The following is a 68355-nucleotide window of genomic DNA, read 5'->3' as shown; positions in this document are numbered from 1 at the left end:
ACAACCAGGAGGGCTGAGCACCTTCAGTTTTCTCCTTACAAGACCTGAAGTTCGGCTCATTTATTCTACATAATGCAAGATGGAGATGACTTTTATTTTTGTGAAATTTGATTTGATGAGACATTATTTGATTGAATGCTAATTTCATTGATATTTTAATTTTGTACTTTGCATATAAGAGAAAGTGTTTGATGTGATGCCCTTTTACAGACAGACACTAAAGTGTACGAGACGCACAGCAGAAGTTGTCCCCGTGCTTTTGCTTTAATTAAGTATGTGCAGTGTGTAGTTTACGGCAAGACAACCAAGGGTTAAACTCTTAATCATCACCCCAAGAACACCGTTACAATAAGATAATTCACTGAATTACTCCATGTTATTTACAGTCAGGTTTGTGTTCTCTCCGACCCTGACTCTTAATTCCAACTAAACAAAGAGCTTTCAGAATTAGAAATGTTGCAGATCAGCTTAAGTGGGGTACACACTACAAGATAATCGGGCCGATTTTGAAACCTGTGGAGCAGCTTTGTATGATGTTGCAGCTCAAAAGCTGTGTGTTGCTGCTATTCTTAGCCAGGTCTTCCTTTGAAAAGGAGAGCGCTGATCTCAAAAGGGACTAACCTGGATAAATAAAGGTTAAATAAAAAAATAAACAAAGGCATATTTTTTGCTTACAGACTACATCACACTTCATACCCACATCGCTGAGCTCCAAACTTAATGTTGTATTCTTGAAAAGTTGATATGAAAGTGTTCATTCATGAACATGATTGGCTTTCCTAAATGTCACAAATTAATGTGTGATGAAATCACGTCTACTTTCACAAATTCCCACTGTGTGTCTGTGTATGTTTGGCTTCCTCGACCAGTTTTGATCGATTTCTTGCACAAACACATTCCTATAAACAAACGGAGACACTAAATCCACCGTCCTATTATTTCCCTTTCACATATGAACACAAACTTCATAACAGTTGTAGAGCAGAAAATGATTACTCAGTGCTTTCTTTCTCCTCTATTCTCTGAAGCGACCGTTTCAGCGATATTGCTTCTCTTTGCTTAGACTGATACAGAGGAGAAATCAGATAAAAATGCTATTTATTCCTTGTCTCTGCTGCTTTGGTAGGTTCAGGCTTTTGCAGAGATTCTGTACACACACACATACACACACACACACACACACACACACACACACACACACACACACACACACACACACACACACACACACACACACACACACACACACACACACACACACACACACACACACACACACACACACACACACACACACACACACACACACACACACACACACACACACACACACACACACACACACACACACACACAGATATAAATCCACACAAGGAAAAACACATGTTCAACATGTGTTTTTGACATGAATACACATGAACAGATAGGAAAACAAACAGAAATCGTATTGCACATAAACCTAGACACACGGTGTTCAAGGTTAAGGCAGAACACAAAAGGACACGACTTTAACAGAAAATACATGCCATAGAGGGCATTAACTTGAATTCATGTGCAATAAAACACATTTCACTGATAACAATTTTACAAAGGTGAAAGGTGAAAAACAAACAAAAAAATGTTTTTCTGTACTTAAAGGATCAGTATGTAACTGTAACACCTAGTGTTTAAAACATGGTAGAGAGCTGTCTCCCCCCGCCCCCTCCTCTCTAGAGTCGATGCTCACACGTGTTGCCATGTGGTGGACACTGAAGCTTCAGTGTTTAGCCAGCTCTGCATCGGTCTGTAAACCTTTCTGCGTTCTAACCTCTCTCCATTTTTCAAAAGCATCTCCAATATTGATCCTAGTTTGAGCAACACCTGTTGACCTGATAACTGCTCTCATATCTGGCAAACCGAGGGGCGTCCAAAACGGCCGTTTGGGGGGGGGGGGGGGGGGGCCGGGGTGTGTCTTAAAACCGCCTTCCTTCTCTGGTCCAAACAAATCCAGAGCATTCAGGACCAGAATCTAAAGTTAGAAGGAGGACATACTGGCTGCTGCATTGTTGTCAGAGAAGCCAGCACTTCAACATGTTTCCTTAATGTCTGATCATATAGTAAGGTCACTTTATCATTTCACTCACTGCACATCTCACTGATTGGACCTTTAAGTACAGTTTTTAGTTATCTCTACTGTACTTGGGTATTCATTTTTCTTCTGGCTGCGACTCCGCATCTTGAGCTGAAAGTTGAACATTTTGTAACTTTTATGTAAGCCCAAAAACAGCTGGAAAATTGCTTAGCAAAGCAGCAGATAAGACCGCCCAGCAAGCCAGTGTACCATTGGAAAACAATGGTTCTGCTGGAGACGATTTTCTAGCGACGCGTCGCTTAGTTATTGGGCCCTAAGACAGGTGTGTAGGAGAGGAATGCATCCATCACAAGTTGCAGGCAAACTCCTACACGCTGTCAGAACCGCACATTGGCAACATATCTATGACTTATAAGCAGCATCATGATCTCAGGAGCAACTGTTTGGCTGTCTAACTCTCTGAGGCTCTGTGGTCAAGCTGTGTTAGATCTGTGTGTGTGTGTGTCCACTCTGACATGGCTGGAAAGGTTAATCCACTTAAGTAGCATCGACTTAGTGACACAAATTCACACGGTTTCCTGCAGGAGTGTAACATGTGCAACACCAAAACAAATCTGAACAAAATTTAAATTATATTGAAGGAGGACGCTGGTTCATCAAGACTGTGCAGTCAGTCAGAGTTCTTGGATGTGTTTGTACCCAGCTGTCTCGTCTACAGGTGTCAATCCATTAAGCAGCCCAGTGGCTTAGTGTGACCTGCAGGACGGACAGCGCTCACTTGTGATGGTTAAAGAACTGCTTACTAACAATGTGTCACTCAGCAGGATTCAGCAGCTGAATCACATCTAAGCAGCTCTCTGTTTATTTAAAAGTGTGTTAATCTGCGGCATCCGATCATGTGGTCAAATACGAGGAAAACCAGCTCCTGAACCTCTTCAGTGTCACTGGGAAAGTTAACAGTCAACGTCGGCTATCTTTAGCAAACATCATGATCGACATGGAATTATATGTAATCTCAATTATATGGAGATTCAATTCTACAAGTTTTCAGTCTGACACTCTGTGAAATCTGTTCTGTGTCGTCAGAGTTCAGCGCTGCACTTTCACCATTACTCTGACCGCACAGTCATGCATGAACTAAAGGACGTTTTATTTCCCTCTCAGGAGTCCCGAGCCTCTCATAGACCCACTCACACCTGAGGTTCAACAGGGTCCAGGTGCTTTCCTCCTCTCTACTGACACCAAATGCACAAATCAACCTCACAAAAACACACTCCAGCTCAGAGAAATGTCCTCACTTATGTTTTCTGCACAAACATCGGAGGAGAAATGAAGAGGATTGCTCTGAACGGAGATCTCCAGGATGTGTGGGACATTTTTTTAGTTTGAAAATAAAGCACAGAGTTGACTGTTGTGAGCCGTCTGCAGCAGAAGTTTTCGGAGCATTTGTGCAAATATTTGTTCCCCTGAATGATCAAACACTGCATGTTATAAATTCTCTTCTCTATGGGCAGCATTTTAAAACAATGTGTTGCCATGAAATGTTGCATAGAAAACTATGAGGAGGACAAAAACCATAAGCGCAGGAAACATTTAGATGTGCTTTCTTATGCAAAAACAGGCTGCAACTTAATCAAAGTAAAAGTTTGTTTGTATATCCGACAACATTACAGAAAGGATCCCTACAGAGACAGACCTTTTTGTTAAAGAGGAAGATGAGGTGAGCCTCTTCAAATGCACCAAACTCCATTGATAAAAACAGTCATTTTACCTCACAGAACAAAGGAGTCACTGGTCCATCCCTGCCATCTATCTGCAGCTTTGTGTTATTGTCTGACATTGCTGTGAGTTCAGGTCAAAAACAATATTTTTGTAAAGCATGTTAAAGCTCAGAAAACTAACCAAATGAGGCAGAAGTTACTCCTGCAGTCAGTGAGGTAAAATTACTGTTTTTGTCAATGGAGTCTGGTGTCTGTTTCAGAGGGGGCAGCAGTTCATGTTGTCAGACACTTAGAACAACAATCTGAGCCTGTTAGAACTTTTAGTGGACGAACTTCGATCAGCTGTAAGGAGTGAAGTTCCTAAACTGGACAACTTTGTCATATTTAAACCAAAACATGCCAAATGACTGCCCAGGTTCAAATACACAGTAGTGAGCCTGCAGGTTCTTACCTTGCTCACTGTCTGTGAGGTTGTTTTTTCTTGTGACATGACTTCCTAATGGTGCTGCAGCTGTCATCTCTTAAGATACAGCCAGCAGCTCAACTCAGGCCCATGTGAACCCGCACTGCTACTAACTATCTGCTGTATGATGGAAAAGGCATTGTTCAAAAGAAGGGTCCAAAAAGTCCACATTAATCCTTCATTTTATGTTTGGTAGCCCCGCCCCCTTTGCTCTCTTATTAGGCCGGCCCTTCTCACTTAAGACTGACCAATCAGGATGGGACTCCAGACAGCTGAATCAAACATTTTCAGTAAAATGATCAAACGGTTTGACTCACAGGAAGATGCAGACCCTTTATTAAATCTGCTTTGAGTCATTCATGTGCTCCAGTATTTTCTTTGGTACCTGTCTTGAAGAAGGAGTCCACTGAATTCTTTTTTTTGGACGCCTTATTGGAGGGCACATTTGAAACAGAGCATTTTTCTCTGTGTTGTAAGATTTATGCAGACCACAAACAAAGGACTGGATGGGTTTATTTCACATTTTGTGGGTCAGTAGACACTCAGGTTACCCAAATATATGTTCAGAAACACTGTACAAGTGGATTTTTCATAATCTGTCCCCTTTAAGAAATAAAAAAAGGGTCTGCACACTGTATTAAAAACTCCCAGCAACTTTAATTTCAAAAGCAACGTATCAATCTCATATCTCGCATCTTGACAATGCCTGAAGAAGATATGAGAGGTCGAAGTGTTACGCTTGAAATTAAAGTTGTTTGGAGCTTTTGATACAGAGTGCAGGTCATTTTCTCTGATTTTTGAATCCAGCACCCATGTACGTTTTTCTTTTGATGTGCATCCCATGCACCTTGTTTGGTCTTTGGTGACCACATTAAACCATTTCCTGTCCAAACTGACCTCCTACTGATAAAACAGTTTGTCAGTCCAAATCATCTGACCCTGGCTTCGTTTAAGCAGACAGGTAGTTGTATCTGTTTACAGGTAATGGGTGACTTCTGAAAGAGCAACCGTTGCTGTGTCACATCCCGTCAATCTCATTCTCAATCACAGACTCAGAGTTACTGACAGAGTGAGACACGTTCACCATGTGCTCACGAGACGGGTGACAGGAAAAGATGAATGACATAAATCTGTTTTGAATCTTGTTTTTACTTTATACTTTTCTGTTTTCTCTTCATAGATGCATTTAACTTTGTCCTTTTTTTAGATTCTTAATTCCACCTGAGATGCACTCCACGGCCCTGCAATGTGTTTTTGGATTAAATCAGACAGAGTGTAAACAAACCAGCTCGCCTCAGACGCTGCTATCACGCTCCAGTGAAGCTCGGTGAGTAGCAGCCAATCCTGTTAGCTCGTTCTGCAAAGTCTCCACAGTGACCCGGTGCGGCAGGTCGATCCCACCGCTGACCGCCGACTGTCACTGAAAAGCTCCTACACTGAAGGAGAATTAAAGAAGACACTCACTAAATACAGAGAACTGCTCCGTATCCCAAAATAGATTCTACTTCAAGAGGGGGAAAAAAAAGCTTGTTATTGATTTCATTAAATTGAGAATTACAATCTTTTAATGTTCACTGCATAACTTTGTAACTGGAGTGGTTATTTAACTGATACAGAAAATATTCTCATTTATATCACCTTGTGCCATAATCAAAAGTTGGTATAGTTCCAGGTGACACTTTGATTAGATATACAGATATGGCGAGTTTTGAAGGTAAGGCCAATACTCAACCTCAGCTTCTTGTGGAAAATGGCAGGAGAAATCCAGGAAATGACACACAGATGTGATTTATGGTGCATTCATGTGGTGTAGGACACAACGGAAAAACGAGTTTCCGAGTTGTAAAATGCACAACTTGAACGCCTGCTGAAGTCGGAGCAACATCTTGGAAACTCTGGAAAGAATAAGGTGTCCGACTTGACATCAGAATTAATCAATCAACGAATCATTATTTGTGTATTTGTAAAATTCAACAGAACTCAGGAGTCCTCCATTGTTGTAGTCCACCTACTCTCTCATGGCTACTGACAGGAACTGTTATGAGCATGTGCAAAAAGTCTCCATTTTCAGGTGAACTGCATATTCCCAGTTTACACAACATCTGAGAAGGTTCTTGTTTTTTCTGAAACCTGTTTTCATAACTTTGTGTTTTAAGGCAAAAACGCTGTTGTTGTGTAAACAATGTTGTGAAAAACATCAGATTTTTTGTTCTCTTCTTTCTTGTGTAGATGTGTTTTTTTTTCTGTTTTCATACATCCATGCACTCTCAAGGGTTTCTATGAGCGTACTCACAAAGAAAAAATAAATTATTTGACCAACAGTTGACTGACATCACACTGAGACGCAGCTTGGCGCTTCATACTATGATTATTGGCCATGCAACAATAATTAACACAACTTGTCACTCTGTCTTTAGTAAGCCTGGGAAAATGAGGGGGCTGCACAGGGGCTGGTGCCTCGAGCAGTTGTGGATTCAGATCGACATTTCATTAATACACATGTCTGTAAATGGAAGACGCCATGGATCCAGATGGCGATTCATTAAAACCAAGAGGTATGTCCAAGCTAATGGAGCTGTTTGGCTTTAGTTCCTCAATGTAAAGCACTGTGGGCTTACCTGTTATGAAATGTGCTTTACAAATAAACTTTATATTTCTCTCTGTAGCAGGATAAATATTAACTCTGATGAATCCTCTGTCCAGGGCTGTCAGATTAGGTTGAGGTAGACCTCCTGCGTTCATTCATGTCAACATACGAGTTTGAGGCAGCAAGATACTGCATGCAGATGTGAGACAATCTGTCAGCTGTTGGTTGAAACTTTAACAGGAGTAAATGTTACATTTCTTATAGGTCTGTGTGAAAATGATTGCTCTGATGAGATTCAAGAGTGCAGGAGACAATCAGCATTTTGCGTCGATCCTGTCAGCTGCATCAAGACCTGAAAAGTCCTGCAGGACTTGAAGCTTTCAGATAATTCATGAGCAGGAGGGGAGCCACGGAGCAGCTCTGGCCCGAGTCAGGAGTGTAAATAAATGTGTTTGTTGTACACAGCTTTAGTAACCAGTTAACATTGTGTTGAGAACTGTCTAACAAGTCGCCTGCTAATTGAACTGTTTTGTCTTCTTGCCAGACAAGAGATTTGCTGACAGGATTTAGTCGCCGGTGGTGAAAAACAAGTCTAATTCTAGTCGCTCTAACTTTAGAAAGCTTAATGAGGTGCAATCTTTTTAGTAACGATTGAAAGACTCTATAGGGAGAGGGGAAGAATGTGCCTATTTTTAAAATAACACTGATAAAATTATGATCCGATGTGACTGGTTGTAAAAAGTGGAGCTCAGACTTGTTGGACATAATAACGCTCACAGCAAGACAGATCATTTGTCTGATATTTAGATTAAAAAATCTCTAAAAGGCTGCACAAACACGGCCCTGAGGTTAAAGTGCAGTGATTGAATTAGCAGGTCGCACCTAGCAACTCCCACCTGTCACTCAAAGAGGCCACGCCCCTAATTCTACATCACTTTACGAGAGAAATGAGCCTTTAGAGACCAAAAATGTTTTTGTACCAGGATGTAAACATGTTTAATTCTAATGTTATGTCAAGCATTTTAAACACAGGGCTCTATGGAGATTGACTCACTTTTGCAGCGAGCCTCTAGTGGACCCTATAGGAACTGCAGTTTTTGGCTTTTTTTCCAAAAAAAAAGGGGCGCGTTGTAATGGTTCTTCAAGAGGCTTAAAACCCGCCTCAGCTCCAGCTCTCAGCCTGTCGTTCGTTAGGTTGACTGAAAGTTAGGTTTGCTCACTTTACCGCTGTAGTTTTGGTATTCAGGGCTGTGGATACAGTAGCAGTGGAGGGCCAAATATTTGAGTCTTTGCCAGAAAAACATCCTTTTCCCCTCCCCCCCTAACAGCTAGAACACCTCAGACGAAGACCGACTCTAAACCCTGAAACCAGCAGATTTGGTTTACTGTTGACAGGACCCCAGCATGTTGTTGAAGGAAGCTTCACCAGACATGTATCCGTGTGTTTGTGTGTCACGGGAGGTGAATCCCTTTTAGTCGCCACTGAGAGCCCTAACAGGGAGCAGTACAAGCTGTGTCGGTGTCAGGAGTTAAGCCTGGCGAGGATCGGAAGGTGTCTAAACCTGTTAACCACGGAGGGACGACTGCCAGCTGTTTACATAAGCTTTTATGACAGCGGAGCATGGAGGCGCTGCGAGGAGTGATGTCTTTTATTATCCACTCTCACTTCATGATGCATTCATTAGACAGACTGCTTTAGGTTTTACATACAACTAATGGTTTGAATGGTTAGAATCTTTGAAGGATCAAATACGTTATGAAAGACGGGAAACTTTAGAAAGGTGGAATAAGAGATGAGACATGAACAGAGTGAGGATGAAAAATAAGAGAATACAGGAGAGGAGAGGAAACAGCAACAAAGAAAACCAGAGAAGAAGAAGAGAACACAGTCAAAGAAAACCAGAGAAGAAGAGAGGCCACAATTCAAATATTCTAAATAAGATTACCAAGTTACAACAGGAGGATGTTGTCGACATCAATGATGTTGATGATTATGATAACGTTGTTGATGTTGATTATATTGTATATGATGACGATGTCGAGGATGTCAAGGAGGATGTCAAGGAGGATGATGTTGTCGACAGGATGTCAATGAGGATGTCAAGGAGGATGTCAAGGAGGATGATGTTGTCGACATCAAAAGATATAGACGTTGTCCATGGTGATGATGATGATGTCAATGATGATGATGTCATCCATGACGACAATGTTGTCCAGTTTATGTTGATGATGTCAATGATGATAGTGATGAGGATGTTGATGATGAAGTTGTCGATGTCAATAATGTTTTGGTTGATGGTGTTGTCCAAAGGGATGATATTGTTGATGACTCTGATGTTGTCCAAGTGGATGATGTCATCCATGTTGTCGAAGATGACGTTGCCAATGAAGATGTCGAAGATGATGATGTCATCCATGTCGACAATGTTGTCCAGTTTATGATGATAATGATGTCGACGATGATGTTGCCGATGTCAATGATGTTTTGGTTGATTATATTATCTAAGACGATGATGTTGTCAATGACGATGCTGTTATTGTTGATATTGGTGAAGTTGTCAATAATGTTGTCAAAGATGATGTTGTCAATGAAGATGTCATTGATGATGTTGTCAATGGTGGTAATGATGAGGATGTCGGTGATGAAGTTGTCGATGTCAATAATGTTTTGGTTGATTATATCTAAGATGATGATGTTGTCCACATCGATAATATTGTCACTGAATCTCATGTTGTCAATGTTGATAATTTTGTCGAAGACGATGTTGTCGATGATGACGTCAATGATGATGTCAATGATGATGTCAATGATGATGATGCTGTCCATGACGTTGTCTAGGAGAATGTTTTTATTGAGGACCATGTTGTTGTTGATGAAGATTGTGTTTTCTTAGTCTTAGTGTGAGGTAGAAATATTGTATTTTCAATCAAGGGAGAACATGAATGCTCAAACAGATTCAACAGTAAATTTAAATTCATATCATTAGATTTCACACATTCTGTCATCAGTATTGTCCAAAGCTAAGTTTTTTTTAATTTCTATTGGATATTTGTTGTTATTTGCACGCATCTTAAATACTGCCCGTATACAAAACCCAACAACAAGAACAACAGAATTGGTAATGCAACAGGAAAAGTAACACATGTGGTACATAAACAGGAAGGAGGTGGTGAAGGCTGCAGAAAAAAAGAGGAGCACGAGCAGAAAGGAGGAGAGGAGTGTGGAGGTGGCACAGATTGGAGGAGGTGGATGTTCAAAGAGTGTGTCTAAGTGAGCTTCCCATGGTTGGTTTTTCTCTTTATCGCCTGAGACTCTGAGACCTTCTCTTCAACGCGGCGAAGGATGAGAGGCAGGAGGGGGGAGAGAGAGAGAGAGAGAGAGAGAGGGGGGCACTTAGAGAGCCAGGCAGTGAGGTGGGCAGTCCTTCGACTGGATAATCCTCTCCACTAATACTAATCCCTGCTCTCTCGCTTACACACACACACACACTTCACAGTTTATACGCCTTGTCAACGTGTGTGTGTGTGAGAGAGAGAGAGAGAGAGTGATTGTCAACATTTATTTAAAGACTATAAGTTTGGACACTAGTGTTGTAGTCAAGACCACACTAACCGAGACCAAGACCTACCCGAGACCAGAGTGCTCCGAGACCAAGACATTTAGGGTCGGCGGTGGTCCCGATGTATGGATGCTATGGTCCTTCAAGCAGGCGGCTGAATTCAGACCCAACCTGTGGCTTCTTTCCTGCGTGTCATTCCCCAATCTCTCTCTCCCTGATTTGTGACTCTATCCACTGTCCTATCTCGACGATGAAGGCATTAAAAACCCCAAAATAAATCTTAAAAAAAGACAGAGACATTTAGTGATCGAGACCGAGTCAAGACCAAGACTAAGGCAGGATGGGACTGAGACAAGACCGTTCTTTGTTTTTTTAAAAAGAGACATTTTCCTTCTAATCACAGTAATAACATGGAAAAGTGGCCTAGCCGTGGTGGTCTTGATTTAAAATCTGAGTAAAAATGCTTTTGATTCCCAGACAAGACCTTCAAAAAGTGGTCTCAAGACCGGTCCTGAGACCAAGGCATTTTGAGTCCTACAACACTATTTGACACCCTAATAAAAACAACCATATGAGATTGGTGATCATCTCATCAAATGAAAATATTTGTGATGTTATTAGGCTTTTTATTTTATATTTAATACAGCTGGAAGCAGGTTAACAAGAAATGACAGATATCTTTGAAATATCATTGGCTGAAATCTTCCAAAAAAACTAGAAGCAGACAAAGCTGTACATGAAAGCAATCATTAAAAGACAAAAAAAAAATGTAAACTGCTCTGCTAGTCTCATCATCGAATGCAAAAGAAGAGTCATTATTTGTTTGATTAAAAGACACTTATGCTTATCATGAAGTTATTTAAATTATTTCAACAGTCTGAATGAAGCTTAATTTGAACAGGGTCACCAGAGGTTTGCTTTTCCTTCTATTTTCTTTTTTTTAATAAAGCATTTTTTTTCTGAATGAATGAATAAATTGATGTTGTATTATACAGTAAATTATTAAAAAACGAAGCACAGGATGGGAATACATTAAGGCAAAAGTGCTCTCTAGACCAATACAGCGTAACATATTCTAGACCAACATTTTAATTTTTGTACGTTTTGTTCCCTCATTGAAGTGCTCATGCAGGAATAAATGGTTTACAATAGTGAAAGGTCTTTGACTACTTGAGTTAATCACAAGGTTCCTATTACCAAAGTACCACATTTCATTGAATGCAATTCAAAAATATAAGCATATGTTTGCTCCAAACATAAAACCCCTACAAAGTTAATAACCATGTTGATGTACCTCACCCCCAATCCCCACATACTCTGTGCACGCAGGGGTCCGTCAGAGCCACGGTTTAGCTCCGGGGAAGGCTCGTGCCCTACCCCACTGGATCCGTTTCTGAAACGTGAGTGCAGTCATGATCAGCTGTACACACATCACAGGAGAACTACAAGATCACGCGGGAATAAAGAGAAAAAACTTGCAAACAACATGTTGCTTTGTCTCTCTGAGGATGATTTGTTGTTCGTTTGGTGCCTGTTTTGACGTCATGTTGATAAAGTGATGACAAATATGAACGAGAGTCCGTTTATTGTTTTATATTTTGAAATTCACAGAACGCTCTGTGCGTTTCCTTGTCTGAGTTCCTGTCCGGATTGTCATATTCTGTCCAGCCTGAGGCATGCCTGCAGCGTTCTCTGTCAAAAATAGACTTGCAGGTTATTTGAAACAGAGCAGAGTGTAGTGGTGCTGGTTGCACGCTCCAGAGACGGACCACCACTTCAAAATGATGTTGGTGTACCACAATGCATAGTATTGGGTCCTCTATTTTTTTGTCTGTTTATAAATAACCCATTTCTCTCCAGTTTTGATATGTATGCTGATGATGCAGTCATTTATGTATACCCAAAAAACAATAAGCCGCTAAAGATCTCTCAGATATAATGAAATAATAAATATCAAACATGTTTGATATTTACGAGTTACGATAATGAGTTTGCATACAAACGTCTGCATGGATCCATAAATGTGCGCACATATCTGCAGATAGTTGATGAAGGTTGAAAAGTAAAGTATTTTTGTGGCTCTGTGTCCTTATTTGTGGCTCTATTTATGCATTTGCAACTCCATACCTCAGCACATAAATACGTAAGAGCCAGAAGGCGATCAGAGAGACTGCACTGTAGCATTTAAGAGGTCAAGTGTGTTTCTTAATTGAACTTGGGTACAGAGAAAAGGAGAAAGTGTGACTGTGTTCATGTGTAGAGGTCACAAGAGCATCTCTATGTACACCCCCCCCCCCCCCCCCCCCCCCCCCCCCGCAGTCTCTCTCTCCGTCTCTCTGATCCCTGGAGTCATTAATAATTTTACACACCCGCACGGACACACACACCCACATGCAAACAGAGCCATGCTACACAAGGTAGAAACCTTCAAGTTCATCAAATACACACACACACACACACACACACACACACACACACTGACTGCCACCTCCATGGCTAAGCAGATAAAGGATTAGTGGTTGATCCTGTTTGAGCCAGGCTGTTTGGCTGAGCTGACTTTCACACTACCAACCTCTCTCTATCTCGCTCTCTCTCACACACACAAACACACACAAACACACACACACACACTTCAACCCTCATACAAACAATGTCTTAGCACTGACATTTAAAGAAGCACAAAACTTGGCATGGTCACACGAACTTAACCATCTGACACACAGACACACACATGCACTATGCCAAAAAGTGTGTGCACACATATGAGCACAGAGATAAATGGTGGGGGAAAAAAATCACACACACACACACACACACACACCCACACACACACACACACACACCTGCAATGAGGTATAAGCAACCAAGAAAATAACATGAAGACTTTCACACACAGACCGCAAATATGAAGTGGACATGGAAATGAAGACATAATGAAACAGTTTGTGGACTACTACTTGATCCCTTCTGGGTTCTGCCATCCCCCCCCCCCCCCCCCTTCTTTCTGGTCTCTTTGACTTCAAATGGGACCATAGTTTAACTGAATAAACATCATGATGTATTGAAGAAGACTTGGAACTACAGATTGAGACTATAACCTTGTCAGGAGAATGTTTACTGAGGGAAGAAATCAACAGAGAAGAAGGAATATTTTAGGGGGGGCTACTGGCCTGGGGCCCCAAGCAGTTGCATGCCTGCATGCAAGAATGAAGTGCCTTATAAAGTAAGAAGAGAATTTTAAACCACCATGAAAACAAACATGCAGCCAGTGTAAAGATTCAAATAAATAAATAAAACCATGACAACCGTCTGCTTCAGAAATGTTCTTTTGTTCAGTGTTCATGCCGGCTATGTTCACTATTATTGTGGACGTATTTCTATTTTCTAAGGGGCGAGTGCATTATGTTGAATTGGGAAACGTTAAGAACAAAGGTAATGTCTGCACCTTCTTCAAACAATCCCTCTTCCTCCTCTAACTGATTGAGCTTCCTGCCAAGCTCGTGAGGTAATTTACTCCACGGGAAGAGAATCAGGAGGAAGTGGATATCAGATTGCTTATTCAGCTTAAAATCTACTTAAACTTTTCAATTTAATCATCCTGCTCTCCCCCCCGTACGCCTCAGAGGAATAACCCCCCCCCCCCCCAACTATTATCTTACTTCAACACAGGAGGATGGACAAAAAAAAACATCTCCTGATTCCCTCATTTTAGTTTTTACTTTTAAAATGTCGACTTTCTATTTTAGTATTCAATTATTTTTTAACCATGAATTCATTAAAAAGGCGAGGGCTTATTAAAAGGTGGGTTTTAATTTGGCGGCCTTATCAGGCCGGTTTCAGGCAGGTTTCATGGCAACACAGAAGAACTCAGGGAAGGGGAGAGGTGATAACAGCACTGACTCTTCACTTTCAGTTTTTCCAAAAACACAAATGGGAGCTCAACATGTCGTAACCTTATCACAATAATAAAGGACGCCAATAAACAGTGGAGCTGAATGGCAATTAGCACAACCTGTTGGCTCCGACAATTAACAGGTTTTTTAGTTTGTACAAGTTTCCAGAGCAACACCAGCAAACCTTTATTGAGTTCCAAAAGATACAGTGACAATGAAAATGCAAATAGTTTAACATATATGACAGGACAAATGAAAAAGTCTGAGTCCCAGCGGGGAAACAGATCATTAATGCAGCCTGAATAAGAAGATTGAAAGATAAGACAGAATCTACAGAATCATCTGTTTGAGTAGTTTAAGGATGTTTTATTGTAATCTGTAGTCAGAGAAAAATCAGCCTAATGGAGAGAAACAAGTCATAGAGATTGAGGAGAACGAGGTACACTGGGACAGACAGATCGGATAAAAATGACCTAAAATAAACTGTTTTAAAGTTGTGTTATGATCTCTACCACGGCTACGATAGATCCTCTCATCGACCTCCAGTTTCATGTCGGATAATGTGATATTTGAAAGGAAATAAAAAAAGTCTGATTTAATAAATGTGAAAGGAATATTCAATCCACACTCACAAGTCTGCACAGAGGAAGGCAGAGTGTAATTGATTTTGTGTGTGTGTGTGTGTGTGTGTGTGTGTGTGTGTGTGTGTGTGTGTGTGTTTGCCCTGACGTAACCTGGTAAAGGTTGTTAGTGTGTGACTGACTGGAGCTGGCTGGTCAGAAGATTAGCACTAACTCGTTTAACATCTGATGTGCTGCCTTAAAGTAGATCACACCTGCAGGCTGGCTGAAGGGTGTGTGTGTGTGTGTGTGTGTGTGTGTGTGTGTGTGTGTGTGTGTGTGTGTGTTTGCGAGCGTGTCTGTGTGTGTGTTTGTGTGTTTGCGAGCATGTCTGTGTGTGTGTGTGTGTGTGTGTGCGCGCGAGAGAGAGAGCGTGAGAGAGAGTGAGAGAGAGAAAGAGAAAAGAGAAATATAAGGATAGACGGGGTGTGTGTGCGTGTGAGTGTGTGTGTGTGTGTGTTTTATCAAACAGGCCTTCAGTCAGTTCTTTAGAGTCAGTGCAGTGAGGAATATATTCAGGTGTTCCACTTCTAAACTTTATTTCTCCGTACCCGTTGTTTTGACGATGTGAAGAGAAGGAGGACGTTAAAAACGAGGACAGAAGCTCCCGTCGAGCTGTTGGATCTCCCTCTGCCAACGTTTTTCTCATTTCCTTTGAACCTGTCACCAAAAAATAAAAATAAAAATAACACAGCCAGAAATTATAATGAGATTAAAATTCATACCAATAGTCAGGCACACACACACACACACACACACACACACACATACGCACACACACACACACACACATACGCACACACACACATACACATACGCACACACACACACACACACACACACACACACACACACACGCACACACATACGCACACATACGCACACACACACACACACACACACACACACATACGCACACACGCACGTCCAAATCCATATATACATCCATATATATATATATATATATATATATATATATATATATATATGGATTTGTGTATATCTGATTGTGTAAGTGCAGCCAGCAAATACCGACACAATGTTGCACTGCATGTTGTGTGTCTCATACTGATGGACAAGTTACCCTTTAACCCCAATTTCCACATTCTCCGTGCACACCGCGGTCCGTCAGCGCCACGCACTATGCCGTAGTTCGTTGCCAATCATTGTGTTTCCACAGCGAGCGCCTCGGTCGGTCTCCGGAGGCGTGCCACCAGCACCACTGTGTTCCGTTTCAAATATGCTGGGAGTCTATTTTCAATGGAGTACGCTGCAGGTTCGAGTCAAGCTGGACAGACTATCACAACCTGGACAGGAAGTCAGACAAGGAAACGCACAGAGCGTCGGGTCAATTTCAAAATAAAACACAACATACAGACTAGCGATCATATTTTTCATCACTTTATCAACATGACGTTAAAACAGAATGTACAACAAATCATCCTCAGAAAGACAAAGCTACATGTTGTTTGCACGTTTTTTTCTCTTTATTCCCGCGTGATCTTGTAGTTCTCCTGTGATCTTGTAGTTCTGCTCATGGTTGCGCTCATGTTCCAGAAACAGATCCAGTGGGACAGGACGGAGAAAAACTGTGGCGCTGGCGGACTGCGGCGCCTTTCCTTTTGACCTATAACATCAAATACAAAACAATCGACAAAGAAGTTAGCAAGCAAACTGGTTTTATGTCTGTACATTTCATAGGTTTTCTATGCCATGTTGATACCTTTGTCTTGTTTTCTTCTACGCCTTTAATTGCTGTTCGACTTCCAGGTCAAATCCCTGCGTGGTGACTATGGAGCATGCTCAGAACACCTCGGCTAATTTGAGGCAGATTGAGACGTATACTTGCACAGTAAATCGACCTCCCACCGCATTGTCTAGGCGTGTTAGTCCAACTTCCAGAAATTTGGCTGAGAACGATTTCACTCACACTAACATGTTTACATGGAGTTTAAAAGTCCAGTTTTTGTAGAACTAACACAATAGATCAACACTTTCTAACACCATGGAAACATACTAACAGCTTCAATGTAGATACAAAATGTCATGTTATGCAGACGACTGTATTGTGTACTTCAGCTGCTGTATAAGGGTTGCAAGTAAGACACTGCAAAAAAATGTTATCCATTTACAAATAATTACAAACTACTTTCCTAATCTTAAAACTGCAAGTATATTTCTTTGCAGGGTTTATCTACATCAGTGGTTCTCAACTCGTCTAGCTTCAGGACCCACAACCAACTCCTACCTGAAAAAATCACGACCCCAATTTCTGATATTTTTCAACTAATCAGATTGATTTGAAATCAAATTCTGCCGTTTTTGCAGTTTCTGTCAACCGTTTTATTTTTTACAACGGACGGTGCAAAAAATAACGCTGACAGACTGTTTGAGACCAGGATTTTTCCAGGGACATGCTCGCGACCACTTCTGGGTCCCGACCCACCAGTTGAGAACCACTGATCTACATGATCAGCAACATACAGAAGATATAAAAAAGCTCCTATCTCACGAAAAAAAACTATGTGTATGTCTTCCAAACAAATCAGCCAACGTGTATCACTTTTCCCGACTGAACGTGTGTCCGTCATAAATACCTGTTCTTTATGTGTACATTAATTAGCATTTCGTCCTAGTTTTGTGAGGCTGTGTATGCATGTCTAAATTTTTTGGTTTTGTGTGGCATTTGCAGTCATTCACTGTGTGTGTGTGTGTGTGTGTGTGTGTGTGTGTGTGTGCGTGTGTGTGTTTTGGCTCAGGCTGGTAGAGACCCCCTCTCTCGTAACCCCCCCTCACTCAGCTCCGTCTCTCCTGCCAATAGCTAATTGATTTGGCTCCGTCCTGCCTGCTCTACTTACTCAAGTAGTTAATTAACTTAACTTTTAATTTGTTTCCACACAGCGCCGGGTAAAACATAAAGCTGACACCGGCTGCTGCGCTCCACCACTCGCTCTGTTTCTGTCTGACGGAGCACACAAAGCCGAGAGAGAGAGAGAGTCCCACCGCTCGTAAAACCGGCCTGAGGGCTCCAAAGTTACATGACTGAGTTTACTGCTGACGTCACATTGTGGACAACTTTTCCTGGATTCACTCCTCAAATCAGTCCGGCTCTCTTCTTTTTGTTCAGTTTTAGTCTTCATGATTCAAGTGTTTCTCTCTGCAGCTTTTCTATCTTTTTCTCTGTTAAATGCACATTAATTATGATTTTAATTGGCACATAACACCAAATTACCGCTCTGCATCTGCATGGGGTAGATGAGCTCTTTGATTAATAGCAATTACTCCGGCAGGTGCTGAAATTTCAGGCTGGCGCTCCCGTGGAACAAAAGCTCCACTCACACCTCGTTGCGTCAGCAGCGGCGGCAGAACAATAAAGAATGGAGCTAAAAAAAAAAACAAGCAGCTTGTCAGATATGGAGGCTAAAAAGCTTCACGCTCGAGCCAAATAAAAGTAAATGACAACGCGGGATGATTGTTCCATTTAGCATTCTGATTTATTACCGCACACGTTTAATTAATAATTTGACGGCTGGTTTTGTTCCTCACAGTCTCGGGATGGGAGACGTGCCTGCGAGGTAAAAATCATGAGGATGTTTAAAAAATGACAGAAACAGAAAAAGATCAACTTAGAAATCTGTTGCATGTTTTATGTTGCAGACACATTTTTCCTCTTGCAGATTTCAGTAAATTATTTCATTTTTAAAGTCTTTATTTCGGTCGACTGTCATGCATTTCCATATGGATGACACATGCATAATTGTATTTATAAAGATGTTCCATAACATTGCAGACGACCCCACACTCAGTGAGTCACAGTGACTCGTCATAGAAAGAAGGAGAGCGCAGGTGGAGGTACTAACGTTAATGATGTCTGTGGTCCACTCAAGAGTCTCGTTAAACCAGTGGTCCAGGATGCAGAACACCGGTGCCCTCTTAAAAAGATTAAATCGTTAATAAAAGTTTAAGGTGCATCTGTTCCTGTCCTGTTCTGACACATCACGATGTCCACTGTGGAGTTTTTTAATTGATCGTATCATGCATCATGTAGCACATACAAGCACAGAAATTATCAGAAATAGGTCAATGACTCAGCTAACGCCTCTCATGTGACCACTCTTCATCATCAGAGGCTTATATTTCTAGATCCGTCCACTTCAAGATCTTCAACTGAGTCCAGTTGTCTTTGGATCAAGCTTTGATTTATCTAATATTTTACACACAGAGGTGCAGTCGTTTTCTATGTGATCAAGATAGAAACTCACCAGGCTTTCTATCAATGCTGCGTGCAGTCCAACAGAATGACAACATCAACAAAAGAGTGGAGAAGAACATACTGGAGAACAGAAAACCGTTTGAGCCATGCACGGAGATCGTAGCGGCCGTAGGCAGACAGTCAATGCACTGACTCCTGTCACAGGATATAAATGTCAGCCCCCCTCCGATTGGCTCGAGGTGAATTCTCCTGATAATATCCTGCTGTGTTTTCACTTCAACTCACTCGGACTTGCTGAGGAAAAAATACAAGGAGTCTGGCAGGAGAAACTCAGGTGAAGTCAGAGTCAAAAATGTGGCTGCGTTTGCATTCACACATACAGCTCCTCCTGAAAGTATCAGGAGTTTTTCTGGCGTTTTCTGCAAGTGTGAAAGCCCTATTCGTGTTAAAACAACTTGAAGGGATATCACCCGTTGTAACATGTCTCTGTATTGACATTGGGTCATATATGTAGTAGAAATGTGAAATAAATTTTTTTTTAAAGTTAAAAGTTGGTGCCTTCTTAGCCGAGAAAAGGCAGAAAGTGTCTTTTTGGCTCATGTGGATGAAAGACTCCAAATCCCAGAATGCACAGCACCACAGACCACTCCCACTAAGGTCCTCTATTTACAGACTAAACATACGGCCGTTTCCTCAACTGATTCCGAGATTTCTTCCAGAAGGAATTGGCATCTTGGAAATTCCCGGCAGAAAACAGACTCTATGTCTGTGTAGACAAACAGTGAGAGCACCAACACCACCAGTCCGCCCCAGCTAGAGCCGGCCCCGGGCTCCTCGTCCTCACCGCCGCCAACAGGCAGGCCTAGTGTCTGGGCTACTGAGTTGGCAGTGGCCGGCGGCAGCCAGCAATATAGCGGCTTGGTGGTGGCCAAGACACAAGACTGGCCTGTCTCGCCGCAACCCGAGCAACCATCTCGCCGCTAAATTGCGGCTTGTAGAGATAGCCACGAACATCCGATTCGAGCACAAGACCTTCAAAATCAATCTCAGCTTCTCCATAGAGCCTGTTAGCATAGCTTCCAAGCAATATGGCGGACGTTAAGTTTCCATTCTGGGAGTGAGTTCCCACCCACCGATCTGTGATTGGTCTGTAGCTTCAGTGGTCGAAAATATGAGGAACTAGCGTTGTAGTTTCACCCTGCTAACCGCAACAGCTTCCAGTGACGCAAAATTACGTTTTTTGCGTCACTGGAAGCTCCTTTTCAGACTTAAAAATACAAAGATTTCCCATCTCAGGGGAAAATGAGGGCGGGATGCACGACCATTCAAAAATACTACCAGGTTTCTAATGATACAAAGATTAATGCAAATGGGTGAAGTATCCCTTTGAAGTTCTGTCTCTCTGGCCTTAAGCTCACAAGCTTTAAAATCACACACAAAGGTCTGGAATTAACATTTATGCAGGAGCTTGCTGCATCATGAATGGACGCTCAGTCCATCACAAAGGTGTTCCCATTACGTAAGACTTCTGACGGTCTTTATCACTCTCAAACTTTTTTCAGGCTTTTCATGACATCTTGTCTTGTCCTCCCCCTGCCCTCCCCCCGTGTCCTTGGTTCTGTCCTTCTCTCCTCTCCTCTGGGTCCGTCTGCTCATTTGTCTCTTTTTGTCCATAAACAATCCCACAACCCTTTTTGGCATGTCTCTCTATCAGTCTTAAGAACGCTCTCATAAAACATATTTTTCTTTCTCTCTGTTGGTTTGAAGATATTTAAGGCCATTCTGCCGACACAGAGGGGGGTCGAACTCTTTCCACATTCCTGTCTGCTGCTTTTTTTCTGGAGTCTTTCTGCAGGATTTAAGCCAACAGTTAAGTGTTTGTGCCTTGTGTGTGTTTGTTGGAACTCCACAGTTGGTCCTTTGTGGAACAAACTGAGGTTTAAAACAACGAGATGTGTTGCAACTTCTGCAGACGTTTGGAGGTATTTAAGAACAGGAACTCATTCTGTTAAGAGTGAAAGTGAACTCATTTCACTTTGCATTACTGTTGGAGGTTTAATGCAACCAATCATCACTCCAGTGTTCATATCATCCCACGCTCTCTCCCTCAGCTGGATTAATCCCCCCACCCCCCCCCCCTCGTCCATGAACTGAGTCTGGACGAACCCTCCTGCAGCTTCCAACTGGTCCCAGTTTGATGACCTGTTAGCTAGGATCAGTACCAGGTCCCAGTTTGATGACCTGTTAGCTAGAAATAGTTGAAATATGTCTGACTACAGCAATATGAATCCCAAATAAACAGTCTTTTTCTGAGATAAATGAAAAGAAACAGGCTGAAAGGATGCTGAGATAACTTCTTCATGATGAAGATTTATAAAAAGTAAACATTCACGATTTCTCAGCTCTGTCTGCAAGAGAACTATCAAATCACTTTTATAAGACAAAGACAAAAATTGCACTGAACAGAAAATAGAAAATATTTTTTAAAGAAATTAACACAGAGAGAAAACCAGCGCTGTTCTCCTGAGATAATGACCTAAACAAGCATCTCATGTCAAATAAGAACAACAGTTTACTCATCACAGAGAACAGAGAACATAGTTGAGCACATCTCAACTGAAGCTAAAATGCAAATCACACAGAATTTGCGCCTATTTTACGTTTTTGCAGCAATGTGCTTTGTGATAAATGAAAGCAGCAGAACTCAAAAACAAGCTCTCATAGCAGCCAATTTCCTTTTAAATTGTAACGCCTGATGCTACTTCTTTGTTTTACTGCCAAGGTCTAGAAATAAAATGAATCTTACTTTTTTAGCTTGTTAGTTTGAGCCGTCTTCCATTCGATACTGAACAGGTGGAATAGGACACAAACACACACACAGAAGTACATCTTTTTCATTTCTCATATTGTATCTCAGAGGAGCATGAGATTATGACTCATTCATTCCCAGGAAGGAGGGAAAACTCATAAATTGTGACACAGACCCCAAACCAGCCTGATAAACACACACACACACACACACACACACACACACACACACACACACACACACACACACACACACACACACACACACACACACACACTGCGGCCTCGGTGATGATGTCAGGGTTAAATGAAGCAGAAATAAAAATCTCTGCAGGACGTCTCCTCCTTCACATGTTTATTTCTGACCCAGATCTGAATCTTCCTGCAGGAACACGGAGCAGCTGTCGTGATCAGCAGGTTAATAAACCTCTTAGGGAGAGACAGAGGAGGCGATTAATGCTCACACCTCCACATGAGATTACACACAAACTGTAGACACTGTGTGTGTGTGAGTGTGTGTGTGTGTGTGTGTGTGTGAGTGTGTGTGTTAGTACAAGATACACAGGAAGTGTGTGTCAAAGAATACAAACTCAAACTGTAGTTACAACTTGGTCACAAATACACAAACTGTCCGTCTTTATTAGAAGAAAATGGCATGCAATGAGTGAGGTTATTGCATGAAGTTTACATGCAATAACCTCTTTAGCACTCATACACATGTGGGAGAAAAAACTGCCCCAAGGAGACAGTCACATTTGCAGTCATGTCAAAACTCCCCTGGATTGTGCACAGATTTGTGGCCCTCAGAAGAGAACATGCTGCTCTTTATTCAGTTAAAACAATATTTCCCACTATCAAATATTCTCTGTGACTCTGTGGCATAAAAACATTCACCAAATCAAACCCTCCTGTGAGCAGTGGGTGAAGAGTAAGGATGAGGATGATGAGTGGTAAGGCTTCATGTTGGAACCTGAGAAACGTGCAGACAACAGCGCCCTCTGCTGGACAACTGTATTCTTCAAAAAATAACCAACAGGCCCAAAGAAAACAAGAGGAGGACTGCGCAGAAGTTTTTGTGACGTTTTGAGGGGGTGCACATAACCCCAAACAGCGGTTACATCACTCTCTACAAACATGACAAACTTCATTGATAAAAACAGGGATTTAACCTGACAGAATGGGGAAGGCCACTTTCTCAATAAGTTAATTTTCTGGGTATACAAATATTTAGTTTGACCTGAATTGACACTAAAGTTAAAATATAACAGAAACAAATTGTCAGATCACAGCAGATGTAATCCAGTAACCCTTGTGGTCTTTATTCTAAAATGACTGGTTTTGTCATTGGAGTCTGGTGGCTTTGAAGAGAGGCATGTATCAGCTGTGACCTATGCAAAAAGAAATGTGTTAACTTAACAGTTAGAAATACTAAACAACGACTACTGAGGCTGAGGAGCTTTGAGTGTGATGTAACAAAATGGACTCAATAAAATGAGGTGCATAAACTACATATTGATCTTCATGATAAGAAGAAAGTGAAATATGTTACGCTGAGGAATAAAAGGCTTAAATGTTGGAGCATGCACCTCCAGTAATTAAACAGCAGAGGGCAGCATCCTGCAGTAAACACTCCTGCACTGTGCTGCTCTTTTAGAAAACAGGGCTCCTGCTTTTTAAGGAGATAAATATAACCACTGTATGAGTCATAAAAAGGACTTCTATTAAGAGTTAGTTATTGCATTTTTATTGGGTTGCATATTTATTTTTATAGGAATTGAAAAGGGATAGACATGGATTTGAAATCTTCTTCAGGTCACTGTTTTTGCGACGTATTCCGACATTTATCAGTTTTAAATTGTGTTGAATGGACATTTTATCGATCATTTAGTTACAGTGTTGTTATTGTATTGAACAGTCAAAAAAATTGCATTTAAATAATAAAATGATCAGAAAAACGACACATGTTGAAGGTGTCACCTTTAAGAAAGGTTAGATGTTGTTAGGCACAACAAAACTTTCAAGGTAAGTTCATGAAAGTCAGAGTGTTGATAATATAACATCATTTTATGGTGCTTTTTATTTCACTCAGGGCTTTAACTCAGTCTATCGGGTAACATTTTTAGATCTTCTTAGCCCGTCCATTGCCCCGGCTATATTCAGCTAAAGCGGACTTCAAGGGTCGCCATCAGCTGATTTCTCACTATGAACACACACGCGCGCACACACGCGCGCACACACAGGCTTAACACACACACTGTAACCTAGAATGTGTGGTTTAAACGCCCATGTGTGTATGATGTAAGCTTGTGTGTGTGCGTGTGTGTGTGTGTGTGTGTGTGTGTGTGTGTGTGTGTGTGTGTGTGTGTGTGTGTGTGTGTGTGTGTGTGTGTGAAAAGCCACACCCTCGTATTTATTCTGCAGAAATTCAGACTGATGTGAGAACGCAGCAGGATATAATCAGGAGAATTCACCTGGAGCGAGTGGGCGGTGACGTTTATTCCCTGTGATCGCTGCACGACCATAGACTGTCTGCACGCCACCTCTACCATCTCCTAGATCTAATGAACCTGCTGCATTATGTTTCCTATTCTCCAGTATGTTCTTCTCCATTCTTTAGTTCAGATTGAGATCAAATTTTCTTTGAAAAGTACAAAAAAAAAAAAAAAAATCCATATTTTTTTCCTATTTGATTTCCTTCTCTCTCCATCGTCCTCCTCAACAGTGGAGGCATTAAAGCCCCCCAACCCTCCAACTCCACCCACACAAAAAGTGAAGGCCAAAAAAAGTGAAACACTCTCCATGTCTTTCGATTTAACTGAGAAAACTTCTTTTAGTGTAAAAACTTGTGTAAAATAGAAATATCACATAAATAACTATTTTTTAGATTAACAGAGTTCAGACAGATAAACAAGCTGATGTGGTCAATCATGGGAAAATATTCCATTTGTATTTCTCAATAGTTATTTTACAATAAAAACAATGATGTCACTGACTCCTGAAATGTTTCTCTTGCAAAACTTCCTGAGTCACAGAAAAACAGTCCTGCCCTGGCAACCATCCCAGGAACACACACACACACACACACACACACACACACACACACACACACACACACACACACACACACACACACACACACACACACACACACACACACACACACACACACACACACACACACACACACACACACACACACACACACACACACACACACACACACACACACACACACACACACACACACACACACACACACACACACACACACACACACACACACACACACACACACACACACACACACACACACACACACACACACACACACACACACACACACACACACACACACACACACACACACACACACACACACCTTTTTAACTGTGAGATCTGAAACCTCTCAGTCGGCGCCTACAGTTGGATGGGGTGTAGATGGAGGTGGGGCTGAGTGGGTTGCAGAACTGCTGCAGGTCAGTGCTGGTGATGAAAGAGCAGAGAGGGAGAGCGACTGGGAGTCTTGCCACTAACTGGAAGGAGGTGTTGGCAGGTGATTGTGGATAATGACATGTCATGTGTGAAATCAGTGCAGCTCAGCGAGTGCAGCCCCCTCACTCTGAGCCCTCTACATTAATGCATGTCCATAGGATCCTGTTTGTGCATGCCTATGTTTGTGTAGCAGTTCATTAGACAGAGTGTAAACCCGAATTTCCCCTCGCGGGATTAATAAAGTATAAATAAAAATAAATAAATGCCCAATTACGGACACGGTGCATAAAGGGCTCGCAAAGTCAGCGAGAGATCCCTCAAACACTTGCCGATTAGACAGTGGGACAGCAGTAAGACCTCACAGACTTACCGGGAACGCGCACCAAAGTCAATGAGATTGGGCCTGAGTCTGCGCAGTCCTCTTATGGCCATAATAATATTTGATCACTGGTATATGTTGAGTTAAATTTGAGACAGACTGTAATCGTTTTCGTATACTACAATTTGGCCCTCTGGCAGTGACCAAAGTTGCCCGTCCCTGGTCTAGTGTGTGTGTGTATTCAGAGGATTATAACGCACAAAATTGGGAGACACCGCCCTTATGTCTGTGGTCTCCTAGTTTTTAAAATCAGTTCACATTTGATAGAAGTTTGGTGGGTAGCCAGCTGAAATTGCTTCATCATGTTGTGACTTTGATCATTTCATAATCTCAGATACTCCCCATCTCCTTTGTTCAGAGTGCGAGCTTACTCAACTACTAAAGACGCTTCATTTCCCCCTAACCATGACCTCTTTCCTTTTTTTCTAATGAAACATGGAAGCAACAATAAACACATCTAAATAGATTATTACATCTTGGTTTCACTTTCACATCTGTGTGCAGTCAAACCCTCATTACATTAAGAGTGACCTCCTTACTGCTGACAGAATTAGAGCTGAGGGAGCGCCTGAACTCATCACACCGGTGCCAAAAAAAACAATGCATGACATATGACATGCAACCCTAACTGTGATGAAATGGTTAATAGAACAGGTTGGCAAACTTGTTCGACGTGAATGTTTTAGATAGTTATGGGTTGGGCTGCCTGAAGGTCAATGCTTTAAAAATCAATCCGTGCCGACTCGTCGCAGTGCTGCTGACTGTCTGCCAGCGTGCGTTCATCTGCTGACCTGAGAGAAGAAGGAAAAAGATCTGCCAAGATGACAGAGAAAAAAGAATTCGGTAAGTACAACAATGCTTTTATTTTTATTTTGAGATTTATTTTTTGGGCTTTTTATATCTTTATTGTGGAGACAGGACAGTGGATAGAATCAGAAATCAGAGAGAGAGAGCGAGAGAGAGAGAGAGAGAGAGAGAGAGAGAAAGAGAGGGAGAGGGGAGTGATATCCGGGAGAGGAGCCACAGGTCAAATCTGAACCCGGGCTATACCGATACTATACTTTGAGAAATACAGCCTCTGTACATGGGTTGCGCGCACTAACCACTAGGCTATCTGCGTCCCAACAGAGCTTTTCTAAATATCCATTGAGTGACTTCATCATCATATCTTTCTCTGCCTGAGTCCTTCAAAACCGCGTCCTGCCGTGTGCATATAGGAACAGCTTTTTGGAAACTATTTAAAGAAGCAAAGTGTTGCAGGCAGCCAGTGATTTCATGCTCAGAGAAGTTGTAACATCACAAAAGGTCCATGATGGGAGAAAAGTCCCATGGTGCTACAGCCTCCATACATGGGGCGTGCGCACTATTCACTAGGCAACTGGAAACCCCACTAACATCTGTATTTGCAGCACATTAAAGGTAATACATGTTTCTTACGCACTTCAAACAATGTCTTAAACACACTGTAACGTAACTGAAATCGAGCAGGGGTCCAATTGGGCGCGAGACAGACCCTTAAGTCTGTCAAAAAAGTCTCAGGGTGAATAACTCTTATTCCCACTGAAATTCAACACAAAACCACGCTATGAAATACAACTAAATCAAAGTTCATTTATACATTAAACATAAATTCAGGACAACAGAAATATTTCAGATATAAACAAAACATCTCATATAACTAAAGGTCAAAGTCCACGATTTCAAGTTCATCAAAAAAGATTTAAACCAGTCCATTGTCCAAAAAATATGAATATTAAAGATAGCGAGGGGTTGAGGGTGTGTGTGTGTGTGTAGGTGTGTGAGCGGCTGTTTGGGCGGGGGAAGGAGAGATTGGAGACCAGAAGCAGGGGAAGTCTTGAGGTGAGGTAGCACAGAGAGAGAGTGAGTCGATATCACCTGTCGAGGTTTTGGTTCCTGAGAGGGGTTGCAGCGTTACCACTCCAATGATAATCTCATAACTGCCCGATCATCTGAAGCTCCAGTCCATACCTCCAGAGCAAAGAAGGCAATTTGCCCACTCCAGGTTTTCATGAACGCTCCTCTCCTTTAATTGTTCGGCATCCAAGAACATTGTAAGCAGCCTGAACCCTCCTTCTCCAGTTGTCCAACACTCTACTGTGCAGCAATCCTCTGTCTCCTCTCACACACACTCTCCCTCTCAGGTGCAAACAATCATCAATTTGCCTCTCCTAGGCCACATCCCTTCCTCACAGCCCTCTGCTGTGCAGCAGGATGCAGTCTGGAACCCTGTCTACTACAACACAGTAAAAACTCAAACTTAGCAAGTGCCGACATGTTGTTGTCGGAGTGTCTTTGTTCCCTCGCCGTCTACGAGCGAGATGCACTCTCTGTCTGCAGGATGTTTGGTGCAGAGCATGCACTTTGGGTTTGGAGAGCCGTATGAAAGCAGCTTCCTATTGCAGACAGTAATAATGATGTGTTGGTGGGTTAAAGACGTTTTTATCGATGCTCATTTGCTGGAAACTACAGAAATTGATTGCATTCAAATGGAAAACAAAATTAACAAGATTATTATCTTGAAGGGGCTGCACGGTGCTGCAGTGGTTAGCGCTGTTTCCTCACAGTGAGGAGGTTCCTGGTCTGAATCCCCGTCTGACAGGAGCCTCTCTGTGTGGAGTTTGCATGTTCTTCCCGTACATGTGTGGGTTCTCTCCGGGTACTCCGGCTTCCTCCCACAGTCCAAAGACATGCTCGTTAGGTTAACTGGTGACTCTAAATTGTCCGAACTGAAAAAGTCTATTCACTATTTTATTTTTATTTTTTACATGTACTTTATTAATCCTGCGAGGGGAAATTTGGGTTTACACTCTGTTTAATGAACATGAACACACACATAGGCCTAAATACACACACATGCACAAACAGGATCCTATAGACATGCATTAATGGGGAGGTGTCAGAGTGAGGGGGCTGCCCAGCGAGCCTCCGGTTCCAAACCCGAGTCCCTACAGACTGAAAGCAGCTATGAAACAGTACATTTTGCTCCTGTTATTTCCATTTCCATCTATATTAAAAAGGAAATAATGTTCAGAAATGGTAAAGGGGTAATAATGGTTTTGAAGTGTCTAAAAATGTAAATTCTGGTTGGCGTTTTTTGTTTTGGATTTTGAAAATTTAAAAAAATCAGAGAATCGAAAAAAGACCAAGTACTTTGAGTTTTCTGTTGTATCTTTCATCACAAGAAGTACACTGATTTACACAAGTCTGAGCTGCTGCTGCCGCCCACTGAGCTACTGCCGCCCAACACAACAAACATCATAATCGAATAGTGCAGATTAAAGGTTCAAAATGAGTCGTTATAAAGGAAAGAGAGGACAGTTACAGAAATCTTGACTCTACTATTTGTAATTCATCCTATCATAAGCTGAATGATCGTGCACACAGCTTGGTTTTTGCAGGTCAAGGCCGTGAGATAGCTGATTGTTTGATGCATTTGCCTCTCTGAACTGTTTGGTGTTTTTGTTTGGGCTTTAGGTCTGTGCTTGTGTGTGGTCCAGGATGAAGTGTAACTACGAGTCCTGTCATGTCTTGTCCTGATCAAAGACATTACTTAACATTTATAGCTCATCCATCTGTGACATTTCATGAACCGCTGAGAGTGTTTACATATTTTAACCACTCTCACCACACCCTAACCTCGTTTTCCTCGTTTCCCCAGTCAGCACGATAACTCTTTACAAGCCCAGCTTGTTTTAAGAGATCTAACCAGATCCGTCCACACTCTCAGTGGAGCAAATATGGCAGTGAAACACCACCGAGACCAACGATAACTTCAAGAATGCACATTGCATCTCAGTTTCTCTGCTTTAAAATGATGATTGCAATGGATGAATACTTACCGCCCATAAGAGTTCTAGGTAATGAACTGTTTTTTTTTGTTTTTTTTTCGTCCCTCTGGCCCCTGACCCTATGTTTCATATGCAGGAATTTTGTGAATTCTGTATTTAGTATTTAGAGTGCATGACGCGGATGAATCCTGTTGAATCTGCCTGTTATGTCGCTCACAACGGGAAGTGGCCAAGCGGCAAGCCGATGATGAAGTACAAAATACTGCAGTTCCTCGAGTGAACAGACGGGTGACGTCTCTCAGGCCTCGTCCATTAATCCCTCGATGGAAATAGCATCAAATGGGGGAGGGGATTTTCATCTGACAAGCTTAAAAGATTATGAAGTAGCTTTATTACCTTCACAACGGTCGAACTAGCGATGGGCGATAGCAAACTCTTTCAAATTGACATGATAGCGATTTTTTTTGCTGTCATTTTTTATACCAAGGCAAATCATTTCTGAAAATGCTTGTGTAACATTTTATGAGTATGCCTTTTTTTCAAATCCAAAACTATATAAAGAAAAAAATAATGAACTTTTGAAGCTTGCCATCTAGACTCATAACCCCATGTAAGGATCTTACTTACGTACGTATTTTTCATTTTATTTCTGATGTGTCTCTATTCACAGGAGTGGAGCTCCACTGTGAAGCCAACAACAAAGTGCACCACACCAGCGATATCTCCGTGGAAAAGCTGATTGTGAGGCGAGGTCAGTCCTTCACTCTGACACTCAAACTGACGCAGGCTTTTCAGGACCAGCTCTTCATCACGACAACCACAGGTTAGTCCTTCATTGAAATATTTAATCTGATTTTTTTTTAGACCAAAAGGAAAATCAATGCTTGCATTTAATACCAACAAATAGTAATGAAATATTTGAATAGTCGGGCATCTGTTTTGTAGATTTTACAGGGTAGGAACTGTTCTTAACTTGGCTCCATGGGGGTGCAGTGGTTAGCGCTGTCACCTCAAAGCGAGGAGGTTCCTGGTTTGAATCCCCGTCTGACAGGAGTCTCTCTGTGTGGAGTTTGCATGTTGTCCTCGTGCATGTGTGGGTTCTCTCTGGGTACTACGGTTTCCTCCCACAGTCCAAAGACATGCTCGTTAGGTTAACTGCTGACTCTAAATTGGGGGATGACATGCAGCAAAGGGCAGAGGTCAGATTCAAACCCACAGCTGCTGCAGCGAGGACTATAGCCTCTGTACTTGGGGCGTGCGACACTACCTGTGCTCCGTAACTTGCTCTCTTTTTTACAAAAACTAGATGTTGGCCCAGGGTGCATGTCATTAGACAGAAATAAACAAAGTCTGCAAGTTAGATAGATGCATATGGAGTACGTAGTAACTTAAGATATCAAGGGTTAATATTTGGGGTAGCTTAATCAATATGGGATTAGGATAACCTCTGATATCGTTTCACTCAGTGGTAGCATTTCTTGACAGGCAGCACATCTCGTCTTCTCCAAATATGGTTAATCGTGGCTCCCAATAATCAAGATGGTGACGGCCATATTGACACACCTGTGGCTTCAAAACAGTAGTCCAAAGACCAGAGGGTGATGTCAAGATGGCTGCATCCATTTCTTATACAGTCTTTAAGGTGTAATTATATTGCAATTTCTAAACAAGCATGAAGGAAAATATGTTCATCGTAGCAGGATTGTTCCATTATGTTCCAGCAAAGGATGAATGAATTTGATGGACGTCCATCTCTGTCCTCAGGGGATCATCCCAGTGAGGAGCGGGGGACGACTTGCCTCCTCTCTATCCCAGACGGCGTGAAGCGTTCACCAAAAGCAATAGCGGTGTGGAAGATTGAGCTTGATAATAAATCCTCCCCGAGGACGGGCGTCCTGGTCCTGACCATCACCCCCCCAGCTGACGCCCCTGTAGGAAAGTACAAAATGGTTGGGACTTATAAAGGAAAGGAAATGCCGCTGGCATCGCTGATGATGCTCTTCAATCCTTGGTGTCGCGGTATGTCCGTCTAAACCTGATCTACCTGATAAAATATCATATGTCTAGTTCTCTGTTTTGTCCCATCGTCCTACCTGTCCTCTTTAAGTTTGTGTATGAGCAGGGGTGATTTTAGGTTTCTAACTTCACAGCTGCTCAGCTCTTAAAGAGATTGTGACATGCAGTTCTGTTCGAGTGTTTTATACGTCTGCTAAAACACTCATCTGCCTGTCTGTCTGTCTGTCTGTCTGTGTGTCTGTCTGTCTGTCTGCCTTTCTGCCTGTCTGTCTGTCTGTCTGCCTGCCTGCCTGTCTGTCTGTCTGTCTGTCTGTCTGTCTGCCTGTCTGCCTGTCTGCTTGCCTGCCTGCCTTGCTGTCTGTCTGTCTGTCTCTCTGTCTGTCTGTCTGTCTGCCTGCCTGCCTGCCTGCCTGACTGACTGACTGACTGCCTGTCTGTCTGCCTGGCTGCCTGCTTGCCTGCCTGCCTGTCTGTCTGTCTGCCTTTCTGTCCGTCTGCCTTTCTGTCTGTCTGTCTGTCTGTCTGTCTAAACCAGTGATACTAGGCTCTCGAGCCACGTGGCTCATTTGGGACTACTTGGAATTGGAATTCATTTTTTAAAAAGGGGAACATTGTCAAAGCAAGAGGTTTTTGGAAAGTGGCTCTTAAGTCTAAGAAGGCTGAGTACCACTGGTCTAAACCATATAATCTATAAAATATCAGCCATCTGTCTCTCCTGTCTGTCTGTCTGAACATCTTTCTCTCTTTCTCTCTCTCTCTCTCTCTCTCTCTCTCTCTCTCTCTCTCTCTGATCTCATCTCTGTAGAGGACTGGGTGTTTCTGGATGATGAAAAGGAGAGACAGGAGTACGTGATGAATGAAAAAGGAGTAATATTCTTCGGAAGCACAAAGTACATAATGGAATCTCACTGGGGCTATGGACAGGTACTCTCCCTCTCTCTGTCTCTCTCTCTCACTCTCACACACACACACACACACACACACACACACACACACACACACACACCTACCACCGACCTGCTTGGATTAACTTGAATTTTGTCTCCTCTTCAGTTCGAGGCGAACATGGTGGACATTTGTATGAATTTGTTGGACCTCAACCACAAACACGAGGACGACCCCGCTGATGACGTTTCAGCTCGCTGTAACCCCATCTACGTTGGCCGTGTGATCAGTGCCATGGTAGGACACACTCTGTTTCTATAGCTCCAAATGTTGATGTTTGAAAATATTAACTTTAAGCCACTTTGTTTAAAGTAAAAGCTGGATTTTCCACTCAGGTGTTCGGTTCAATTAAGCGCCCTTAGAAAGCTAACACAACAAATTAAGATTGTGATCGATGTCAACATTATACCTGCTTCACAGTAAGAATATTAAGTACATATTTTACACATTATTCATCCAACTTTTCTTCTCTACAGAAGAAGTACTGATATTTTCTGGCTTTTTAAGTTTTATTCTTTTCTACAAATTGAAAATAAGGACTGATATGATTATCATTCTGCAATAAAACACACACACACACACACACTTCTGTTCAGACTTCCTTGTCCATTTGTTTTCTTGCAGATCAACAGTGAGGATGACTGCGGTGTGTTGGAGGGAAATTGGGGGCGTTCTTTTGAGGGCGGACATGCACCCACTCACTGGACCGGTAGCAGTGCCATCCTTACAGAGTGGCTCGAAAACCAGTTCGAACCAGTCAAATATGGACAGTGCTGGGTGTTTGCCGGAGTGATGTGTACAGGTAACATCAGGCGTCTCACACCTGGAATAACATCTGTAGAGATCAATCAATGTATCTGTATATCGCCAAGTTGCAGCAAATGTTATCTCAGAATACTCTAAGAAAAGAGCAGTAGACCGAACACTTGGCAACACAAGAAACTTTCTTTAACAGCAGAACTGATTCATCGTGTTTTCACACAAAACCCCTTAAAGGCTTAATATGCGATTGTTCACACTTAAATATAATAGAAATCAAGTATGTCCTCTGAAAATAACTCTCTAAGTCATGACTGTCTACAATGGGTGTAACACCCGAGTCCCACTGTCTGTGATGCTTTCCGAGCTTTCCGAGTCCTATCTTCACTTTGTTTACATCGCCAGGAAGGCTGGCCGGCTCATCCCCTCGCGTATAAAAGTTGTTTAATTGAGGGACTAGAGAAAAGAAGAATAACATACTGTACTCACTGCTTAATTAAATGTCATGTAAGCGTTTCTAGATTACGGTCATTGCATGTAAATTTACATGCAGTGTGAAGCTACGAGCAAACTAAAGTGCGCTAGCATTAGCATGCTAACACAACAATGCAGCGTGAGTTGTTTTGGTTTCATGCTGGAGCTCAAGGGCGACATCTAGTGGATCAAAAAGTTGCATATTCTTCCTTTAATGAGCATTATGTAATGTGCCTTATGAATGGGGGACTTTACAACTCAGGCAGTTTTTGTCTTTTTATGTCTCAAAGTTCTTCCAAAAGTGAGACTTGAAGTGGACCAAAATGAGAAAGAAGAGTAAAACTGGTGCCACATTTCTCTGCCAACCCTAGTTTTAATCGTTGCCTATCAGAGCTGCAGAATGTTGGAAAACACTTTTATGACTTTATGTGAAAATATCTCAAGTCCTTCTATCTGGTTCTCAGTGATGCGGTTTTTTGGAATCCCCTGCCGCGTGGTCACCAACTTCTCTTCAGCTCACGACAACAACGCCAATCTCACCATCGATCGATACCATTCTTTAGATGGAATCGTGGGTAAAGAAACCAAGGACAGTATTTGGTGAGAACACACACACAGATGTTAACATTATACACCATGTTTTATCCACTGCACTCTGCAATTCTTCTTTCATGGGGTTGGTGCTTCAGCCTGTTTTCTGTTTCCTCATGCAAAACATTGATCTGATCTTGAAGCCCCCCTCTCCTTTCAAAAATGGACATACATTTTTAGTACAATAGTTGTCCTGGATAAATCCCAACAAAATAGGCCTACAAACACTAGCGTATGAAACTATTCAAGATGTGTTGTATCATGGGCGGCTGTGGCTCAGTCGCTAGAGTTGGTCGTCTCTCAACCAGAAGGTCAGGGGTTGGATCCCCAGCTCTGATGAGTCCTTACAGGCAAGATACTTAACCCCAAGTTGCTCCCACTGCTTCATCAGACTGTGTGTTAATGTGTATGAATGGGATTAGTTACTTCTGATGGTCACTTTCCACAGCAGCCTCTACCATCAGTGTGTGAATGTGTAGGTGTGACCTGCAGTGAAAAAGCACTTTGAGTAGTCAGAAGACTAGAAAATAACTATACTCAAGTCCATTTATAATTGTGTCATAAGTTCTTTGGTGCCTTCCCAAGGGCGTCCAGGACCCCAGGTTTGAAGTCAATGCTCCAAAAGAAGCATGAAAAGAGTTAATTTGATTAATTTTTGATTATAGTTTATACTCATTACTGAAACTTATAGTCATGCAAGGAATACATTCCTTGTGTGAGCTTGCTTTTTCCAACGAATAATCAGCTCAGTGGTGCCAGGTCTCCGTTTGGCATGAAGATTTGTTCACACCACACCTTCATCAAACAAAACTAAATATACCTGAGCAGTCTGCCAGATCCCCACAGGGGTTAAACTGTATCAGTTTTTGTTGATTGGATCTTCTTGTTGGTGTGTCAGTACTTGCTAAGCAAACCCATCAAAACAGAAATACCACTCATGTTTGGTAAGGGGCCAAACTAAGAGGTTTGGATTTGAAGTTTCAATTGGATTTGTGTGGCCTTCAGCTTTTCTTCTTCCAATAAAGAGTCACAGTGTTTTCTGTTGTGGTGAAGAGTTTTATTGATGTGCTGAAAGTTATTTTTGAGACTGAATGAAACATGTAGGTCGCTGATAGAGAGGTGCCTCAAGGATTGCAAAATTTCCAATGTCCAGTTGGGGGAGATTCCCCCCAATAGAATAGAAGAATAAAGTTAATGTAGGACAACCAAAAAAGCTTTTGGTAGGACAACCAAAGGCTTATGATTTTAAAATGCTCAACACTGCAATTATAGTCCAATATAGAATACGAACATCCAAAAAGTTGAGTACTGTGTGCTGGACAAAAAACATACTCAAAGACACAGGAAGATGAATGCATGCGGGTCTGATGCGTGCTCCTCTCCCAAATCTCCCTTTTGTCAAAATGTGGTCCAAAAGAAACAAACATGTCATCAGCAAAACTGTCAAAATCCACTTCAAAGCCATCCTCCATATTGGTAATTAAACTTGCATTATGGGAAATTGTGGCACTTAATCACGCCAGTCTGTTAAAACCTGCCCAGAGAGTTGATGTCGCAAATAATTAACCTCAGTTTGGCAGTGTGTTGTTTCCAAACCAAGATCTGGATGGGAACAGTGCTTTACAGTGTCAGTGTCAGAAGGATTACACGGTATCATAGGGTAATCTATGTGTCCAGAGTTGTTTAGTCTTTTAAACTGTTGCACAGTCTGAATGTGGTGTTGTGTTACAGGAACTTCCACGTGTGGGTGGAGGGGTGGATGAGGCGGCCAGATATGTCAAAAGACGGTGATTACGACGGCTGGCAGGTTCTGGATCCGACACCGCAGGAGCTGAGCCAGGGTACGGACTCTGTTATGCATCGCCATAAACCTTTTCCTCCCCACTCTTATGACCTAATTTATTTTCATTATTTTACATTCTGGCCTTTTTTTTTTATTTTAGATTCAGTGAAAATGAATGATTCCAATGTCCAGATGTCCAGAGTCAAAAAAACAATTGCACACCGAGGTGGAATAATCCATGACAGAATTGAAGTCTCTCTCTCTCTCTCTCTCTCTCTCTCTCTCTCTCTCTCTCCTGTAGGTGTTTTCTGCTGCGGTCCATCCCCAAAAGCAGCCATCCTGAACGGAGACACAGACATCAAATACGATACTCCGTTTGTCTTTGCTGAGGTCAACGCTGACTCTGTCGATTGGCTGGTCAGTGAGCAGAGCTTGAACCTAACACCATTCAAATAACATTTAGCAATACTACAGCCTTTACAGGACAGATATAGAGCAATAAAAAAAGACAACTGTTTAAAAGAGAAGAACATAAGAAGGTCAGACAGTCAAAATCATTTATGATCAAATAGTCCACTGCTGGATTTGTTAAATGAATTTTTGTCTTCCTCGTTTCTATTGTCTGTGGTTGTATGTCCTATCAGGTCAAACCTGACGGTTCACTGGAGAAAATAGAGGCTTCCACTGACTTAGTGGGACAACATATCTCAACAAAAGCTGTGGGTAGTGATGCAAGGGTCGACATCACCAACACCTATAAACCTGAGGAGGGTGGGTTCATGAGAAAAGCACATCACACAAGCTCAAGCTGGATGTTGGGTCCGAAACAATGATTAAATTACTTCCCTTACAGGAAAAATAGACGAAAGGGTCGTCTTCAGAAGAGCCGTCTTCAAACACTTCAAGCACCTTAATAAGATTAGAGAGGAGGAGAAGAAGAAGAGGGAGACGGAGACGTTGGAGATTCACACGTTGGAGACGGAGATAAGGGAGATGGAGAGGAATGGAATTCCAAACAGGATAGGGAATGTGTCCACAGGAGAGACAGACGGGGAAACAACTGAAGTCATCCTCCCACCGCCAAAAGTGTCCATACGATTTGAAGAGGTACGTCAAAAACAACATTCCCCAGTGTTTCCATTTAGAGCTACTGACGTGGATTATGCTAATCAACCAAAACAAAGAATAGAGGATACCAGTGTGATAGTAATGACGAAAGGTGCATTGTTAACTGGGGGGGACAACATTTCTCACAGATGGACCACTATGTTAGATGGATGTTAGTTCATTAGCTTAATGCTAACACATACAGGAAAATGTAATTATCTGGCTAACAGCATTAGCATTCGTACTTATAACCATATGTTTCCTAAACCCTGTGGAGACAAACTGAAAAAAACTGCTGGCTTATAAAGAGTCAGTGAAGAACGAGTTGTGTAGTTGCTGGCTCTTTATAGGTCTCAGTTCATGGGATGAATCCCTCTGCGAACATATCAAACTGCACCAACATCCAAAAAGCTGAGTACTGTGTGCTGGACAAAAAACATACCCAAAGACACAGGAAGATGAATGCATGCGTGTCTGATGAAAGGCGAGGGCCAGAAACCTTACAATGTTAAATGGAGCAGCTTCTGGTGTGCAGACTTAGTCTTTCTCTGTCTCTGGTCCTCTGCTGCCAACTCCTGGGTGGTGGTGTGTGATGTGTTCAGGGTCGAATATACCCTGCTCCCCTCCAAGCTCCTATCTTATGTATTGAAGAGGTGCAAATGTGAAACTTATAAAGAGAGTCAAAGGAGGCCCGGCACCCTGGAGTCTGGTGCCCGGAACCATGTCACCAGTCAGTAACTTTATTGCAAATTTTACATTTAACTCAATAACAACATCATATTGACTTTGCCCTTTTGGTATGAGCGGTGGTGTAACTAATTCATGGTTATAAAGCACACCCTAACATGGAATGCATTTTTGCAAGAACATACATTTTCTTTTTTTCTTTTTACAAGATGAAACCTTTTCAACCTTCATATGAAGTGTCATGATGACTTGTATGTTGGGAAAACAAAATGATTTCACATTAACAAGTGCCTCTTTAAAAGGTCACGAGCTCAGAGCATTGTAAGAAAAACCTGAACCTCAAGGGTGATTGAATTCATTTTTTGAGAGTGTAAATCTAACTTTATTTGAATTTTTGGAGCTATAACCAGCCGCAATGCCATGGTTTACTAAATACTGGTAAATGTTGCGACCCAGGAGTGAAACCCAGACAAGGCAGGTGAACACTGATCATGCAAGATCATGCATAAAACAACCTCCCAAACTGGGGAGGATGAGCCGTTGTACCACTGGTGATGTTGTGAGAAATTGGCAGCTTGCAGGAAACACAGGTAAACTGATAAGCTGCTTCTAATTAGGTCAGATGCTCTGCAGCTGTGCCAGCAGGGCAGGGCGCCTCAGACCACACCTCCAGTATCTGCTCCAAGGAAAACAAAAAAGGAAAACAAAAAACCCACAACACAAGGCCACAAAGCAAAACTGTGCACTGATAACACAAGGACAAAAAATAAACACTAAAGTACAAACGATGAAACGCGATCCATTCTTAGTGAATCAGGCTGGACAAAAAACGAGGAACAAGGAATACACACACATAATCACAAAATCAACACACCAACACAGAAAATAAGTTGATATGTATTCTCACATTAACAGTGTTTACTCGTGGTGCCGGTTCTGAGAAAAAGATCTGATTGGCTGAGTAGTGTGACATGTGTAGAGGCAAGAAAAGCTGCGCCATTTAACTAGACTACCGTAAAAGCAGCAAAGGCTGCACTGTTAAAATAGAAGTGCACATCAAGTAAGTCTGGGTCTGGGCAGCGCAGCATCTTGGTCCGGATTCGTACCGGGGTATGCCATTTGTTGACCTTTGGTGTAATTCATGAAATGGTATGGTATCGCTGGTTAGGATGAGATAAGAAAATGTAGATCTCAAATCGTCCCAATTTTCTACGAACTGTATGACACTATGCATTTGAAATTTCTCTCACAAACTTTGGTTTATAAGGAAATGTTCCTTACAGTTCTGGGTCATAATGAATGGGCAGGGCGTTGTGGGATATGTGACTCAAATAAAACCTTCTTTTCCTCAAATTTCTCTTTGTTTTAGGTGTCAAAGCCGATTAACGGTAAGGATGTGAGCCAGAAATTGGTGCTGAGCAGTGAAAGTACTGCTGACAGGCCGCTGATCATCAACATCGCCGTTCAAGCCATGAACTACACCGGACACCTAGCTGGAAACATCCAGGGAGAGAAGTTGGAAAAGACACTGCTGCCAGGAAAAGGTGAATCTTCTTTTGTGGACAGGACAGAGATTTTGATTAAAAAGGCAGAAAGTGAAAGACAGGTATCTCAAATCGTTAACAAAAGCCAGTAAAGTACAGCATATACTGTATGTTTATTCTGTGGATTTTGGTCTGACGTCTTAAATAATTTTCTCTATTGTAGATCTGACAATGCCGATCGTGGTCCCGTTCTCAGTCTACTCTAAGCCCATGTTGGAGTGTGACATCATGAAGATCTCAGTCCTGGTTAAAGACAAAGAGAAGCCAGACCACCCATACCTGAGAGAGGTCGACCTTGTGCTGCTTGACCCACCGATCTCCGTCACTGTTAGTAGAAAATATTTTTCTTCCTCTATCATCACCTGCCATCCACCTTTGTCCAGCTGTCTGTCACATTATTTAACAGCTGTGATAATAACCTGATCAGTCTAATATTAACGTTATTGTAATGATGATGTAATTGGGATAGAATAGATGATGCAAAGCTGATATTAATAGTTGCATATCTTAGATTCACTTTTGATGATGTCGACCGTAGGTAGCACGAGCAGGCCTGATAACTGAAGGCTCTACCTCCCATAGTACATTTAGAGACCGTATGTACTCTTTTCTGGGAGCATCATGGTCTAGAGGGGTAATATGACACTATTAGTTCCTGTATATAATCAGATATCATGTTTTGATAACAATGTCAGTTTTGCCTGCAAGCTAAAAGCTGTCATCATTGGTGATTTTTTGAGTCTACTGTGGGATGTTGTACAAGGAAAATGTGCTCATTCTTGTTAGAGCTGCTGCAGGCTTTTCTCACACAAACAAGAATTAAAGAAGCATTTAACCTGCCAGAAAAGTCATGCCCTTTAGCTGAAAGTCAAAAAAAACAAATGCAGCTTGTTGTGAAATAGACTGAAACTCACACTATGACCTTCTAAAGCGAACCGGTTGACAACGCCTATAAAAATGCCATTGTTTACATTCAGGTCGAAGTTTAGAGATGGATGAGTCTATAAAATCCAAGACAGCTTTACTGAGTTTAATTGAACAATCAACTACATTTTTTTGTTTTTCAGATTTTTGATAACGTCAAACTGAAGACTCCTGCAAATGCAGAAATCTCTTTCATGAACCCTGTAAACGAGACGCTGAAGAACTGCACTTTGACCATCTCTGGAACTGGCCTCTGGAAAGGAGAGTACGAAGTCAAGTGAGTTTATCGGCATGCGCTGATGTACAACATAGCATTTGGAAACCATGAAAGCCATACAAGGTTTGAGGCTGACGACACTAAAAATGTAAATATTAACGATTGATTCATCTGTAGGCCAGTTCCTGGAGGCTTTCTAATTCAACGTATAATAAAAAATGGATATCTCGCATGGAGCAACCAAGCACACACTCTTTGGATTTTCACTTAAGCGAATTGACTGAAGAAGGAATCACTAAAATAGATTTATTTTGCGCCCTTTCACCTCGATCGTTTTGGATTCAGGAAGTCAGGGAAGCTAAACGCTGCCGCTCTAGTGTAAAATTTTACATCTAGCACAGATTGTTAGCTTGATTTTTACTTGATTTTTACCTGCACATGGCACCCTCAGTTAGACATCACCTGTTTTCTCTATTTTCACCCTCAGACTCAGAGACCTTAAACCAAACAGACGGATACGTCTCAAGTTTTACATCGTCCCTTACAAGTCCGGAGAGAGGACCCTGACTGCCGACTTTGACTGCTCCCTCTTCAGAGACATCAAAGGCCTGTGCACCGTCACCGTCAGACCCTAAATCCTCGAGTTGACTCGGAAACAAGACAACTCATTCATTCAACTCATTTTTGGGGTTCAATATATTTGGTCTAGTACATTTTTGTCTTTTGGGCACACAAATTAATGAGGTGTTCTCGGATAAGAGAGCATCACACCATATGCACGAATAAAATGTTTGTGAAAAATCCATGTTCCATTTGTGTCTTTGAGTTTTGTGTAATCACACCCAGAGAAAAACTGATTTCCAACCAAATACAAGGATACAAATGTAAAGCTGAGATGGTGCAGGAAAATACTCCTGCAACACAATATTATGTCTGACCCTGAAAAATCTGTATTTGTGATGGTTGGTCATGTGACCATATCCAGCACAACTTCACCAACTAACAAGGTGCATGAAGGGTGAAAGAAAAGGTCAAAAATCTCCAGCAACACTTGTACTATGAAGATCCACTTTATTAACAAATTAGAGTGACGTGTTTCGGCTTGTGGCCTTCATCAGGGAAATCATGAAACACATTGCACACAACATTTAAATAGAGGAGGTAAGAAACTGAGAATCATGTAAAAATAAATCCAAAAATACCCAAATACATCCACATAGATATCAGCCAATGAGGAACCTGCAAAGGTGGGCGGGTTAGGCTTGTTGGCCAGATTTAGAAGCTTGTAGAAACGGGTGAATTTATTAATTTATTACATTTTATTTCACCTTTATTTAAGCAGGTCAGTCCCATTGAGATTAAGAACCTCTTTCTTTAAAAGGAGATCTGGCCGAGACAGCCAGCAGCAACAACACAAAGAGACACAAAGTTCAATTTACAAAAACGGAAACGTGCATTAAAAGAGAACTGTCTATGAGTCTGAAAAATAACTTTCTGGAAGGTCAGCTGTACAGCCAGGCAGGCTGAAATCATCAACATCCTGTAGAATCTGCTTCCAAGTCTTTCATTTTAGATTTAAAAACATGGAAAGGACACCAGCTCCTTGAGTTTCAAGTCCTTTTGCAACAGATTCCAGGCTGAGGGTGCAGAATACCAAAAAGCCCTTTTCCCAATTTCTGTCGGGAATGCCTTGGGGTCCCCCAGGAGGAGCTGGAAAACGTTGCTGGGGAGAGGGACATCTGGGGGCGACTTGCTTAGCCTGCATGAATGGATGGATGGATGGAGGGTTGGATGGATGGAGGGTTGGACGGATGGAGGGTTGGACGGATGGATGGATGGATGGATGGATGGAGGGTTGGACGGATGGACGGTTGGATGGATGGATGGATGGAGGGTTGGACGGATGGAGGGTTGGACGGATGGAGGGTTGGATGGATGGAGGGTTGGATGGCTGAATGGATAAATTGGATGGATAAATTGGATGGATAGAGGTTTGGATGGATGGATGGAGGGTTGGTTGGATGGATGGGGGTGTACCAGTGTATGAGTCTAGGGGGCACCAGAGCCCGCCATCCTACCCGAGAGTACAACTCACAATAGTGAGTCAGAGCGTTACATTTGCAGTGAACCTCAAAGACACATGGTAGGGCTACATTTACAAGTAAACAGTCCATCTTAATATTAGAAACAGTCATCATCTCTCCCTCTCTTCCTCCACCACGAGCTGAAGACGAGAGGCCAGGTCATGTTCAGCTCACTCATCCTTTTTCAGTTGACCCGTGATGTCATGTCCGACTCGCAGGTCGGCCACAGCCGCCTGAACCAGCTGCAGACGAGACTCTCTGAGGGAACGCCTCAGCTTCGCCCGTCGGTTCTGAAACCAAATCTAAGAGAAAGAAAGACAGAGAGAGAGAGAGAGAGAGAGAGAGAGAGAGAGAGAGAGGGGAGAAATCGTCAGAGAGAATGGCAGAAGAGCTAAAATCAGAGAACAACACCGCCTTTTATCTAACTCAAGGACAGGTTTTTTCCCAATTTTTAATGAGTGCTTTCTGTTGTCTGAACCTGTATTCTGTCCTCGTCCAGGTCCAGCCTCTCAGCCAGCTGCTCCCTCAGCTAAATCCCTGGATAACAGTTCATCTGAAACACCGACTCCAGTACTTTCACCTACAGGACAAACACGGACAAATATAGATTAAAGGGACCAATCAGTGAGATGTGTAGTAAGTGAAATGATAAAGTGACCTTACTTTATGATCAGACATTAAGGAAACATGCTATGTTGAAGTGCTGGCTTCTCTGACAACAATGCAGCAGCCAGTATGTCCTCCTTCTAACTTTAGATTCTGGTCCTGAATGCACTGGATTTGTTTGGACCAGAGAAGGTAGGCGGTTTTAAGGCGACCCCCCACACGTCCGTTTTGGACGCCCCTCGGTTTGCCAGATATGAGAGCAGTTATCAGGTCAAACCAACAGGTGTTTTTTTTAAACTCAACGGATTTTGTTTTATTACGTTAAACGGCTATGCCCATATACGGGTTGTGGCAGACTTGATTGACAGCTCTGCGCACTGCATCTGTCTGTCAGGTCAGCAGCAGGTCAGGAGGCTAGGTAGCAGCTTGATCCGTCTGATTTCTCGTCTTTTTTTCTTCGTTTGGAGAGTTTGTTTAACACATATCTGACAACATACATGGCTTGCTGTGCGGTTAACAGACCATCCAAGAAGTTGATTCTTCAGTTTTTTTCAGTAAGTGTTATATTTACTGCATACTCGTGTCGGTATATTTACAGACCTAGCTTGTTTAGCGTTAGCTTGTAAACCAGTCGGCTAACTGTACTCAGTGTAGCCCATTATTTACGGTCAATGGTTTAGCCGATCAAGACTCCCATTCATGCCAAAGAAGCTAATGGCAACATACTGTAGCTAGTCAGGACTATTAAATTGGGGGAAAATGTAATTCTGAAGTGTTAGAAAATTTAGTTGGCAAGATTTTGTGAGACAGAGTTTGTGTGATGTTAAAAACTAAAGGTCCACCTCGGTGGTTAACCGCAGACTGTAAATATTCTGAATGACGTTATGATGAATGTTATACTCCACGCAAATGTCGACATTAAAATACAAACTTTGTGTATATGATGGGATTCTTTTGGGAATCAGAACTTACAGGGGTTAGACAAAGTTCAGAGTCAGAGTTTTTTCTAGATCTGTCTGTCTATTTGCATGATCACATTTCTGTTCCTTTAAAAGGTTTTCCAACTGTTCCACCTTTGTTGAAAGTTTGCTGATCTGTGTTACACAGTAGTCGATCCCTTTGGTTAAGTTGCCATAATTGTCTTGGACATTTTTATATAGACCACGCACATCTTGTTGCATTTCCACTTGAAGTTGTTCCATCATGAATCGAATCTCTGAAAAAAGAGAACTTTCAGAATTTTTCACTTCGTCTGATGTCACAGTTTTAATGCCTTTTGTCATCAGATCCAATTGGTCCTTAGAGTGAGTTTGGTTTTCATCAACACATTTTGTCAATTCTTTAATTTCCTTGTCATGCTACTCCATTTTTTCTAGGGATGACCCGTTACAGCAGTGTGGAGATATTTTAGCGTAAACGATGACGACAAAAGAAGAGCAGACTGGAAACTTTGCACTACAAAATTGTCAAGGGGAGGGGTGAAAATTAGCTCCTTCAATACAAGTAATTTGATTAAACATCTTAAAAACCGCAGAGTTCACAGAGTTTGTTAAAGCTAGCAGCGGGAGACAGCTACAGCCAACTTTGCAGCAAATGCTGTAGAAGCGAGAGAAAATGTCGAGAGACAACCCGCAACCCCAGCCTTCCGTGCGTGGCTCACTCGCTACAGCTAGCTGTTAACGAAGGACTTTTGGCTCAGGGGAGTGTAGCTGACGCGGTGTCAGTCGGACGTAAAATTATTGGACATTTTAAGCATTCGGCATTAGCCTACTCCCAACTGGAAGACATTCAACTGCAGCTCAACCAGCCCGTAAGAAGACTCCAGCAAGACGTGCAGACGCGCTGGAATAGCACGTACTTACTTTCAAAGTGATTATGGTACTCGGTATCGGTGAGTACCCAAATGTAATTACTTGTACTTGTACTTGGTTTGAAAAAAAGTGGTATCGGTGCATCTCTAATTTTTTCCAACCTTTTTTTTCCACGGATCCTGAGTTCTTGCAGCCATTTGACTCCATTCTTTTGCAGGTGTTTCGAATTCTCCGGGTAAATCACAATGAGACATTGAAACAGAAGATGAAGATAGGATGGGTTCTTTGCTACCCTCTGGTGGAGCAGTCCAGTATTGGGAATTTTGAGGAATCATTGTTTCATGCTCCCAAACCAAGGATTGAATTGAAGTATTGAGTTTCTCCAGCTGTGGAAAAGGAGAAAACTGTACCCGTGCAATGGATGAATACTTACCGCCCACAAGAGTTTTTTTTTTTTTTCGTCCCTCTGGCCCCTGACCCTATGTTTCATATGCAGGAATTGTGTTAATTCTGTATTTAGTATTTAGAGTGCATGACGCGGAGGAATCCTGTTGAATCTGCCCGTTATGTCACTCACAACAGGAAGTGGCCAAGCGGCAAGCCGATGATGAAGTACAAAATCCTGCAGTTCCTAGAGTGTCCACTAGAGGCTGGCTGCAGAAGCACAGGAAGTCACATACACACCCATTCTAAAAAATAATGAACTTTTGAAGCTTGCCATCTAGACTCATAACCCCATGTAAGGATCTTACTTACGTACGTATTTTTTATTTCTGATGTGTCTCTATTCACAGGAGTGGAGCTCCACTGTGAAGCCAACAATGAAGAGCACCACACCAGCGAGATCTCCGTGGAAAAGTTGATTGTGAGGCGAGTTCAGTCCTTCACTCTGACACTCAAACTGACGCAGGCTTTTCAAACTGATAAGGACCAGCTCTTCATCACGACAACCACAGGTTAGTCCTTCATTGAAATATTTAATCTGATTTTTTTTAGACCAAAAGGAAAATCAATGCTTGCATTTAATACCAACAAATAGTAATGAAATATTTGAATAGTCGGGCATCTGTTTTGTAGATTTTACAGGGTAGGAACTGTTCTTAACTTGGCTCCATGGGGGTGCAGTGGTTAGCGCTGTCACCTCAAAGCGAGGAGGTTCCTGGTTTGAATCCCCGTCTGACAGGAGTCTCTCTGTGTGGAGTTTGCATGTTGTCCTCGTGCATGTGTGGGTTCTCTCTGGGTACTACAGTTTCCTCCCACAGTCCAAAGACATGCTTGTTAGGTTAACTGCTGACTCTAAATTGCCCGTTGGTGTGATTGTTAGGACAGCTAACAAGACAGGAAATGTCTGGAGGAGAGAGTGGGGGATGACATGCAGCAAAGGGCAGAGGTCAGATTCAAACCCACAGCTGCTGCAGCGAGGACTATAGCCTCTGTACTTGGGGCGTGCGACACTACCTGTGCTCCGTAACTTGCTCTCTTTTTTACAAAAACTAGATGTTGGCCCGGGGTGCATGTCATTAGACAGAAATAAATAAAGTCTGCAAGTTAGATAGATGCATATGGAGTACGTAGTAACTTAAGATATCAAGGGTTAATATTTGGGGTAGCTTAATCAATATGGGATTAGGAAAACCTCTGATATTGTTTCGCTCAGTGGTAGCATTTCTTGACAGGCAGCACATCTCGTCTTCTCCAAATATGGTTAATCGTGGCTCCCAATAATCAAGATGGTGACGGCCATATTGACACACCTGTGGCTTCAAAACAGTAGTCCAAAGACCAGAGGGTGATGTCAAGATGGCTGCATCCATTTCTTATACAGTCTTTAAGGTGTAATTATATTGCAATTACCAATAAAATCCTCATTTCTAAACAAGGGTAAAGGAAAATATGTTCCAGCAAAGGATGAATGAATTTGATGGACGTCCATCTCTGTCCTCAGGGGATCATCCCAGTGAGGAGCGGGGGACGAATTGGCGATATACAAACACGAGGACGACCCCGCTGATGACGTTTCAGCTCGCTGTAACCCCATCTACGTTGGCCGTGTGATCAGTGCCATGGTAGGACACACTCTGTTTCTATAGCTCCAAATGTTGATGTTTGAAAATATTAACTTTAAGCCACTTTGTTTAAAGTAAAAGCTGGATTTTCCACTCAGGTGTTCGGTTCAATTAAGCGCCCTTAGAAAGCTAACACAACAAATTAAGATTGTGATCGATGTCAACATTATACCTGCTTCACAGTAAGAATATTAAGTACATATTTTACACATTATTCATCCAACTTTTCTTCTCTACAGAAGAAGTACTGATATTTTCTGGCTTTTTAAGTTTTATTCTTTTCTACAAATTGAAAATAAGGACTGATATGATTATCATTCTGCAATAAAACACACACACACACACACACTTCTGTTCAGACTTCCTTGTCCATTTGTTTTCTTGCAGATCAACAGTGAGGATGACTGCGGTGTGTTGGAGGGAAATTGGGGGCGTTCTTTTGAGGGCGGACATGCACCCACTCACTGGACCGGTAGCAGTGCCATCCTTACAGAGTGGCTCGAAAACCAGTTCGAACCAGTCAAATATGGACAGTGCTGGGTGTTTGCCGGAGTGATGTGTACAGGTAACATCAGGCGTCTCACACCTGGAATAACATCTGTAGAGATCAATCAATGTATCTGTATATCGCCAAGTTGCAGCAAATGTTATCTCAGAATACTCTAAGAAAAGAGCAGTAGACCGAACACTTGGCAACACAAGAAACTTTCTTTAACAGCAGAACTGATTCATCGTGTTTTCACACAAAACCCCTTAAAGGCTTAATATGCGATTGTTCACACTTAAATATAATAGAAATCAAGTATGTCCTCTGAAAATAACTCTCTAAGTCATGACTGTCTACAATGGGTGTAACACCCGAGTCCCACTGTCTGTGATGCTTTCCGAGCTTTCCGAGTCCTATCTTCACTTTGTTTACATCGCCAGGAAGGCTGGCCGGCTCATCCCCTCGCGTATAAAAGTTGTTTAATTGAGGGACTAGAGAAAAGAAGAATAACATACTGTACTCACTGCTTAATTAAATGTCATGTAAGCGTTTCTAGATTACGGTCATTGCATGTAAATTTACATGCAGTGTGAAGCTACGAGCAAACTAAAGTGCGCTAGCATTAGCATGCTAACACAACAATGCAGCGTGAGTTGTTTTGGTTTCATGCTGGAGCTCAAGGGCGACATCTAGTGGATCAAAAAGTTGCATATTCTTCCTTTAATGAGCATTATGTAATGTGCCTTATGAATGGGGGACTTTACAACTCAGGCAGTTTTTGTCTTTTTATGTCTCAAAGTTCTTCCAAAAGTGAGACTTGAAGTGGACCAAAATGAGAAAGAAGAGTAAAACTGGTGCCACATTTCTCTGCCAACCCTAGTTTTAATCGTTGCCTATCAGAGCTGCAGAATGTTGGAAAACACTTTTATGACTTTATGTGAAAATATCTCAAGTCCTTCTATCTGGTTCTCAGTGATGCGTTTTTTTGGAATCCCCTGCCGCGTGGTCACCAACTTCTCTTCAGCTCACGACAACAACGCCAATCTCACCATCGATCGATACCATTCTTTAGATGGAATCGTGGGTAAAGAAACCAAGGACAGTATTTGGTGAGAACACACACACAGATGTTAACATTATACACCATGTTTTATCCACTGCACTCTGCAATTCTTCTTTCATGGGGTTGGTGCTTCAGCCTGTTTTCTGTTTCCTCATGCAAAACATTGATCTGATCTTGAAGCCCCCCTCTCCTTTCAAAAATGGACATACATTTTTAGTACAATAGTTGTCCTGGATAAATCCCAACAAAATAGGCCTACAAACACTAGCGTATGAAACTATTCAAGATGTGTTGTATCATGGGCGGCTGTGGCTCAGTCGCTAGAGTTGGTCGTCTCTCAACCAGAAGGTCAGGGGTTGGATCCCCAGCTCTGATGAGTCCTTACAGGCAAGATACTTAACCCCAAGTTGCTCCCACTGCTTCATCAGACTGTGTGTTAATGTGTATGAATGGGATTAGTTACTTCTGATGGTCACTTTCCACAGCAGCCTCTACCATCAGTGTGTGAATGTGTAGGTGTGACCTGCAGTGAAAAAGCACTTTGAGTAGTCAGAAGACTAGAAAATAACTATACTCAAGTCCATTTATAATTGTGTCATAAGTTCTTTGGTGCCTTCCCAAGGGCGTCCAGGACCCCAGGTTTGAAGTCAATGCTCCAAAAGAAGCATGAAAAGAGTTAATTTGATTAATTTTTGATTATAGTTTATACTCATTACTGAAACTTATAGTCATGCAAGGAATACATTCCTTGTGTGAGCTTGCTTTTTCCAACGAATAATCAGCTCAGTGGTGCCAGGTCTCCGTTTGGCATGAAGATTTGTTCACACCACACCTTCATCAAACAAAACTAAATATACCTGAGCAGTCTGCCAGATCCCCACAGGGGTTAAACTGTATCAGTTTTTGTTGATTGGATCTTCTTGTTGGTGTGTCAGTACTTGCTAAGCAAACCCATCAAAACAGAAATACCACTCATGTTTGGTAAGGGGCCAAACTAAGAGGTTTGGATTTGAAGTTTCAATTGGATTTGTGTGGCCTTCAGCTTTTCTTCTTCCAATAAAGAGTCACAGTGTTTTCTGTTGTGGTGAAGAGTTTTATTGATGTGCTGAAAGTTATTTTTGAGACTGAATGAAACATGTAGGTCGCTGATAGAGAGGTGCCTCAAGGATTGCAAAATTTCCAATGTCCAGTTGGGGGAGATTCCCCCCAATAGAATAGAAGAATAAAGTTAATGTAGGACAACCAAAAAAGCTTTTGGTAGGACAACCAAAGGCTTATGATTTTAAAATGCTCAACACTGCAATTATAGTCCAATATAGAATACGAACATCCAAAAAGTTGAGTACTGTGTGCTGGACAAAAAACATACTCAAAGACACAGGAAGATGAATGCATGCGGGTCTGATGCGTGCTCCTCTCCCAAATCTCCCTTTTGTCAAAATGTGGTCCAAAAGAAACAAACATGTCATCAGCAAAACTGTCAAAATCCACTTCAAAGCCATCCTCCATATTGGTAATTAAACTTGCATTATGGGAAATTGTGGCACTTAATCACGCCAGTCTGTTAAAACCTGCCCAGAGAGTTGATGTCGCAAATAATTAACCTCAGTTTGGCAGTGTGTTGTTTCCAAACCAAGATCTGGATGGGAACAGTGCTTTACAGTGTCAGTGTCAGAAGGATTACACGGTATCATAGGGTAATCTATGTGTCCAGAGTTGTTTAGTCTTTTAAACTGTTGCACAGTCTGAATGTGGTGTTGTGTTACAGGAACTTCCACGTGTGGGTGGAGGGGTGGATGAGGCGGCCAGATATGTCAAAAGACGGTGATTACGACGGCTGGCAGGTTCTGGATCCGACACCGCAGGAGCTGAGCCAGGGTACGGACTCTGTTATGCATCGCCATAAACCTTTTCCTCCCCACTCTTATGACCTAATTTATTTTCATTATTTTACATTCTGGCCTTTTTTTTTTATTTTAGATTCAGTGAAAATGAATGATTCCAATGTCCAGATGTCCAGAGTCAAAAAAACAATTGCACACCGAGGTGGAATAATCCATGACAGAATTGAAGTCTCTCTCTCTCTCTCTCTCTCTCTCTCTCTCTCTCTCTCTCTCTCTCCTGTAGGTGTTTTCTGCTGCGGTCCATCCCCAAAAGCAGCCATCCTGAACGGAGACACAGACATCAAATACGATACTCCGTTTGTCTTTGCTGAGGTCAACGCTGACTCTGTCGATTGGCTGGTCAGTGAGCAGAGCTTGAACCTAACACCATTCAAATAACATTTAGCAATACTACAGCCTTTACAGGACAGATATAGAGCAATAAAAAAAGACAACTGTTTAAAAGAGAAGAACATAAGAAGGTCAGACAGTCAAAATCATTTATGATCAAATAGTCCACTGCTGGATTTGTTAAATGAATTTTTGTCTTCCTCGTTTCTATTGTCTGTGGTTGTATGTCCTATCAGGTCAAACCTGACGGTTCACTGGAGAAAATAGAGGCTTCCACTGACTTAGTGGGACAACATATCTCAACAAAAGCTGTGGGTAGTGATGCAAGGGTCGACATCACCAACACCTATAAACCTGAGGAGGGTGGGTTCATGAGAAAAGCACATCACACAAGCTCAAGCTGGATGTTGGGTCCGAAACAATGATTAAATTACTTCCCTTACAGGAAAAATAGACGAAAGGGTCGTCTTCAGAAGAGCCGTCTTCAAACACTTCAAGCACCTTAATAAGATTAGAGAGGAGGAGAAGAAGAAGAGGGAGACGGAGACGTTGGAGATTCACACGTTGGAGACGGAGATAAGGGAGATGGAGAGGAATGGAATTCCAAACAGGATAGGGAATGTGTCCACAGGAGAGACAGACGGGGAAACAACTGAAGTCATCCTCCCACCGCCAAAAGTGTCCATACGATTTGAAGAGGTACGTCAAAAACAACATTCCCCAGTGTTTCCATTTAGAGCTACTGACGTGGATTATGCTAATCAACCAAAACAAAGAATAGAGGATACCAGTGTGATAGTAATGACGAAAGGTGCATTGTTAACTGGGGGGGACAACATTTCTCACAGATGGACCACTATGTTAGATGGATGTTAGTTCATTAGCTTAATGCTAACACATACAGGAAAATGTAATTATCTGGCTAACAGCATTAGCATTCGTACTTATAACCATATGTTTCCTAAACCCTGTGGAGACAAACTGAAAAAAACTGCTGGCTTATAAAGAGTCAGTGAAGAACGAGTTGTGTAGTTGCTGGCTCTTTATAGGTCTCAGTTCATGGGATGAATCCCTCTGCGAACATATCAAACTGCACCAACATCCAAAAAGCTGAGTACTGTGTGCTGGACAAAAAACATACCCAAAGACACAGGAAGATGAATGCATGCGTGTCTGATGAAAGGCGAGGGCCAGAAACCTTACAATGTTAAATGGAGCAGCTTCTGGTGTGCAGACTTAGTCTTTCTCTGTCTCTGGTCCTCTGCTGCCAACTCCTGGGTGGTGGTGTGTGATGTGTTCAGGGTCGAATATACCCTGCTCCCCTCCAAGCTCCTATCTTATGTATTGAAGAGGTGCAAATGTGAAACTTATAAAGAGAGTCAAAGGAGGCCCGGCACCCTGGAGTCTGGCGCCCGGAACCATGTCACCAGTCAGTAACTTTATTGCAAATTTTACATTTAACTCAATAACAACATCATATTGACTTTGCCCTTTTGGTATGAGCGGTGGTGTAACTAATTCATGGTTATAAAGCACACCCTAACATGGAATGCATTTTTGCAAGAACATACATTTTCTTTTTTTCTTTTTACAAGATGAAACCTTTTCAACCTTCATATGAAGTGTCATGATGACTTGTATGTTGGGAAAACAAAATGATTTCACATTAACAAGTGCCTCTTTAAAAGGTCACGAGCTCAGAGCATTGTAAGAAAAACCTGAACCTCAAGGGTGATTGAATTCATTTTTTGAGAGTGTAAATCTAACTTTATTTGAATTTTTGGAGCTATAACCAGCCGCAATGCCATGGTTTACTAAATACTGGTAAATGTTGCGACCCAGGAGTGAAACCCAGACAAGGCAGGTGAACACTGATCATGCAAGATCATGCATAAAACAACCTCCCAAACTGGGGAGGATGAGCCGTTGTACCACTGGTGATGTTGTGAGAAATTGGCAGCTTGCAGGAAACACAGGTAAACTGATAAGCTGCTTCTAATTAGGTCAGATGCTCTGCAGCTGTGCCAGCAGGGCAGGGCGCCTCAGACCACACCTCCAGTATCTGCTCCAAGGAAAACAAAAAAGGAAAACAAAAAACCCACAACACAAGGCCACAAAGCAAAACTGTGCACTGATAACACAAGGACAAAAAATAAACACTAAAGTACAAACGATGAAACGCGATCCATTCTTAGTGAATCAGGCTGGACAAAAAACGAGGAACAAGGAATACACACACATAATCACAAAATCAACACACCAACACAGAAAATAAGTTGATATGTATTCTCACATTAACAGTGTTTACTCGTGGTGCCGGTTCTGAGAAAAAGATCTGATTGGCTGAGTAGTGTGACATGTGTAGAGGCAAGAAAAGCTGCGCCATTTAACTAGACTACCGTAAAAGCAGCAAAGGCTGCACTGTTAAAATAGAAGTGCACATCAAGTAAGTCTGGGTCTGGGCAGCGCAGCATCTTGGTCCGGATTCGTACCGGGGTATGCCATTTGTTGACCTTTGGTGTAATTCATGAAATGGTATGGTATCGCTGGTTAGGATGAGATAAGAAAATGTAGATCTCAAATCGTCCCAATTTTCTACGAACTGTATGACACTATGCATTTGAAATTTCTCTCACAAACTTTGGTTTATAAGGAAATGTTCCTTACAGTTCTGGGTCATAATGAATGGGCAGGGCGTTGTGGGATATGTGACTCAAATAAAACCTTCTTTTCCTCAAATTTCTCTTTGTTTTAGGTGTCAAAGCCGATTAACGGTAAGGATGTGAGCCAGAAATTGGTGCTGAGCAGTGAAAGTACTGCTGACAGGCCGCTGATCATCAACATCGCCGTTCAAGCCATGAACTACACCGGACACCTAGCTGGAAACATCCAGGGAGAGAAGTTGGAAAAGACACTGTTGCCAGGAAAAGGTGAATCTTCTTTTGTGGACAGGACAGAGATTTTGATTAAAAAGGCAGAAAGTGAAAGACAGGTATCTCAAATCGTTAACAAAAGCCAGTAAAGTACAGCATATACTGTATGTTTATTCTGTGGATTTTGGTCTGACGTCTTAAATAATTTTCTCTATTGTAGATCTGACAATGCCGATCGTGGTCCCGTTCTCAGTCTACTCTAAGCCCATGTTGGAGTGTGACATCATGAAGATCTCAGTCCTGGTTAAAGACAAAGAGAAGCCAGACCACCCATACCTGAGAGAGGTCGACCTTGTGCTGCTTGACCCACCGATCTCCGTCACTGTTAGTAGAAAATATTTTTCTTCCTCTATCATCACCTGCCATCCACCTTTGTCCAGCTGTCTGTCACATTATTTAACAGCTGTGATAATAACCTGATCAGTCTAATATTAACGTTATTGTAATGATGATGTAATTGGGATAGAATAGATGATGCAAAGCTGATATTAATAGTTGCATATCTTAGATTCACTTTTGATGATGTCGACCGTAGGTAGCACGAGCAGGCCTGATAACTGAAGGCTTTACCTCCCATAGTACATTTAGAGACCGTATGTACTCTTTTCTGGGAGCATCATGGTCTAGAGGGGTAATATGACACTATTAGTTCCTGTATATAATCAGATATAATGTTTTGATAACAATGTCAGTTTTCCCTGCAAGCTAAAAGCTGTCATCATTGGTGATTTTTTGAGTCTACTGTGGGATGTTGTACAAGGAAAATGTGCTCATTCTTGTTAGAGCTGCTGCAGGCTTTTCTCACACAAACAAGAATTAAAGAAGCATTTAACCTGCCAGAAAAGTCATGCCCTTTAGCTGAAAGTCAAAAAAAACAAATGCAGCTTGTTGTGAAACAGACTGAAACTCACACTATGACCTTCTAAAGCGAACCGGTTGACAACGCCTATAAAAATTCCATTGTTTACATTCAGGTCGAAGTTTAGAGATGGATGAGTCTATAAAACCCAAGACAGCTTTACTGAGTTTAATTGAACAATCAACTACATTTTTTTGTTTTTCAGATTTTTGGTAAGGTCAAACTGAAGACTCCTGCAAACGCAGAAATCTCTTTCATGAACCCTGTAAACGAGACGCTGAAGAACTGCACTTTGACCATCTCTGGAACTGGCCTCTGGAAAGGAGAGTACGAAATCAAGTGAGTTTATCGGCATGCGCTGATGTACAACATAGCATTTGGAAACCATGAAAGCCATACAAGGTTTGAGGCTGACGACACTAAAAATGTAAATATTAACGATTGATTCATCTGTAGGCCAGTTCCTGGAGGCTTTCTAATTCAACGTATAATAAAAAATGGATATCTCGCATGGAGCAACCAAGCACACACTCTTTGGATTTTCACTTAAGCGAATTGACTGAAGAAGGAATCACTAAAATAGATTTATTTTACGCCCTTTCACCTCGATCGTTTTGGATTCAGGAAGTCAGGGAAGCTAAACGCTGCCGCTCTAGTGTAAAATTTTACATCTAGCACAGATTGTTAGCTTGATTTTTACCTGCACATGGCACCCTCAGTTAGACATCACCTGTTTTCTCTATTTTCACCCTCAGACTCGGAGACCTTAAACCAAACAGACGGATACGTCTCAAGTTTTACATCGTCCCTTACAAGTCCGGAGAGAGGACCCTGACTGCCGACTTTGACTGCTCCCTCTTCAGAGACATCAAAGGCCTGTGCACCGTCACCGTCAGACCCTAAATCCTCGAGTTGACTCGGAAACAAGACAACTCATTCATTCAACTCATTTTTGGGGTTCAATATATTTGGTCTAGTACATTTTTGTCTTTTGGGCACACAAATTAATGAGGTGTTCTCGGATAAGAGAGCATCACACCGTATGCACAAATAAAATGTTTGTGAAAAATCCATGTTCCATTTGTGTCTTTGAGTTTTGTGTAATCACACCCAGAGAAAAACTGATTTCCAACCAAATACAAGGATACAAATGCTGAGATGGTGCAGGAAAATACTCCTGCAACACAATATTATGTCTGACCCTGAATAATCTGTATTTGTGATGGTTGGTCATGTGACCATATCCAGCACAACTTCACCAACTAACAAGGTGCATGAAGGGTGAAAGAAAAGGTCAAAAAGCTCCAGCAACACTTGTACTATGAAGATCCACTTTATTAACAAATTAGAGTGACGTGTTTCGGCTTGTGGCCTTCATCAGGGAAATCATGAAACACATTGCACACAACATTTAAATAGAGGAGGTAAGAAACTGAGAATCATGTAAAAATAAATCCAAAAATATCCAAATACATCCACATAGATATCAGCCAATGAGGAACCTGCAAAGGTTGTTGGCCAGATTTAGAAGCTCGTAGAAACGGGTGAATTTATTAATTTATTACATTTTATTTCACCTTTATTTAAGCAGGTCAGTACCATTGAGATTAAGAACCTCTTTCTTTAAAAGGAGATCTGGCCGAGACAGCCAGCAGCAACAACACAAAGAGACACAAAGTTCAATTTACAAAAACGGAAACGTGCATTAAAAGAGAACTGTCTATGAGTCTGAAAAATAACTTTCTGGAAGGTCAGCTGTACAGCCAGGCAGGCTGAAATCATCAACATCCTGTAGAATCTGCTTCCAAGTCTTTCATTTTAGATTTAAAAACATGGAAAGGACACCAGCTCCTTGAGTTTCAAGTCCTTTTGCAACAGATTCCAGGCTGAGGGTGCAGAATACCAAAAAGCCCTTTTCCCAATTTCTGTCGGGAATGCCTTGGGGTCCCCCAGGAGGAGCTGGAAAACGTTGCTGGGGAGAGGGACATCTGGGGGCGACTTGCTTAGCCTGCATGAATGGATGGATGGATGGAGGGTTGGATGGATGGAGGGTTGGACGGATGGAGGGTTGGACGGATGGAGGGTTGAATGGATGGAGGGTTGGATGGATGGATGGATGGATGGATGGATGGAGGGTTGGACGGATGGACGGTTGGATGGATGGATGGATGGAGGGTTGGACGGATGGAGGGTTGGATGGATGGAGGGTTGGATGGCTGAATTGATAAATTGGATGGATGGATGGATTAATTGGATGGATAAATTGGATGGATAGAGGTTTGGATGGATGGATGGAGGGTTGGTTGGTTGGATGGATGGGGGTGTACCAGTGTATGAGTCTAGGGGGCGCCAGAGCCCGCCATCCTACCCGAGAGTACAACTCACAATAGTGAGTCAGAGCATTTGCAGTGAACCTCAAAGACACATGGTAGGGCTGCATTTAAAAGTAAACAGTCCATCTTAATATGAGAAACAGTCATCATCTCTCCCTCTCTTCCTCCACCACGAGCTGAAGACGAGAGGCCAGGTCGTGTTCAGCTCGCTCATCCTTTTTCAGTTGACCCGTGATGTCATGTCCGACTCGCAGGTCGGCCACAGCCGCCTGAACCAGCTGCAGATGAGACTCTCTGAGGGAACGCCTCAGCTTCGCCCGCCGGTTCTGAAACCAAATCTAAGAGAAAGAAAGACAGAGAGAGAGAGAGAGAGAGGAGAAATCGTCAGAGAGAATGGCAGAAGAGCTAAAATCAGAGAACAACACCGCCTTTTATCTAACTCAAGGACAGGTTTTTTCCCAATTTTTAATGAGTGCTTTCTGTTGTCTGAACCTGTATTCTGTCCTCGTCCAGGTCCAGCCTCTCAGCCAGCTGCTCCCTCAGCTGAATCCCTGGATAACAGTTCATCTGAAACACCGACTCCAGTACTTTCACCTACAGGACAAACACGGACAAATATAGATTAAAGGGACCAATCAGTGAGATGTGTAGTGAGTGAAATGATAAAGTGACCTTACTTTATGATCAGACATTAAGGAAACATGCTATGTTGAAGTGCTGGCTTCTCTGACAACAATGCAGCAGCCAGTATGTCCTCCTTCTAACTTTAGATTCTGGTCCTGAATGCTCTGGATTTGTTTGGACCAGAGAAGGTAGGCGGTTTTAAGGCGACCCCCCACACGTCCGTTTTGGACGCCCCTCGGTTTGCCAGATATGAGAGCAGTTATCAGGTCAAACCAACAGGTGTTTTTTTTAAACTCAACGGATTTTGTTTTATTACGTTAAACGGCTATGCCCATATACGGGTTGTGGCAGACTTGATTGACAGCTCTGCGCACTGCATCTGTCTGTCAGGTCAGCAGCAGGTCAGGAGGCTAGGTAGCAGCTTGATCCGTCTGATTTCTCGTCTTTTTTTCTTCGTTTGGAGAGTTTGTTTAACACATATCTGACAACATACATGGCTTGCTGTGCGGTTAACAGACCATCCAAGAAGTTGATTCTTCAGTTTTTTTTGGTAAGTGTTATATTTACTGCATACTCGTGTCGGTATATTTACAGACCTAGCTTGTTTAGCGTTAGCTTGTAAACCAGTCGGCTAACTGTACTCAGTGTAGCCCATTATTTACGGTCAATGGTTTAGCCGATCAAGACTCCCATTCATGCCAAAGAAGCTAATGGCAACATACTGTAGCTAGTCAGGACTATTAAATTGGGGGAAAATGTAATTCTGAAGTGTTAGAAAATTTAGTTGGCAAGATTTTGTGAGACAGAGTTTGTGTGATGTTAAAAACTAAAGGTCCACCTCAGTGGTTAACCGCAGACTGTAAATATTATGAATGACGTTATGATGAATGTTATACTCCACGCAAATGTCGACATTAAAAGACAAACTTTGTGTATATGATGGGATTCTTTTTTGTGGGAATCAGAACTTACAGGGGTTAGACAAAGTTCAGAGTCAGAGTTTTTTCTAGATCTGTCAGTCTATTTGCATGATCACATTTCTGTTCCTTTAAAAGGTTTTCCAACTGTTCCACCTTTGTTGAAAGTTTGCTGATCTGTGTTACACAGTAGTCGATCCCTTTGGTTAAGTTGCCATAATTGTCTTGGACATTTTTATATAGACCACGCACATCTTGTTGCATTTCCACTTGAAGTTGTTCCATCATGAATCGAATCTCTGAAAAAAGAGAACTTTCAGAATTTTTCACTTCGTCTGATGTCACAGTTTTAATGCCTTTTGTCATCAGATCCATTTAAGTTTCAGTTCTTTCCGTTGTGGAGGATATGGTAGATTTGAGGTGAGAGAAATAACATTTGTTTTGATCAACTAAGGTTTGGAATTGGTCCTTAGAGTGAGTTTGGTTTTCATCAATACATTTTGTCAATTCTTTAATTTCCTTGTCATGCTACTCCATTTTTTCTAGGGATGACCCGTTACAGCAGTGTGGAGATATTTTAGCGTAAACGATGACGACAAAAGAAGAGCAGACTGGAAACTTTGCACTACAAAATTGTCAAGGGGAGGGGTGAAAATTAGCTCCTTCAATACAAGTAATTTGATTAAACATCTTAAAAACCGCAGAGTTCACAGAGTTTGTTAAAGCTAGCAGCGGGAGACAGCTACAGCCAACTTTGCAGCAAATGCTGTAGAAGCGAGAGAAAATGTCGAGAGACAACCCGCAACCCCAGCCTTCCGTGCGTGGCTCACTCGCTACAGCTAGCTGTTAACGAAGGACTTTTGGCTCAGGGGAGTGTAGCTGACGCGGTGTCAGTCGGACGTAAAATTATTGGACATTTTAAGCATTCGGCATTAGCCTACTCCCAACTGGAAGACATTCAACTGCAGCTCAACCAGCCCGTAAGAAGACTCCAGCAAGACGTGCAGACGCGCTGGAATAGCACGTACTTACTTTCAAAGTGATTACGGTACTCGGTATCGTTGAGTACCCAAATGTAATTACTTGTACTTGTACTTGGTTTGAAAAAAAGTGGTATCGGTGCATCTCTAATTTTTTCCAACCTTTTTTTTCCACGGATCCTGAGTTCTTGCAGCCATTTGACTCCATTCTTTTGCAGGTGTTTCGAATTCTCCGGGTAAATCACAATGAGACATTGAAACAGAAGATGAAGATAGGATGGGTTCTTTGCTACCCTCTGGTGGAGCAGTCCAGTATTGGGAATTTTGAGGAATCATTGTTTCATGCTCCCAAACCAAGGATTGAAGTTTGTGTGTATTGAGTTTCTCCAGCTGTGGAAAAGGAGAAAACTGTACCCGTGCAATGGATGAATACTTACCGCCCACAAGAGTTTTTTTTTTTTTTCGTCCCTCTGGCCCCTGACCCTATGTTTCATATGCAGGAATTGTGTTAATTCTGTATTTAGTATTTAGAGTGCATGACGCGGAGGAATCCTGTTGAATCTGCCCGTTATGTCACTCACAACGGGAAGTGGCCAAGCGGCAAGCCGATGATGAAGTACAAAATCCTGCAGTTCCTAGAGTGTCCACTAGAGGCTGGCTGCAGAAGCACAGGAAGTCACATACACACCCATTCTAAAAAATAATGAACTTTTGAAGCTTGCCATCTAGACTCATAACCCCATGTAAGGATCTTACTTACGTACGTATTTTTTATTTCTGATGTGTCTCTATTCACAGGAGTGGAGCTCCACTGTGAAGCCAACAATGAAGTGCACCACACCAGCGAGATCTCCTTGGAAAAGCTGATTGTGAGGCGAGTTCAGTCCTTCACTCTGACACTCAAACTGACGCAGGCTTTTCAAACTGATAAGGACCAGCTCTTCATCACGACAACCACAGGTTAGTCCTTCATTGAAATATTTAATCTGATTTTTTTTAGACCAAAAGGAAAATCAATGCTTGCATTTAATACCAACAAATAGTAATGAAATATTTGAATAGTCGGGCATCTGTTTTGTAGATTTTACAGGGTAGGAACTGTTCTTAACTTGGCTCCATGGGGGTGCAGTGGTTAGCGCTGTCACCTCAAAGCGAGGAGGTTCCTGGTTTGAATCCCCGTCTGACAGGAGTCTCTCTGTGTGGAGTTTGCATGTTGTCCTCGTGCATGTGTGGGTTCTCTCTGGGTACTACGGTTTCCTCCCACAGTCCAAAGACATGCTCGTTAGGTTAACTGCTGACTCTAAATTGGGGGATGACATGCAGCAAAGGGCAGAGGTCAGATTCAAACCCACAGCTGCTGCAGCGAGGACTATAGCCTCTGTACTTGGGGCGTGCGACACTACCTGTGCTCCGTAACTTGCTCTCTTTTTTACAAAAACTAGATGTTGGCCCAGGGTGCATGTCATTAGACAGAAATAAACAAAGTCTGCAAGTTAGATAGATGCATATGGAGTACGTAGTAACTTAAGATATCAAGGGTTAATATTTGGGGTAGCTTAATCAATATGGGATTAGGATAACCTCTGATATCGTTTCACTCAGTGGTAGCATTTCTTGACAGGCAGCACATCTCGTCTTCTCCAAATATGGTCAATCGTGGCTCCCAATAATCAAGATGGTGACGGCCATATTGACACACCTGTGGCTTCAAAACAGTAGTCCAAAGACCAGAGGGTGATGTCAAGATGGCTGCATCCATTTCTTATACAGTCTTTAAGGTGTAATTATATTGCAATTACCAATAAAATCCTCATTTCTAACAAGGGTAAAGGAAAATATGTTCCAGCAAAGGATGAATGAATTTGATGGACGTCCATCTCTGTCCTCAGGGGATCATCCCAGTGAGGAGCGGGGGACGAATTGGCGATATACAAACACGAGGACGACCCCGCTGATGACGTTTCAGCTCGCTGTAACCCCATCTACGTTGGCCGCGTGATCAGTGCCATGGTAGGACACACTCTGTTTCTATAGCTCCAAATGTTGATGTTTGAAAATGTTAACTTTAAGCCACTTTGTTTAAAGTAAAAGCTGGATTTTCCACTCGGGTGTTCGGTTCAATTAAGCGCCCTTAGAAAGCTAACACAGCAAATTAAGATTGTGATTGATGTCAACATTATACCTGCTTCACAGTAAGAATATTAAGTACATATTTTACACATTATTCATCCAACTTTTCTTCTCTACAGAAGAAGTACTGATATTTTCTGGCTTTTTAAGTTTTATTCTTTTCTAAAAAATTGAAAATAAGGACTGATATGATTATCATTCTGCAATAAAACACACACACACACACACACACTTCTGTTCAGATTTCCTTGTCCATTTGTTTGTCAGGATGACTACGGTGTGTTGGAGGGAAATTGGGGGAGTTCTTTTGAGGACGGACGTTCACCCAGTCACTGGACCGGTAGCAGTGCCATCCTTACAGAGTGGCTCGAAAACCAGTTCGAACCAGCCAAATGTCTGTGTCTGTGATGCTTTCCGAGCTTTCCGAGTCCTATCTTCACTTTGTTTACATCGCCAGGAAGGCCGGCCGGCTCATCCCCTCGCGTATAAAAGTTGTTTAATTGAGGGACTAGAGAAAAGAAGAATAACATACTGTACTGTCACTGCTTAATTAAATGTCATGTAAGCGTTTCTAGATTACGGTCATTGCGTGTAAATTTACATGCAGTGTGAAGCTACAAGCAAACTAAAGAGCGCTAGCATTAGCATGCTAACACAACAATGCAGCGCAAGTTGTTTTGGTTTCATGCTGGAGCTCAAGGGCGACATCTAGTGGATCAAAAAGTTGCATATTCTTCCTTTAATGAGCATTATGTAATGTGCCTTATGAGTGGGGGACTTTACAACTCAGGCAGTTTTTGTCTTTTTATGTCTCAAAGTTCTTCCAAAAGTGAGACTTGAAGTGGACCAAAACTGGTGCCACATTTCTCTGCCAACCCTAGTTTTAATCGTTGCCTATCAGAGCTGCAGAATGTTGGAAAACACATTTATGACTTTATGTGAAAATCGTCGACTGAAAATAGTCCTTCTATCTGGTTCTCAGTGATGCGGTTTTTTCGGAATCCCCTGCCGTGTGGTCATCTTTGTGGTCATCATCATGTGGTCGTCTCTCAACCAGAAGGTCAGGGGTTGGATCCCCAGCTCTGATGAGTCCTTACAGGCAAGATACTTAACCCCAAGTTGCTCCCACTGCTTCGTCAGACTGTGTGTTAATGTGTATGAATGGGATTAGTTACTTCTGATGGTCACTTTCCACAGCAGCCTCTACCATCAGTGTGTGAATGTGTAGGTGTGACCTGCAGTGAAAAAGCGCTTTGAGTAGTCAGAAGACTAGAAAATAACTATACTCAAGTCCATTTATTATTGTATCATAAGTTCTTTGGTGCCTTCCCAAGGGCGTCCAGGACCCCAGGTTTGAAGTCAATGCTCCAAAAGAAGCATGAAAAGAGTTAATTTGATTCATTTTTGATTATAGTTTATACTCATTACTGAAACTTATAGTCATGCAAGGAATACATTCCTTGTGTGAGCTTGCTTTTTCCAACGAATAATCAGCTCAGTGGTGCCAGGTCTCAGTTTGGCATGAAGATTTGTTCACACCACACCTTCATCAAACAAAACTAAATATACCTGAGCAGTCTGCCAGATCTCCACAGGGGTTAAACTGTATCAGTTTTTGTAGGTTGGTGTGTCAGTACTTGCTAACCAAAGAGGTTTGGATATTAAGGTTTACTTTGGTTTGGGTGTGGCGGTCGCCTTCAGCCTTTCTTCTTCCAATAAGGAGTCACAGATTTGACATTAACAGGTGCCTCTTTAAAAGGTCACGAGCTCAGAGAAAAACCTGAACCTCAAGGGTGGTTGAATTCATTTTTTGTGAGTGTAAATCTAACTTTATTTGAATTTTTGGAGCTATAACCAGCCGCAATGCCATGATTTGCTAAATGCTGGTAAATGTTGGGACCCAGGAGAGAAACCCAGACAAGGCAGGTGAACACTAATCATGCAAGGATGTATTCTCACACTAACAGTGTTTACTCATGGTGCCGGTTCTGAGAAAAAGATCTGATTGGCTAAGTAGTGTGACATGTGTAGAGGCAAGAAAAGCTTTGCCATTTAACTAGACTACCATAAAAGCAGCAAAGGCTGCACTGTTAAAATATGGTGCAGACTGTCTCCCTCTGCTGGTCAGAGTCTGCACTGCATGGCAGCATCACACTAAAGACATCTTTCATTAAATTTTATTTTTATAACAATATTTCAGTCAGAGTAGAAACTATTTATGTAACATCTGTTGGGTTTTATACTTTTTTCTGGTTTTTCTTTTTATGATTTTTTTAGGTTAACTTAAGTATGTGCATTGACTTATACTGGTACTCTGCTGAGGTTTGATGTACCTGCTCTGATCTTTATAAACAGTCAGTGCTCTGAACCAGTGGCGCTGCATGACTCGCTCTTTATGTCCCTCTGCTGCCTCCCATCGGGCGGTGGACATATGTACTCTCTTGTATTGAAGAGAAGCTACTGAGCATGTGCAGCTTTTAAACAAGAGTTCATGAAGGTAGAGCGCTGATCTGAGCGCCAGAGACCAGCGCCATGTCAGAGAACAGTAACTTTAGACATGTAGAAAAAGCTAGCTCTGCAGTGAAGTAAAATTAAAAAAAACATCATACCCCGATTAAAATCAGAAAAGGTAGAATTTAGGTCTCAAGATGAAAGTTTTTAAATCCTTTAGGGATTGATAGAAATGCTTAGAGTGGTTCAATTTGAATACATTTGATCCACTTGCACTGAAATGTGTCGGTGTGTTAAGGAGAAATCTTTCCTGCATATTATCCCAGCTCCCCCATTTTTCTTAAAGAGGAGTAAGATCTTTAACCCGCTCTTTTTTTTAAAGCGCCTCCAGGTGACACTTGTTATGAAATGGCGCTATACAAATAAAGATTGATTGATTGAAATAAACAGAAAAAAAACGACTTTCTCGTTTTATCGACAAATAAAAACTTTAATGAGTTAAAAATGGGTCAAAACTTTGAATAAAGATCAAAACAAGATGTCGGGTACGCACATCCAAATAAAAACACACGTGCTGGAGTGAAAATCAAACTTGATTTCACTCCAGGCGTCTTCTTCAGGCATCGTTGACGATGCCTGAAGAAGATCAGAAGCAGAAATGACTTTCCCCTTCATCTCATCTCTTTTATACAGCTCAGAGTTGAGATGAAATCTGATGATGTCATCAGTTTGGGTTTGGCTGTTATTGCAAACACAACGAACGCCCTCATACAGCTGAGTGTGTCTGAGAGTTCATCTTGAGAGATTCAGCGATTTGTTAAATGTACAATCAGTGAGATGTGTAGTGAGTGAAATGATGAAGTGGCCTTACTATATGATCAGACATTTTGTGTGTGTGTGTGTGTGTGTGTGTGTGTGTGTGTGTGTGTGTGTGTGTGTGAGGAGGAAAATGGCGGCAGCTGGCAGGACAGGTGTAGTTGGAGCTCTTCTGGTATATGTGTTACTAACAAGTATATTGAAGCCTATCGACACCGGGCTGTTTTTAAAAGATCACAAATATTTCAGCGATGCTAAAAAGCCAATCCACGCCAATGATCTGAAAAGCCTCCACACAAGTCAAGTAAACAAACATTTCGGCTTCGGGAGACACATCATAGCCATGACATTTGTTTACCCGTCTCTCTACAACTGGGTAACAAAACCCGCCAGGACTGTGTCCAAACAACAACAAAGCCACACGCTGATAATTGCCATCTGCCTCTTACTATCTGGAGACATTCATCAGTGTCCCGGCCCGCTAAACCAACCTGCAGAAGATGGTACCTGCACCGCTTTCACAACTAGGAGGAGTAACAGCACCTTCTACCTGAGTGCCATGGGGGGCCTGCAGTCTGCCGGGGACGTGGCGTCCAGCGTTGCAGGGATCTCGGTGAGCGGGGATGGCGGTGTGTGTCTGTGGATCGTACCAGGTGTGCTGGCGTCTGCACCAGCGGGGCAGCCGGTGCTCTGCCCGGGAGCGTCGCGAGTACGGCGTTTCCCCGTGTTTCTACCTCGGCAACAAAGATCACGGGGTCTGTCTGGCAAGGAGGAAGAGGGAGAGCCGCAATCGCTGAAACGGTGTACATCCTCGCTAATCCCCGGGGAGGTCGCACGGCAGCAAATCCAACACACGGACGACTCCCAGGTCTTCCCGGACAAGACTCAAAGAATCTCCTCGTCAAGGGTGATCATTGCCCAGTCCCCAGGCAGCACACAACCAGTCGATCTCAAACCAACAAACTCCATTCTTCCTGTCAACACTCTCTACGGTGGTCCAGGTAAGCGTGGGCCAATCAAAAATCCTCTCAGAACAGGAGTCAGCGCTACTCAATGGAAAGCTGCAGGATTAAATCCAGCAATTAAAAAATTGCGAAAATTCAACCTTTTTCAAACAGTGAACAATGGCAAAGTGCTGTGGGACCCTCAAGTTAAACCCAGTGGTATGCTGGGGGGGTCACTTGAATATCCGCAGTTTTGTTCCCAAAAGTGATGAGATAAAACATATTCTAACGGACTCTAACTTGGACTTTTTATGTTTGTCAGAAACTTGGCTGAATAAAAACTCCCCATCCTCAGCCCTACATATTCCTGGCTATAATGCTTTTAGGAAAGATAGAGCTGTTGGCAGAGGTGGGGGGTTACTTTTATACATCAAAGACCATATATCATGTAAAGAGGTTCATTGCTCAGTTGAGAATGAGCTTGAGCATATTTGTCTTAATATTAGCCTATCACCACAGATGTCTTTCATTCTCATTGGAGTGTATAGACCTCCATCTGCAAAAGCTATTTTATTTGACAAATTTGAAACTGTGCAGCTCAGGGCAGGAAATACTAATAATGGGTGACTTCAATGTTAATTGGGAGGACAAAGGCACTAATAAGACACTGCAACGGGTCTCAAATAAATTTGATCTCACACAACTAATTAAAGGGCCCACTAGAATAACCTCATCCTCAAAAACTCAAATTGACTTGATATTCACCAACAAACCTGAAAGGGTGACAAAATCCTTCAATATGGTCACTGGTCTGTCTGACCATAACCTTACTCTTATAGCCAGAAAGTTCACTAAATCTCGCTTCCACTTGAAACCCAACACCAAATCTAGCCAATTAAGAATACCTAAGCGTGATATTGATGAATTTGACAGGGAAATTAAAAACATTAACTGGAACCAAATCATAGCTGATGTAGATGTTGATACTGACACAAATGTCCTCGTGTCCACAATCCAAAACATAACAAAACGATTCCTTAAGAAAGGCAAATCTAAAGGGAATAATAGATACACCCTCCCCTGGATTTCTAGTGATAAAAGGAAATTAATGAAGGAGAGAGATAATGCTCTGAAGCACTCTCTTAAGTCCAAGTCATTGACTGACAGGCATATATTTGTGTCCTTTAGAAACAGAGTAACAAAGGAAATCAGAGCAGCTAAATCTAACTTCTTTGTTAATCTTATACATGACGCTAAGGGAAATCATAAACAAATCTGGGACTGTCTGCATAAACTAACAGGGAAAGGACATAATAAAGTAACAAAGCAGTTGGAGATCAAAGACAATGGAACCCTGTATAAGGGACCAGCAGAAATAGTGACTGTTTTTAATAGCCATTTTGTCAATTCTGTGAGGCTGACTATACATAGTCCTCAAAGTGGTCCACCTATACTCATCACCAATTGATATTACACAGCCAGTTTTCACTCTGACAGAGATTTCTGAATCCAAGGTTAAGTCTATAATTGCTTCTATTAACAATTCCAAATCAAAATTTGGATTGGATTCTATGTTTTTAAAGAAACATGCTGCCTCTTTCACAGGGCCAGTAACTAAAATCATTAACACCTCTTTTAAGGAGGGAAAATTCCCAAAGGACTGGAAGTCAGCCATTGTTGTTCCAGTCTATAAATCTGGGCACACAACTGATATGAATAACTATAGGCCGATTAGTATTTTACCCATCATGTCTAAGATCTCTGAAAAATGTATGGCTGAGCAATTGACTGAGCATCTTAACAGTAGTCCTTTTACACTACACCCCATGCAATTTGGCTTTAGAGCCAATCACTCAATTGAGACAGCAAATTGTTTTTTTGTGGAAAACATCAAATCAAAAATGGACAAAGGAGGCATAGTTGGAGCAATTTTCTTAGATCTTAAAAAAGCTTTCGACACTGTCAATCATCAAATACTCATTCACAAAATGTCTTATTTTAATTTCTCAACCAATGTAATTGACTGGATGAGATCATATCTGTCAAATAGAGTTCAGTGTGTAAGGGTTAGTGGTGAGACATCACCACCCCTGAGGGATGAACTGGGTGTACCCCAGGGATCTATCCTGGGCCCTATTCTGTTCAGCCTTTATATAAATGACCTGCCATCAGTCTGCACTGGAAGTGAGGTTCAGATGTATGCTGACGATACAGTAATTTATGTTCATGCAAAAACCAAAGCCCAAGCTGCTGCCAAACTCAGTGATACAATGGTACATGTACATAAATGGCTTGCTCACTCACAGTTGTATCTCAATGTAAAAAAGACAGTCTGTATGTTTTTTAGCAAGACT

The 68355-nt window shown here is 42.1% G+C and overlaps 2 protein-coding genes across 2 annotated transcripts; both read left to right on the top strand.

The window, feature by feature from the left end:
- Positions 1 to 26514: 26514 nt before the first annotated feature.
- Positions 26515 to 41466, top strand: LOC132977006 (protein-glutamine gamma-glutamyltransferase E-like). Its single transcript, XM_061041337.1, has 15 exons — positions 26515 to 26650; positions 30287 to 30439; positions 31381 to 31635; positions 32438 to 32556; positions 32686 to 32814; positions 33202 to 33379; positions 34275 to 34410; positions 36133 to 36242; positions 36486 to 36601; positions 36829 to 36955; positions 37038 to 37291; positions 39348 to 39522; positions 39686 to 39849; positions 40590 to 40723; positions 41151 to 41466. Exons 1-15 carry the CDS (start codon positions 26629 to 26631, stop codon positions 41296 to 41298), a joined length of 2220 nt encoding a protein of 739 aa, XP_060897320.1. The 5' UTR covers positions 26515 to 26628; the 3' UTR covers positions 41299 to 41466.
- Positions 41467 to 45696: 4230 nt separating this feature from the next.
- LOC132977246 (protein-glutamine gamma-glutamyltransferase 5-like) lies at positions 45697 to 55879 on the top strand. Its single transcript, XM_061041714.1, has 13 exons — positions 45697 to 45776; positions 45909 to 46120; positions 47130 to 47230; positions 47618 to 47795; positions 48691 to 48826; positions 50549 to 50658; positions 50908 to 51023; positions 51251 to 51377; positions 51460 to 51713; positions 53770 to 53944; positions 54108 to 54271; positions 55012 to 55145; positions 55562 to 55879. Exons 1-13 carry the CDS (start codon positions 45697 to 45699, stop codon positions 55707 to 55709), a joined length of 1935 nt encoding a protein of 644 aa, XP_060897697.1. The 3' UTR covers positions 55710 to 55879.
- Positions 55880 to 68355: the final 12476 nt, after the last annotated feature.

The sequence above is a fragment of the Labrus mixtus genome, chromosome 7 (assembly GCF_963584025.1).
Source record: "Labrus mixtus chromosome 7, fLabMix1.1, whole genome shotgun sequence".
NCBI classification, from domain to species: domain Eukaryota; kingdom Metazoa; phylum Chordata; class Actinopteri; order Labriformes; family Labridae; genus Labrus; species Labrus mixtus.
The sequence above is the reverse complement of the archived record's forward strand: the minus strand, read 5'-3'. Positions and strand labels throughout refer to the sequence as shown.

Excerpts from the sequence above, each read along its gene's own strand:
- LOC132977246 (XM_061041714.1), top strand. The coding sequence starts at position 45,697 with ATGACGCGGAGGAATCCTGTTGAATCTGCCCGTTATGTCACTCACAAC. Across the intron at positions 45,777-45,908 it reads AGCGGCAAGCCGATGATGAA|GATCTTACTTACGTACGTAT; the intron begins GTACAAAATCCT and ends ACCCCATGTAAG. Across the intron at positions 53,945-54,107 it reads GACACTGTTGCCAGGAAAAG|ATCTGACAATGCCGATCGTG; the intron begins GTGAATCTTCTT and ends TCTCTATTGTAG.
- LOC132977006 (XM_061041337.1), top strand. The coding sequence starts at position 26,629 with ATGACAGAGAAAAAAGAATTCG. Across the intron at positions 31,636-32,437 it reads CTTCAATCCTTGGTGTCGCG|AGGACTGGGTGTTTCTGGAT; the intron begins GTATGTCCGTCT and ends TCATCTCTGTAG. Across the intron at positions 32,557-32,685 it reads CTCACTGGGGCTATGGACAG|TTCGAGGCGAACATGGTGGA; the intron begins GTACTCTCCCTC and ends TCTCCTCTTCAG.